The 71,313-nt window shown below is 39.0% G+C and overlaps 3 protein-coding genes across 11 annotated transcripts; all 3 read left to right on the top strand.

Moving 5' to 3' along the window:
• Positions 1–25,326: 25,326 nt before the first annotated feature.
• On the top strand, positions 25,327–42,294 carry RNPC3 (RNA binding region (RNP1, RRM) containing 3). Of its 9 annotated transcripts, none has more exons than XR_010884852.1 (16): positions 25,327–25,596; positions 26,053–26,100; positions 27,231–27,349; positions 28,505–28,585; positions 29,338–29,449; positions 29,937–30,005; positions 31,568–31,713; positions 32,658–32,783; positions 33,652–33,788; positions 34,699–34,860; positions 35,052–35,146; positions 35,240–35,298; positions 35,856–35,988; positions 37,098–37,170; positions 40,762–40,837; positions 41,336–42,294. XR_010884852.1 is itself a non-coding variant. In XM_013961287.2 (15 exons), the coding sequence occupies exons 1-14, from the start codon at positions 25,327–25,329 to the stop codon at positions 37,155–37,157; spliced, it is 1,617 nt and encodes a 538-aa protein (XP_013816741.2). In that variant the 3' UTR covers positions 37,158–37,170; positions 40,762–40,988. The 9 variants fall into 9 exon arrangements, 3 of the variants coding, with proteins under 3 accessions (XP_013816741.2, XP_067156927.1, XP_067156928.1); XR_010884850.1 differs by having other exon boundaries at positions 41,331–42,294; XR_010884853.1 differs by having other exon boundaries at positions 41,328–42,294.
• Positions 42,295–43,372: 1,078 nt separating this feature from the next.
• On the top strand, positions 43,373–54,366 carry LOC106499668 (pancreatic alpha-amylase-like). Its single transcript, XM_013961204.2, has 11 exons — positions 43,373–43,602; positions 47,334–47,549; positions 49,160–49,306; positions 49,642–49,839; positions 51,140–51,370; positions 52,235–52,368; positions 52,460–52,582; positions 52,677–52,776; positions 52,992–53,113; positions 53,223–53,348; positions 54,051–54,366. Exons 2-11 carry the CDS (start codon positions 47,382–47,384, stop codon positions 54,238–54,240), a joined length of 1,539 nt encoding a protein of 512 aa, XP_013816658.2. The 5' UTR covers positions 43,373–43,602; positions 47,334–47,381; the 3' UTR covers positions 54,241–54,366.
• Positions 54,367–59,842: 5,476 nt separating this feature from the next.
• Positions 59,843–64,873, top strand: LOC106499667 (pancreatic alpha-amylase). Its single transcript, XM_013961203.2, has 10 exons — positions 59,843–60,010; positions 60,618–60,764; positions 60,966–61,163; positions 61,895–62,125; positions 62,742–62,875; positions 62,967–63,089; positions 63,184–63,283; positions 63,499–63,620; positions 63,730–63,855; positions 64,558–64,873. The coding sequence occupies exons 1-10, from the start codon at positions 59,843–59,845 to the stop codon at positions 64,745–64,747; spliced, it is 1,539 nt and encodes a 512-aa protein (XP_013816657.1). The 3' UTR covers positions 64,748–64,873.
• Positions 64,874–71,313: the final 6,440 nt, after the last annotated feature.

Genomic DNA, 71,313 nt, shown 5'->3' with positions numbered 1-71,313 from the left:
AAACTGTTCTGAAACAGCTCTAATGATATGTTGGTACATATAAGAAAGAACATAACGTATTCTATTTCAAAACTGGGAAAACTGGCAAAGACAGTAACTCGTTGAAATGCCAGAGCATTTCTGATTAATGAAACACATTGCTTCACAAACGCATTACCCAGCCTGTGCCAAATTACAGGTGACATATCATAACAGCTTCGGTGACTTGTCCTAGCCCTAAAAGAGATCCCTTGCATTGCCGGGGTCTCAGAGTTCTGTTTGCACTGGTGGTACAAATGCCAGTAGAAATACGCTCTAATCTGTGCCAACATCTCATAAGCCCTGCAGTTTTCTGGCTTGCATGTAATATACTTGGTTGTGTTACATGAAAGAGTCATCATGATACCAGCTCCATTTTACACTACTATAGGAAATGTCTATGAAGAGTCCCCTTTAGGTGTACCAGTGTACTAGACTAAATGGTTATATTGGCACAAATGTCCCTATTTTGAGAAAGTCCTGAATGACAGGTGTAATAGAGACCTAGCTTAAATCCACTTATTCTGCTTACCTGAGAACCACTCATTAAATCACTTAATGCCCAGTGACCCCTGTTTAACTGCTAGGCCAGCATCTTTTCATTCCTAAATTTCTTTAACATTCCTTCACTCAACATTTTTAGAGTAGCTGGTAATATAAGTTATTGTAAACTAACATCCAGCAGTGAGACAGTTGGGAAAAGAAACTGCTCTATGAAGTAGCCAACCCACAATTGCATCAGCTTTTCAAAATGAATATGGCACACCCATATGCTTGTGTGTGATGACTGTAATCTTAAAGAGTATATTTCTCTCTGGAATCAGGATTATAATCCAAGTATCCCAACTCCAAGCAATCCACCTCATTTCCAAATATCAGTTTAACTCTCTGACAAGTATGTGCTCTATTTGCCAAAAAGTGGTTCATCTGCCATACCAGTATCAGTCTATCACTTCCATCATGTGGTAGAGATCTGTGCTTTTGCTTTGCTTACAGCCTGCTTGGGAAAGACAAACAGTTATTGACAAAATCAATTTAGCTCATGCTGAGCTCTGTGCTGTACTGGCTAGATTGCTCCTGGTGTACAGGATAGATGTGTCATGGTATTTATTCTATAGCTCCCCTTCCTGTAGTGCACTCTTTCTCAGTGCACAGCACAGATGGAGAATTGGGCAAGGGTCTGTAAGAGGACTGTTGTCACTGGGCTTGGATGCAGGGATGTTAGGGTCTATTTCTGCATTTGCCACAGCTATTCCATATAATGATGAGCACAGCCCTTCTGCACAAGCAGAAGAGAGACAAATTAAAGTCCCCATCTGTCAGCTGTAAATATTCTCAGGCTCTCCTGACATAACAGCTCACTCCTTCAATCCATTGCCTCTACTGGCAGAAATGGAAAAGACTTGCTCTGAATTCTGTCATGATGGGGGTAAACCACCCCAGAATAAGAGATTTCCATTGCCCTCATCTAGAATAGGACACAGCAGATACTTAACAAATCCTTTTCACTAGATTGCACCTTGCAGTGCTGAAGAGGTGATTATTAGCATATTACACTGGGATCTACACTAGGAAATTACTTACTATCAAGGGGAAGAAAAAAATAGGTGAGGAATGTGTAGTATTTTATGTTGCAGAATCTGAACAGTTATTCTATCAGCCTGCCCCACCAAAGCAACAGTAGATGTTAATAAAAGCCCAGTAAAGGAGCTGAAATGCAATATAATATTCTAAATGGACGGGTTTATATAATAGATTGTGCTTTAATTTTCATCCCCATGATTTAAACCCCGTTTATTCATTTCTAACTGTATCCTTCCTTGGTATTGGTATGTTTCAGCACTACAGTTAAATGGTAACTTAAGGTTAATCAGAATGTTTATCTTTCCATTTAGTTGACTGTAAGCATAAATGGCCACTGCAAATCTTAAAAGCCATACCAGTCCTATCCTGCTTCTTTCTGCTTTTCATAGTTTGGTACACTTTTAGGTTTTGTCCTCACTACCAAAAAAATCTGTGTCTTAGAATAATTAAAATGCACTAGCAGTTCTGCTGTAAAATTTGAGAGGAGGTAAAGCACTTGTGAGGTACAGCCAATCAAGCTGAGTAATAAAATGTTTACTTTACCTGCCTATCTTGTGATAAAAATTGCCAGTCTTTTTTCCACTAGGATTTTATATTACTGTGTAAATATTTGGTTAGACTATATCGTAACTTTTGAGAGAGAGCAATGTTGGCCTCTTTGAAGGTACCAGGCTTTTTAGCTTGGGCTCTGGCATGGCAGTGGGAGCACCGCAGAGCTAGGGAGCTGGCTGCGCTCAGGAGAGGCACGGAGGTGGGGCACAGGCACAGCAGCATGGGTTTCGGAGGCAGGCAGCACGGAGCAAAAAGTCCAAAGGGGAGGAGGGCATGGCAAGCAGGAAGAGAAGGCCACAGCAGGGTGGTCTGGTGTTAAAAAGATTTCCCAGTATCCTTCTCAATTAACAGTACTTCTGTCTATGGCATACTCACTGCAGAATCCTGCATTATTCCTGTTCGACTCCACTCATTCATTTAGGTTTGTTATCCATCTCTATCTGTGATATATTCTTTGACAAGGACATACATGAGTTGCTCATACAGATGATTTATGTTCAATTGTTCTCTTTTCACCCATATTCACAAATCTCAAAGCTTAGGCAGTTAAAACTGAGCAATAAAATTTTAAGAGAGGAAAGACATCCTAACATATGTACAGTGATGCATTTGAGAACATCAGCATATCTGCAATCATCTGGATATGTACCATAAAGACATTTATCTGTGCCCATTTTGTCTTGACAAAGAAATAACCATTATTTCTTGTTGATATGACCTCTCTCACTCTTTTTTAGAGAAACATACAGTAATGTATGTTATAATGTATATATTCTAACTCCTTCTTATTAAGTGTCAGATCACATATGTATAATAGCCAGAGAACAATCAACCCTGTCAGGAAAAGTGTGATAACCCTCACATTGTATGCTGTTCAACTAAGCAGAGTCAATTTTGAGAACAACAGAAAATCACCTTTTCTGTCAAAATGACAAAAAAGAAATTAAGAGAAATTAAATTTCTTTACCTAGACTGTTTCGACTGACAAGCTGTCAGGCCTGGCCTTTTCTGATCCAAAAATGAGAGCCTCATAGACCACAGAATAAGAAAAGTGACCTCCTTATCAGTGATTTTTTGTAGCATCAAATCAGGATATAAAAAGTTGCATTCATTATGAGGAACAAAAATGTTGTACTTTTCATTTTAACTTTTCCTAGCAAATTCATTACAGTCTAATCCTCCTAAAATTGGCATGGCTTTACTGTATCCTATGATACACGTATCAGTGTTGGTAAGTTTCCAAGTAACACAGATCTTACTTGCTTACTTTCAAACCCTACAAATTCATCCTAATTGGACTTCTTTCTGGATCTGCATTGCCACTAACAACTAGGTTCTGAAATCAGAATATATTCTCAGTTTCTTCCATGCAAAACAGTCATTTTCAATGGTAGAACAGTTTTAAATAAGGGTCAATAATATTAAATCAAACAGTATTAAAATACTATTAAACAGATCATTTTTTTTATCAGTTAAACTGAGGATGGGTAATTCAGAAGAGAATTGTTTTCATTTTCCATCAGCTGTTGGCTCAAATGGGGAACAGCAGTAAAAGTAACTTTCCAGAGTAAAACTACACATTATATTCTGAACCAAAGACAAGTTACACACACATACTCATAACCATTAGAGAAGCAACCGTACTGTACATGCGTAAATTTATTAAAGATAAGCTAATGTTTTGTTAGAAAATGGTAGGTTTTTTATAATAAATAAAATCTTTTTTTTCCAGGACTTGCCCAAGTTTCATTCAATGTATTCATACTGATCTGGATCTGGGGATCAAGATTCACACGACTGTGAATATTCAATATTCTCAGCTTGGAATTTAAGCTTCCTTTAAATGATAATTTTCATTTGTCTCAAAGTAATACTGCAGACTGTAACTGACTGGGACAGATTCTGCAGAAACATAATGTAAAAGAAAGTCTTGCCTCAGCAGATTTACAATATATGCAACTTTTCCAAAACCCATTAAGATTAATGGAAGGAATCTTTTATATTTCAACAGACAGTGGATAAGGCCCAGCTACTACAGCCCTGCAGTCTCTAAATGGTCCTATACATCTATGCCATTCTCAGAGGACTATGGCTCAGTTTCAGACAAGATGCATGGTAAGCAAGCCAGAGAAGATAAAGTCCAATAAGAAAGGACTGGATATGAATAGACTTTACAGGTCAGAGGTATTTTTAAGGTTATATGTAAGAAAGGTAAAAATTAGCACCAGACTTAGCTATCTGCCTCATGAATTTTTTCTCACATTTAGGTGAGTGTTCCTGCCATAAACTTACTGAACCTTGTTATAAATGTACCTGTCTTACATTTGTAAGGTGCTGATTCCCTGCTGTCTTGCATCTTGCCTAGATACTTATCCCAGTGCCAGTTGGCTTAAACTGTATTGGCATTGATGGATGAACCTTATTTGCAGTAGCTCTTTCTAGATTGCTGAGACATCTTTGATTTTTGTTGCTGTGACCTAGTCACAAAAAGACAAGCACCAGCAGGATGCAACTTTCTTAGTAGACTTTTTAGCTGATGTTACATTTTAGAAAATGATATGTGATATGTCTGGTTTCACTCAGATAACTGCTTCCTGATGCCTTCCTCAATTTTCAGATGCAATGTTAGTTTAGACAAGGCCACAGACCCAATATCCTGTCACTTCTGGATGCCTGCATCATAAAGGAAGGGAAAACCAGCTCTTTTCCTGGATGGATTAGAATATATTATTTGATTGTATTTTTGATGCAAAAGCAGAAAACTTCAGAGATGATTCAGTCCTATGTTAAAACAAGATGAAGCCTATTACAGGCTTTAGTTCTGGCAACATGTCAGCTGTAGCATGATTTTTCTGAAGAATATGAACAGAGGCTGTTTTCTGAGAATGATTTTAAATCATATTATAAAAGTAGAGACTGTACTGGAGACTGTACAAGAAAATGGCTTAGCACGATTTAGTGACCATGGAGAACATGGCTGTCCAAGATAATTGAGCAAATCCTAGCAGATCTGCAGCACAGGCAGTCTAGTGTGTGGTCAGGATATTTCGGTGCTGGGTCTCTCTGAGCTCTCATGCTGCCAGTTATCATACTTATCCTCACACTTTCTAAGTAAATGGTAACCAGGAAGCAGAAGAAATGATAAAGAAGCATGAAATCAAATTAGGTCTGTTCCCTTGTGTTTCCTAGGAACATATCACCAACATGAGAAATAATGTTTTCTAAACTGCTGCTTTCTCTAATTGCCTGTAATGTCAGCTCTCAGTCTCTAAAATAAGAGGGAACTACACCATTTTTCCTTCACTGACTTTTAAGCTTCTTTGGAGGGATGACTTTTATTTCTTTCATCAAGGAATGATTTTGCAGTGTGCTTACTGTAGGTAATAAAAAGAGAAGTATTTTTATACCCTAAAGTATTTGAAAGATGTTGTTTTAATTGTGGATTTACCCTTATTTAAGCATAATCATATGTAAGTACAATTAACAAAAAAAATTTTCTGTAATTCATTTCCTAATCTTCTTAGTAAGCCAAGCAAGCATGACATATTATACATATTAAAAAAAATGTTCAAGTGTTCAATAGTATCATGTATAGTTAGCAAGTCCATTGCTTCTGTGGCGTAGAATTACAATGTTAAGTAATAATGACAGATTTATTTTACAGTGCAATACACCAGGGAATTACTCTAGTTCAGTGATATTCACTGGGAATTACTCTTCTTCAGTGGTGAAGGATTTAAATGTGAAAAGACATATGTATCATGCCCTGTTAATGATGAAGATAAAGCTCTTACTGCCTAGCTAATGTCTTAAGATGTGTCATGACCATATACTTCTCAAGGAAAAGATACATTTCCTTAATTAAAAACATACTGTTTTTATTGAAAAGATACAGCTTATTCTAAGCCTTACAATGTTTGCAGTATAGTGAGATAATTTGTGCAGTTTTTTGCACTTTTTTCTAACTAGTTCATTTTTATAATGCTAGAATAAAACAAGCCAAATTAGCAGATTCTTAATGGGAAGGCATGAGTTTGACTATACAGAGGGCTGGCTTAAAATGAAAATATAGCTAACAGAGACTTTGTCTTTCCTGGAGAGTTTCTGAAACACTAGAAATAAACTCAACATTTATGGATGTGGAGTCTCCATCTCCACTGAGGGTTTTTTTTGCTTATGCTGTGTATGCATTGCTCTGAGAGAGAAAAAAAACAAACCAACAACTTTTTTAAAAAGTGAAAGTAATATAGCTTGTAATAATATAGTTGAAAATCCTGCAAACACATCTGAATATATACAGAAACACCCATATAGTCACTTTCTGAACTATTATGAATTTCTTAAATCCTACTGGGATAGCTGAAGGCAATGGGACAACATGAAGTTACAAACTAGGTTTTTCTAAGGATATGGTGATACATGCAAGTCAGACAGATATTGAACAAAAATGCTGAACTATTGATGAATTTTAATCAAATACAAGGTCACCAAGTTTGTAAGTACTTCTTATTCACAATCCAAGCAACATTTTGGTCAGTTTTATTATTTACTGTTTGCTGTTTATTAAAGAACACTTGTGCTGGAAGGTTACTCAGCATTTTACATTCATACCGTAGAACATGTTCCCTGTCTGGGAGAGATTACAGTTTAACAGATGTCTCCCAGATGGTTATCCAAAACAAAATTACACATAGAAGTCAGGTCAGCAACTTTGGAAATAAAATCAAACTCACAGGAAATATTTATAGTTGATTCAGCACGCTGCAATATGACCTTTATGAATGTTTAAGGAAAAACAAGAATAGAATTTTGAATAGAAAACTTTTTGATAAAACTATTATAGAAACTTTTAGTTTGCTATTCCTATGGTCTACCCAAAGTAAAAAAAAAAAACAACCCTCATAAACATATCATATCACAACACTTGCTCAAAAAAGGCTTAAATGGATTGTAGAAAACTTAAGAACTGTCAAGAAAATATCTTATCTTTCATATATTCTATGTGCCTGTCCATAGTTATCCCGTTATTCCTCTCAAAGCCATTCAACATTTGGAGTTCTGACACACAGCGACCTGTTATTTCTATCAATTAATGCTCCACAATCAAAGAATCATCCCTTTTCACAAGTAGAATCTGAGGCATCTGTTCTCCTTTACAGCGTGCGTGCAGCATATGATTTGTCTGTTCAACTTTGATGGAAAACTGAAACAACTACCAAGAAACAAATGACATTAGCATGGAATAGTTTTATCTTAGAACAGCTATTTCTGCTTTTTAACATATAGGCACCTCACTTAGGCACTTTGTTTGCAGACAACACAGTCAAAAATGAACATAAACATTAGCATTCATAGTTAGCTATTTGAGGCACTATTTGCAAAGTCTAATTTAACAATCCCTGGAGTCAACGTAGGGATGTTACTAACTTAAAAGTGGTCTGCATTACTCATCGGAAGAGTCTGCATCTCTCCTTGGACAGGTAATCTTTTTTTGTAGCAGAAGCATCTCAGGCAGATGTCTAAAGCTAAACCATTCCACTGCTGTCGTTGGGTTAGCTTTCAGCCAGAGCAGCAAGGCTGGTGGTACGGAGGGAATGCCACTTCTGACAGCAGCATTAGTTAGCTTAAGCCGATAATGACGCTACAACCTTTTCTTACCAACCTGCCAAAACAATCATCCAAATTACTTTAGAGTACTTCCAGAATTACACGGCAACTGCTTGCTCTATCTTTTACTTTACTCTGCTTTGGATTGCCTAGGAAGTTTATGTTTCTCCTCTGGCAGTGTTTTGTCACTGATTTCTGTAGAATATTTCACTCACAAAACCAAAAATGTATGGCGACTTTATAGGTTTTCAAAAACAATTTAAAGAAAGAGGTGGACTGTAAGAGATTTCCGAGTAGGATTCAAATGCTGGTTTTCACAGTTTGTTAATCTGCACACAGTATAGTTTACCTCAGCCTCCCACAACCACTCAGAAAAGCATTTGTTAGGAGAGTGCTGTAGCACCACTTCAAGTGACATCTGAGTTATAGCTATAGTGCAGTTACAGCAAGCGTCAATAGTATTTCTAGGTGAACCTGAGCTACCATTAGGCTAACCAGCTTGGTTTGCTCTTAGAAGCACAGAGCTTGACATAGGCTAATTTGTCTTACTCTTTAGGAATCTTACACAAGCTGTGTTGAACTTTACACTGTGAATAGCGTGCTGGTTTAAAGAAAGCTTGGGTATGTCTGCACTGTCTTGCAGTGTCTTCTTTGACTGCAAAAGCCAGCCGGGTTGAATCTCAGCCGGGAGCTCCCAGAGGCTGGAAGAAAAAGTCTTAAGGCTTTCAACACTTTTTAATTCTAAACTGTCCATAGTCCTATTCCTGGGTCTGAAATAATTTATTAACAAGATTTTTGAATTAGAGTGGCTGGCTGAGGTGCTTTTAGTCACACACCTTTAGTGTTCTTTATTTCGATTTATAACAGGGCTACAGGACTTCAGACACAAGAGGTAGCTTCACAGTTTATCCTCTTGTGTAAGGTGGAATGTTCCGTTTTCTAGGACCTGGATGAAAGTTTTGTTTAGTTTTGCTTTTGGTTCCTATTTGTCAAATACATAGGACGTAAAGTCAAAGAAGTGCCTTCTACTTTCCCTAGGGAGACCATCTGGGATTTTTGGCAGTTCTTAGTTTCTGGAAGTACTTGGCTGCGGTACATGCCAGATGGCTGGGTGATGACTTTAGGGAGCTGATTGTGCCATGACTATTTACAATCTTTTTTTCTTCTAATGGTTATATATTAGAATTAAGTGCTCTGGTTTTATAATACAGATTCAACGCACATTAAGAAAAAATTGCCCTAGATTTACACATTTCAGATCCAGTTCCACAGCCATCATTTAACTTCAGTGGGAGTTTTGCTTCAGTAAGAATACTGTAAGTATCCAACTTTTAATGATATGCTAGTATTGTAGTCACAGAAGACACAAAAGAAAACAGATGACAAAAACTTGCCCTTGTATGCAGTTCCAGTTACTAATATCATCTCCATTTCAGTGGCATTTGATATGTGCTCCATTTTTCAGGATACTTTGAAGCATTTTTGCTGCGCACTAAATTCTTTTTAAATTGGCTAAAGTGGTGCCTATTAGTTCCTAATGTAAAAATTAGTTCTAAAATGAAACTTCATATCCTGAGGGTAGATGGTACATTTTAAAAGATTTACAAATGTCAAGGTCACTTTAGCTTTCTAGTTATCAAAGTCAGTTTGGGAAGTGGAACATGTTTTCCTGGAGGTTTCACAGCTTTTTGCAACAGAATTTTTGAATAGCGATTTACCTTTGATGTTATAAGATTCTATAAAAAAACAGAAAAAGAAAATAAGTTTACTCCCTGACAGCAGATGCATGACTCAGGAGCTTGGCTATGCTATGTCAGTTTAAATTATTTTTCCTCAGCAGGAATGTGGCTTGAAATTTAAAATATAGATTTTTTAACCAAATACAATAATCTTCAAGGGACCTGATGTATCCCATAATTAACAAAGATTTATTCTATTTTTGAATCTATTATCATTAAAGAGCAAAAGAGTTACTTTTACAGTGTTCAACTATAAACATATTATATAACCAAATAATACAACACCAGTTCTACTTCCCTACTCCAAATTGCAAACTTTATGAGTTGGCCCACTTCAGGTATCCTTGAAATCCTTGAACACGCTGATTTGTGTATTCAGGTAGAAAATATCTTCTGATTCAGAAATATATCCCTTGCACAGAAGACAGATCATTTTAAAGCTGTCTGCCCAATGCCTCTTCAATTTATGCAGATAACATGACCCTGCTGAAAAACTGGAGTCAGTATAGACTGTTCCTCAATGCTACATGTTCTTACCTCCACTAGATGCATTTAGGGAGACAGACCAGTACTGCATTTAAGAATGTGAAGGGATATGTATTTTACTGTGTTAAATGACACATTTATCTCACAATAAATGATTAAAGAGATTCAGTTTAAGGCTCAAGATAGCCTCCAAGATGGGTATAACTGGCATTTGTAATCACTGCAGACACCAAACAAGAAGAATGTTTGATAGCTCTCAGACCTTCCATCCATTTAAAAGACTAACTAATTTGCACACACAATATTGGTGACTGCTTTTGAGAGGATACCAAATATATTAAGGACCTTGAAGAATTTAGCAACATGCACCTATTCACTAATGATCACTGAAAGCATTAACCAGGTGAGCTCTTAGATGACACAGAGTTTGACACAAATCAAAACAAAAAGCCTAATAATCTGTCTCTTAAATCACAAAATAAAGATATTTAATAGAGAGTAGATTCACTATAAGGAAGATTTAGGAGAAGGAAAAGAAGAAAATGCTATAGAAAATTTAGGATATATGCATCTCTTAGTGTCCAGTATGAGGAAGTGGCATAAATCACTACAAGGAATATTAAAAATAGGACAATCCCCACGTCATTGTGGAGAAATAAGCTACCTCACAACTAAGTAGATGAAAAAAATGACAATTAAAGAGAAAGCCGATACAGCTTATTACACAACTACAGAAACAAAAGCAAGAGAAAGATTCTGTCTGCGTGAAAGTCACATAAAAAGAAAATGAAAGACCTTTTTTTCTCACTCCTTCCTCCCTTACCATGCTTCTTCCACTTCCCTCTTCAACAGTACTTATCAGAAAAAACAGAAGTTAACAGGTGAAAAAGGAAATTACTGCATTTTTTGGAGTTTTCCCTTCATGGAATTTCTTACTGAAACTTCACACATGATAAATGTGCAGAGTTGACCTGCAGTTCATGAAAGGACATGTAGAAGGTAGGCAGGCTGACTACCCATAATCTCTCTAGCCTCTATCAATCTTTCTGTTGTCGTATTGAGTCTCAACTATTCACATCCATCGGTCAACCCTACTCTTCACACGGTCACCACATTTCCTCTTTCGAGAACAAAGGACTTGCCCATTCTTACTTCCAGGCAGCTTGTCTGTAGCCTGGGGTACACTTTCTCATTATGCAGTGGTGGGTAATCTTTCTTAATTTTTATCTCTACCTTTCCTTGTTCGATTTCCTACCCTTGTTTTCCTCTCTTCAGCCTTCCAGTTGTTTCTTTTCTCCTTGCCCCTGCTTTCATACTTTTATTCTCAGCTCTCAATAGGCTTCCTGGCTCTGGATCTTTTCCTTTCCTCAACTGCCCCATTACACCAGTAAATCAGTGTCAGTGATCTTCAGTAGAACTACTTCATGAGTATCCTGATGAAAACAAAGATCCATGAGTCCATATGTACATAAAGAAATCAGTAAAAGTCATATTCTCACAAGACAGATCAGAAGCATTTTATAGAATAAATGAACAGTGAGAGAAAATATTGGGAGTTAGAAGGTAAGTTCAGTATACTTGCAGTGACATCTAAAAAAAAAAGATTGTCACTTTAAAAAACATAACTCTGCCAAGATCTGTTTTACTCAAGAGCTTTAGAAATACAAATGTAAAGCTCTTCCTTTTAAAATTTACATGTAAACCTTGAGTTGTTTCAACAAATTAAAAATAAAAAGCTAAAGGAACAGAAAGCAGAATGCCAACAAGGTTTTTCTGGGCCAAGACTGTGAAACGACTAATGAGTTGGAAGAACGTGTTCTGCAGTAAATGTAGCATTTGACAAACTCATTTCTTTCACAGCAGAACAGAAACTTCCTACACTAACCAAAGCTTATGCAAAGTGTAAATAGGAAAATCTGTCACTCAGCAACTTCACTCTTTCCATCAGGCAGTTGCCAAAATATGGGAACATTATCAGTAGATTTTACCAAACACATGCAGGCATTGTTTGCTAAGTATGAGCATTTATTTTCCACATTGATTAAATGATTTGCAAAGAAAATGGTTATATGTAAAGATACTGTGACTGTTGCCATACTGAAACAGTATGGGACTTTGCACCAGCACAGATTTGTAGTGGCTGAGAGCACAAAAGAATCTTCACTGTGTTACTCTTGTTACAGTGTCAGTCCTCTTGTTAAGAAAATAACTGCTTTCTCCTAGCATGCATGACTTCAATCTTTGCATCTTTCTGACACAAGTGATTAGTAAACATGAGACTATGTAGTTTGTTTCCACTAGGTGAAGAGATTGATAAGAGCGCTAGGTGTTACTTTAGTACCTATCCTGTTTCTGTGAATATAACAGCAATCAGACCACAGCAGCCAGTGTCTTTACAGTTCCAAACCTCTTTCCACTAAAGTTCGGACCCCCAAACTTGATATTTCTATGACCTTCTGACTGCCATGCTCTCATGGCTGTATTCAGCAGTGCCTTGCTCCCTCCTGTTCCACCTCCTCTCTTCCTTTCTGCCTCCCTATACCAGATACAGAGGTTACGTTAGTCAAAGAAGGACAGCATATCCATTTCTCCTCCTAAGTTAAGGAGCTAAGAGCAGGAAATTCCAGAGGATCCTTAGACCAGAGTTTGCCATAGGACATAAGCACCCTCTGCTTTAATATTTAGTAAACTGTAAATTGCAGTCTGCCCACTGGGTTTCAAATCTGAGCTGTACTGAGTACTGACACTTCAATCCAGCCAATAATTAATGAGACTGTTAACACACTTACAGCTTGGGCTTAATGTGCTTTGCTTGAGGTAGAGCAGAGTGCATGCATGTTGAAACCATGCATGTTGAAATGTTTGACAAACCGTAATATTGTAATATTTTGTAATATTTTTATTGCCATTATTGGGATTCAGTAAAACCGAAGGGAATGTTCTTGGTCTAAGGTAGTCTAGTTTGAAAAGTATTCACTTTATAAAAGAAAAGGTCTAGGAATAGAAATGAAAAGCTGCATGTTTTTCACTTGAAAAGGCCTCTGCTAGAGCATTCTGAAAGCATACAGATGAAGGCACTGTGAAGCTTCATGGTGTGTATTTTATCAAAGTTGTACTAGAAAAGCATTGTTCTAAATGCATAAAAGGTTTTGTTACCCCACAGCTCTTCCAGCTAGCATGTAAAAAGAAAAAAAATGGAAAAGAATATGTTTGTCTCAAGGTGAAAATTAATATTTGAATATTATCCTATAAACATAAAAATCACTGGGTTTATTAATGCCAGAAAAAGCAAGCAAACTGACTGTGCCCTTGAAACCTTTCCAAAGACTCATGCTCTTATTCAGTAGACTCAGAACAATTAACATACTCTAGACAGAAACACTAAATAGAGTACAACAAGGAGAAGAACCTAGGGGGAAATATAGCAATTTACAGTAGGGTCTTAAATGAAGCATTGGTGATGCAAAAGAACTAGTCTAGACACTCTGCACTGGAAACAATTTAACCTCTAATGAATCTTTTTTAGGTTTTACAGTTTGGCTTAGGATAGCGAGTTCCTCTCAGATGATCCTCCTCTTAAATTTGACTTTATTCCAATCTCAGGCTGAGTTTTGATGGTACCATTATATAAAGCAGCTCTACACATCTAATATTAATGACTGTTTGAACTTTTATATTAATAAATTACAAAGGTTGAAATCCACTACATTCCCCTATGAAATTCATCCTCCTCCTTGTGATTTGCACAAAGTTTTAGTGATAAGTGAGCTGCTGTAATTCAAATCAATAAATCTGCAGATGACTTTTCTTTTATGTTATCAAAGAAAATTCTATTTGCAGCAGGGAAGTTCTTTCTGACCAATGACGTTCTGTCAGAGTACAGAAAAATATACCTACTAGTGCCTAAAAAAAGAGTTCAGGCACAAAGAAGAAAGTAAGAAGCCACCACTTTAATATCAGATATACACAAAATAGAAGACAGTTACAAAGCAACACTTTTCAAGGTTTGGGAAATAGAGATTACATGTTTTTTTAAAAATGGAAATTTTGGTGAAAAAGCCTCTTGTATGTAGTTCTAATCATTATAGCTGTACACTAATAGTTGTTGTAAGAACAGGTAAATCCTTCAGAAGCTCCAGAAAGAACAGATTGCAAGAGAGGCTCAATATCTAAAAAGTTTGAAAAAGTAACAGAGTGAGTAAAAATGGTGAGGTGAAATGCTGATATCCTTGCTAATACTGATTAAATACCTCATGCAGTACCTGGATATCTGTGGGACCATTCGTGGACCAAGGGTCTAAATTTCCAGGTCATATGCTCCTGTGCCAGTGGGTGGAAGAAGAGAGATGACCACCTTTTAGCCTTTGCTCTGAGTCTATTAAAGCTTAACATTGGCCACTAGTTAAGCCTGAAGAGAGTCTTATGATTCTGGGTGTTGTCCTTCTGTCAGAATTTGTTACTGCATGCACATTGCAAATGTGTAAACATATTCTGTAGATCTGAGAGGTCCCTAACATTCTAGTGGCACTGAATTTTTAATGGCAAACGTTTTATTTAAGGATGTTTTCATTTAAGAATTTTTACTTTACATATTCATTCTCTATTAATATTTACTTTATTTTTAATTTACTTTATATATTCATTCCCTGTGTAAGTCTAATGATTTTTTTTGGAAGGGAATTTTAGATATCTTTCAAGGTGCCAATAAGTTTATGTCTGGAGGCAAAATGATTAACGCCCTATTATCATAACACTACTGTAACTCTGGATGTCCTTCATCCATGTAAGTCTATCTCAAAGTAAATTAGTAAAGACATACTCCAAAACAAGAGTTAACATGCTTATAGGAGCTCAGTTTCAGTATAATTGTAAATGAGTCTGCTACATGGAAATTCACTTATAAAATGGATATTGAACTACACCTCAACTCAGAGCCTGCTGTGGATATAACACTGTCATGGCCAAGCTGGCATTATAGTGCAATACAGCCATCTCCCTCTTAGATCCTAGTGCGGCTAGTAAATTTTCTTTTAGTGAAAGCAGGATAGGCTATATGTACTACTTACTATCTTTCAAAGAAGACAGTAATTTTCTCACTTCCATATTGAAAATAGGATCCAGATCTCACAGATTGGCAGAAGTATACTACATACATGCTATATACATGCATGTGTAATTCCCACACGTTATATGGGGATCAACTGAAAGGAGCTATACCTTTAACAAACTCCTGTACAGAAGAAGGCTGAGTATGTATGCTTTGACTGCCCCTATCAATTTAACCTTATAATAGTTAATGTTTTGCATTAAAGGACAAAGGAATTAACATAAAAATTATTAAAAAGTAGTTGTGTGAGTTCATAAAAGTGGTAAATGGAGCAAACAATTAGCTCATGTGAAGAAAGTATACTGTTCTTTTGAGATCACTTTGAGAAGAATAAAATAGTGAGTGTCACCTTAGAAAATCAAATGGAGATCTTGGCCAAGAGAGCTAACAGAATGTGGATCAAATAGCTGCATTTTTTAATACACAAGTAAATATATCAAAGAGGGGAGATGACATACAGCAACAGAAATCAGAAATGATATCTGTGGAGATTAGTAAGATGTTCTCATTTCTTACAGTAGAAGGAGCTGAGAAAAAGCCATATTGCCACCCTTAGTTCTAGATGCAGTTAGAAACATTCCAAACATTCCAAAATTCCAAAAATGTGGATTTAAAGACACAATATTAACTAAATCTACAGGACTGGCAGAAACAAATGTCTCTGAATGAAATATATCACAAATGTCTTTTCTCAGCATCCCTTTCAACTCTTTTCCCTAAGTCTTTATCAAAGCAGTCCACATCTGCATCTATGGAGAATATATACATATCACAGTGGCACATACAGCTTCTAGAATCATGTGATATTCTCAGTATTAATAGAAAGACCTACTGCTAAGGAGATATGTGATCTGTATGGATTTGTATAGAATATAACTAGTCTATATAATATAACAGCTACAAACCATGTAGGAACACATAAGAAAAGTAATACCAAATTTCAAACCAATTTAATGTAAGAAAAGTAATACCAAGGAGTTCTATAAAATGAAAGAATCACAACAAAACCTCAACACTGTACAGTTTCATATACAGTTAAGAGTCACAGCATCATCTAGTGGTCAAATACTAAAAGTAGAATCCTAAGTAAATTATCCATCGTTTTGGTACTTCAACTCTTTAAGACAGAAAAATTAAAAGCATAAAGTAAGTAAATGGCTGAGGTGTAAATGGCTACTTACACCTTAAGAAACATTGAGAACTCAATGTGGGCAAAGCAGAGGAAAGCAGTTACTTGACTTTTTAAGTTTTTTTGCTCTTTCTCTTTTTGTTTTCAGAAAAGGGAAATAAAATTAACAAAGCACACTAGTAGAGGAGACATCATCTACTCTTTATTCACTTTTTCTTTAACCGTACACATACTCCGAATGGAATTAAAATACTCCACCATGTGGAGGATGCCAAATGAAGTGAAATATAGCAAACATTTTGCAGTCTCTTTGAGGCTACATAGATGTTTATACAGTGCCTAACAGACTACGGCCCTTATCTATGCCTGAAGCTTCTGTAACACACATACATAATGCCAGTAATAATAGTTGTTAAGTCAGCAGTGGTATTTGGTCCTTCTGCAACATTATCCTTTCTAAGTCTAGTTTGTTACAGTACATTATTCATGCTAATAATGAAATTTACAGGATTGCTACCGTGATGATCAGATTTTCCCAGCAACTTTATCATCTGTGCCTCAAAGGTATTCTTGCAGTTTTATCTCTTTTTATTTTTCTTTATAATTAAAACATTTTGTTCTGAGAGTACTAAACGAATACACAGTTAACAAAAGAAACTTTGCCAGCCTTGTCTAGCTTACAAAAAGTATCTTTTGGGGAACTGAATTTGAATGACATGCAATATCACCTTCTTCTCCCATATTTTTGATTTACAGAATGGTTATTAGTGGAATAATGATGCAGTGGTATAGGCTGTTGCCCTGTAGTCCAGTAAATACTGTATTGCCACTGCTAGTAAAAAGCCATAGGCTTTTCACTGAGTTTACAAAGCCTCAGGACTGAGGCTTGTCAGACTTGATTTGCCTGAATTTATCTTAACCTATCTGGATCTTTGTCTTAGCATGTTTAGCTATAACAGAATTTTTTCTTACCAGGTGGTTATACCTAATTTGAATTGTACCAAAATAGTTTTCATATAGATAGTAGTAACAAGTAGTTATTCTGTGTAGAATGAGATATTTATGACTAATGTAATGCAGGCATACAGGCCTGGTATGACAGCAGAGGCCCTGAAAACGGGGGCGCAGGATGCAATACAGGCATGGAACAGTAAGTGACAGGGCACAGGCTAACATTGGAGACCTCAGGGCTATAAACTACTCACCAGTGGTCAGTTAAAGAAATGCAGATCTGGACAAAACTAGTTTTAAGGGTAGCATATAAAACAAAGATCAAGTATTTAACATTTCTAAAATGACCCAAATATAGCAAATTCAGATGTAATGTGGACTTACAGACCAATGAAGAAAGAGCAAGGTGTCAAGCACATTAGCAGACATATAAAAATGACCCTAAACAGATCCTAGAATGAGGAGGAAGAAACCATTAACATCATACTCCACCTGGCAAAGGACGCAGGATGCAGTCAACTTGCCATACCCCCCACCAGACTGAGGCCATCTACATTAGGACCCAGAGGAGCAGTGCAAAGGTGAGTTTAACACCAAAGAAAAAGGTTAGATACTAGGAAGTGTGTGTATAATAATTTTAACTGTACTGTTATTATAGAGACTTTTTCTTTAATAGCATTCTTTCCTTAATTTTATTTTTCTTTCTTTTTCTGTAATAATTAAACCTGGATTAACAATAATTCTTAGCTTATACTGTTAAGATTTCAATTATACTAACAAAAATTCTTGGCTTTACATATCTGGTTTATTTGTTTTTTTGACTATAACAAGATTTTGAGCATAACAAGGACTCAGCAGGACTTGAACCACATTCCTGAAAGTTCCCAAGGGGGGCTGTTGAACTTAGAGCACAAAATTATAATAGCCCTATGTCAGGGTCAAGATCTAAAAAGACATCAGTGATAAACACTACTCATTGCAAAATCACTGTCCCTGTATGTCCATTAGATCATGGAACAGGCTCAGTTCAGTGCCTTCACATGTTTAGCTTGCTCATCCAGCATGTGCCACTGTAGTTTTGCTGGTTTGCTGGGATACCTCAAAAGTATACATTTCTGTGACTATAACTAAAAGGATCATGGACAAGGAACACAGGTGTATCTGCAAAGGAATTATTCTTAGAATAGCTGCATGGAGAGACCTAAGCAGTTGATTATGGGTACTTGAACTGTAAGCATCTGCTTACAGTAACCTAAAGCAGACTATCCGCAGTGACTCTGTAATTATCCATTGTGATCTGTCCTGCAGTTTGGTACATAAAGCCTGGAGACGCCTGTTTTACCAATCTGTTATGTTGACTAAACACTTTCAGAATGGTCTCCTTTGGGTCTGCTGCTCCCAACCAGGCCAAACACTGCTGACTTTAGCTGGCAATCATTTTTTATCCAGCCACTGTGCACTATATGGTATATTTCCCCATGAGGTATTTATGCTGCTCCACCTAAGGAATATATTTACTTCTCAGCCAATTGATAGAACCTGTTCTGTACCACGATCCACAAATTGATAAAGTTCTGCTTTCAAGGGTACAATTGCAGAAACAGCAAAGTCAGCACGGATACTACCCTAAAGAACTGTTAATACTTAACCTGTCAACATATTTTTGATGTTTTGAGAAATCCCACATACTAATGGGAGTGTAAAGAAATGCATGCCTGGATTTGAATGTCTTCTGTTTCTTCCGTCCCAAACATTTGGCATGCAACATTAAAGTCACTGGACACTTAATCTTTCAACACTGAAGTTAGAAGAATAATGTCACCAAATCCTACATGATGAATTAGCTCTGATTGACGGGTAATAAATATGTACCATACTGGATAGTCTTCAATTGATTAAAACAGAACATTTTTGATGACTTTTGGAACAAGGCAGAAAATATATGAATTAAAAAACAAGATGAGAGGGAAATAATGAATTCTAGTAAGTGCCAAATAAATGTATTCAGAACTCTGGAGAAGTAAAATGGTGTTCCTGTTGGTTTATCTTTTCATGTTGTCCTCTTAAAAGCAGTATTTTGATCCCTTGCTTGTCACATACTAATTCTTCTGAGGAAAAAAAAATCAGAAGAAAGAAAATCCACCCTCTTTCCACTCTGTTTTGTTACCTATAATTATTTATGTCTCTCACACAGCTATAGATATTGTTCCACAAGGGAGGAGAGACAAAAAAAGATGAGGGAAACTCCAGACTACAGTTTCCAGATCATGCTTGATGAGCTATCAAGTGTCAGAAAGCATGGAGAAAGAGTAAAATGTCAATCCAAGACAGCAGTGTGTAACTGAGCATATGGACTCTTCATCAGTCAAAAGCAGCATGCTTGAAATCTTGAAATATAGCACAATGGCCCAGAATAAAGTTATAGTTGCATAAAAGCTATAGTTTGATGTATTTGATGAAAGAAAGACACTGACTAAGTATATAAGGTATAATGTAGAATAAGGCCTTGGCCCTGAACCTGATTCCTGTAGGTAAAAAAGAGGCACTCACCTTACAGAGAAGCATATTTTATGTCAACAGCCTTTCAGGTTAAAGCATTGCTTTAAGATATGAAATCTTAAACATTAGCATTGGACATGTAACCTGAGAACTGACTTGGAAAACTGAAGAAATGTAGCATGTAGTTCTTACCCTCAACATATTGTGTGAAAGGTAATTTGACTGACACTTCACTTTAAATGTAGCTCTCAATAATAACGAGAAGGTGCTTCCACTAAATGTTTTTTCTCCTGTGCTGTAGAATATGCTTAAAGGTGCTGACAGTTACAAAAACAAAAATGCCTTTATTTAAACAAAAACTTGAAGCATGTAGCACTTGGAAGAAAAGCTTAGAAAAGCAATCAGAACACAAATTCATAGGGAAAGATGGGCAAGAGGCACCATTGTTAAAAGAAACTTTGCAAACTTTGTTTGAAAAAAAGTAAAGAAATTATTAGATTTTGCTGCTGTGGCTATGCAGTGTGCAGGGACAACTATTTCCTTTTTCTAATACTGGAACTCCAACTGCTAGATTCTGTACAAGGTATAGAATCACTCTTTTTCCTCGTGTGGATTTCTTAAATAGATTTTTACTCATTATACTTTGTAATTAAAAGACAAAAGAAAAGAATTGTTTTAAATACACATCTTTGAATTCTACTGAAACATCACTAAACTGTTTTGGAGCAGCAGTAGACAGGCAGCCTGGACAATTCTTCTGGGGTTCCTTTTTATATATTCCTACATATAGCATTATGCCTAAACCATGTATATGTAAGCTTTAATCACAAAGCAAAAAAAAACTATTAAAAATATAAGCCTGGAACAAACTCATACATTTATCTCTGTGTGCTTTAAGAAGGAAACAGAGAGTCAAATAATAGCTGGTCAAATTCCAAACATGTTCTTTGGACTCTCTGTATTCAAGGCTACCTCATTTTTGACACAGTTTTATGTAAGGCTTATGACCAGACACCTCACTTGAATGTGATATTGCATGAAAAAAAGGAATATGTGTTCAGCTCAGAAAGGAAGAAGTCTTTAATAACAGCCTTTTAAATTTTATATTAACTAATTAAGTGTAGGCTTTCATGCCAAGTTATGGCTGACTTATTTCCATTATAACAAATAGTATTAAAAGTCCTTCACATGTTTCAATAAAGACAGAAAAACAAATAATTAAGGCTTTTATTTTCTACTCCCTTTAGTGAAGAAAGATTGTTTTTAAAAAAGCCTTTCTTGATAGCCTCTCAAACTGTATTAAAAGTAGCATTGCCTGTTATTCCTGGGGAAAAGAGAACTTGAATTAAGGTTATTTGGAGTTGCTGCTGTTGTAATCTGAAATTGCTTTCCTTGTGTCAGTAAAAAACAGAAACAAAAACAGAAAAGCCAGTAAATACAACACATATAGTCTCTTTCTTTAGTGCCAACTCTAATATGCAATTTGATTACCAAAAAAACTGGTCCCATCATACCTTTTTATTTATTCTGTGGACTGTTCAGCTAATGTTTGGGGCCATTTAAAACTCTGCTTGTGGTGGCCTTTCTGTCCTAGCCATACAAAAGGGCTCCAAAATGCTAGGTTAGGTTGCCTTGGAGATTCTTTTAGGTAGATGTATATTTGGTATGTGCAGACAAGGTGAGACAAGATATACTACCTTGGGCTTATCTTCATGCTAGCACAGCTACATGCTTCCCCCCTCGGAGCTTGCTTGAGTCTAGCTGATTGGAATACGGATACATTTTTTTCTTCTACAGGAAACAACAGAGCAAATACCTGGAGGCATATAAGAAAAAGGCATATAACCAAAAATGATAACAGCAAGTTCCCAAAATCCCACACTGAAGCTTTTCTTCAACATTTAGCCTCTTTCTGGTCTGATTTTATTAGTATCATGAAGATTTAACAGCATCTTAGTGTATCTCACTACTCCAAGAAACAGTAAGGTGGCTGCCCTCACAGTAAAGCCTACCTTTTCCTGTTTAAGGATGTAGATAAATACTTTCTCAGAAATTGGGAGCTCATTAACTTATATCATCCAAAAAATTACAGTAATTTCAAGAGTAAACTCATCCATCTATTTCTAGTGACTTTTACAGACCCTTGCATTATTTTAATTTAAATAAGCCAGTTTATGTTATTCTACATGTCAGTGACTTTCTCTGACTTCATAAACAAAAGTAAATAACAGGCTGAGTTAGGCTTTTATTTCTTTGGACAACTCAGAGTAGCTGTCTCTGGCCACTGATGACTTGAGGTCATTAATAGACAACTTCATGGAGGGAAGGAATGAAATAAACCGTGTGCAAAACATCAGGGTCTTCTGGAAAGCCAGTTTTCCTGATCTTCAAACTTCAAAATTGCTTACCAATTTAATAGATCTTAATTGGGAATCTGAAATTCTATGTCTTTATGAAATTACCATAGATTTACACGAATACAGTGATTTTACAACTGGATTAAAGGAACACAAAATCACTATGTGGTTAATTAAGCATTGGGAGAATTTGTCCAGAGAGGCTGTGGAATCTTCATCCCTGGAGGCGTTCAAGACCAGACTGAATAAAGCCCTGAGCCACCTGGTCTGAATTCAGTGTTGACCCTGCTTTGAGTAGCAGGCTGGACTAGAAACCTCCTCCTAGGTCACTTCCAACCTGTATTACTCTGTGATTCTATGACTCATGCTGATGTATTATTAAAATATTTGCATTGACATTTCCCTTTCTGCATAAGCAAAGTACTTCTAAAAACCTAGAATTGCAACAGAAAAAACAATACATTAGTGTCTAGGAACACCATTATTCAGGTATCTACAAAATTAGCAACTTTGAAAGTAGAAAAGCAGCACATTAGCCATCTATCTTGAATGCGGGGGTGAGGAAAAGAGAAGGAAAAATGAAGTTTTCTGTTTCTGCATTTTAGCAAGAAAAAAAATTGCAGATTTTAATCCCTTTGGCTTGCATAATATTCTCTGTTAAACCTCTTCTCTAAAGATGTGCAGCTTCGGGGGCCTTCTCCATCCAGGTGAATAGACCTTTTTTATAACAGAGAAAGATGGGGTGAACACATATGAGATACTAGATTTTTTTACAGTGAAACTGTTTATGTCACCTTAGTGTTCAATGTCACTGGAAAATACACATTTTCTTTGCCTACGCTGACTGGAACTGAGAAGTGTGTTTCTTATTTCTGAGAGAAAAATGTATTTGGAGCCATTTATATCATTGAGTTATTTCACTATTGGGTGACTGATGTGCAGATTAATGATCACAGTGAACTAGAGAGCTACAAGGGAGACTAGAGAGTTTGTTTTGTCTACAAGTCTGACAGACCTGCTGCATAAAAAGTTCTCCTGTGTCGTTACTCAGGATTGAACTAAAAGTCAGGCCAATTTAAACAGGATGCAGCAGCAGAGCCACCACAGATGTGCTTTTGCAATCCTGACACTCCCATCTTTAACAATTGCACATTGACCTGCATTTCACGAAAAGTCCTCTGGACTTTATACCAGCCATGGGTCACGCTTTAAACTTGCTAAGCCAGTGTTATTTTCAAGGTTTTAGCAGCCTCAGAAAACACTGCACTGCTGGTGCCATAGAGAGAGAAAGTATACTACCATATTTGCATTCTGTGTCAATTCTTCTTCTCCCAGCTCCCTCCCAATCCCATCTGGATGAACTTGGACTATCATCTGCTCCACTCAGTGAGACCGCTGCGGCCACCCACAGTGGCCAGATCTTTCCTCAGATCCTCAGTGCTTAATCACCAAATGGCCAAGATGCTTCAGGTATTGACTCTTCATGGTAAAGAAGTGTACTTGGAGATTTTATGGACTGAAGGCCCATTTTTTTCTTTTGAAACCCACAATAAGCAATCATTACCTGTTCACCAGCTGTACTGCACAGCCAGCAAAACACTCCTTCTCCCTGGCTGGCTCCACTATACCCTGAGCACCAGTCCCAGAGCTTGGGTCCCCCTCTGTGCTCTTGCTGCACAGTGGGCTGGCCAAATCCCTCAAACTTTGCACAGGGGCATTTGGTGCTACAGCTCGGTCACACACAGAGCCAGGGGTCACAGGGATCTACGCAGGTGGTACTTCTGCCAGCCAACAACCAGCTCATTAGAAATGGCATGATATGCGACTTGCATCAGTCAAGTTTCAGAGTTTTCATTCCCCTTTGAGATCACAGCCTCTGGCCTCAGAAAAAAGGCTAGCTCTGGATGTGGCTATCTGGTTTCAGCAGTAGCTGCCTGACAACTGTCCCTGTACTCATCACTCACTCTGCAGTCTTCTTTCATGCCCATTATTACAAGTTGTAACTGTGGCTGTGCTTCACCCATGCTGGTTGCCTTAGCCAGACACTCAACCGGCTGCTATCTTGAGGCAGCATACCAATATGTCTATGCCAGAAGGTTCTCAATACCCTGCTGTTCAGCTCAAGGCGTAGGAGGAACCACAGAATCACAGAACTGTTGAGGCTGGAAGGGACCTCTGGCGATCTAGTCCAACCCCCTGCTCAAGCAGGTCCCCTGAAGCACATTGCCCAGGACCCTGTCCAGACGGCTGTTGAAGATCTCCAAGGACGGAAAAGAACAGACTCTTCAGCTCAAGGCTAATGATCATGACGTTTTGAAAGCAATACTTCTTTGAATTTAGTCTTAAGACAAACCCTGGAAGGGAGCGAAAGAGAGCAAGGGTCATTGTACATATCTCCCTTTGGCACAATATTTCAGATTTGATGAAGGTAGATTTTATATAACATCAGCTAGAGTCAGTAAATTCCTGGAGCAGAGGTAAATCATGGCAAATGTCCCCCACGCAGACAAGGCTTTCTGAACAGAGTTGACTGAGGCGAACGCCTGACCAGCTCATCCAGGTCACATCAGACAGGCGGCTTATTTCAGGTACCCAGGGGTAACCCCAGGCCAAGGCAGCTAGCTCAGGCCTCACCGTGGGCCTGACAACGGCTCCCTGGCCCAGGCCTGTGCCATGCGTGGCGACACCGGGGCTGGTGTGCGCTGCCGCAGCAGCCCGGCCTCATTGTGCCAGCGCTGGTGCTGGCAACAAGGCGGCTGCAGGTGGCCAGGGCCTTCAAGCACGGCTCCTCGGGCAGCTCCATGCAAGACGTGACGTGTCCCCAGGCCGTCTGGGTGAGTGCTCATGGCAGCTCCAGCAGCAGCAGGACCGAGGGGGCGGGTAGCCCCCACCGGCCTCAGAGGGTGGCTCAGGCTGCCGCTCCAGCAGCCTGTCAGCACGTGGACTACAGAAACCTGCCACAGCAGAGCCGTGGCTTACCACGGCGCCCGTCCTCCGCCCCTTGGCTGCTGGCTGACCCCCAGCACGGCGGCAGTGCTGCCTGGGGCAGCGGGTCTCGAACCCGCGATCCCGCCGCGCCCTCAGCGGCCCGGGGGCTGCGGCCGCGCGCGTCGCCCGCCACGCGCCCTCCTCCGCCCAGCCACTAGGTGGCAGCAGCCCGGCGCCGCGCGCCGCCAGTCTCGCGAGAGCCGAGGCCGAAGCCGACGCTTCCGCTCTCCGCAGCCCTCGCGGCGTCTGCGGGGGCCGCTCGCGCTTCCGGGTCCGCGCGGCGGCTGGCGCCGGCCCCCGCGCGCGGCGATGGCGGCGCCGGGCTCCGAGGAGGCGCGGGCCGGCGGGGCCCTGGGGGCGGCCGGCGGCCCCGGCCCCGGCCCCTGCCCCGGCGCTCACCCCGGCCCCGCGCCGCAGCCCGGCCCCGGCCCCGCGCCTCACCCCGGCGTGGCGCGGCGGCGCGGGCGGACGCTGCTGGTGCGGCACCTGCCCGCCGAGCTGGCGGCGGCGGAGAAGGAGGATCTGCTGAAGCACTTCGGCGCGGTGGCCGTGCGCGTCCTGTCAGACCACGGGCGGCTGGTGAGGGGCGGCGGCGCCGGGCGCTGCTGGCTGCGGGCCCATGTCCTGTTGTAAGGGATTAGGGGAAGAGCCCTTAGGGAAGTGTGTGAGGGGGGTGTTTTTAGGAGGATTAATCATCCTTATCGGTGTCTGCTTGCTTTCGGTTTAAGATGGTTTTAGCTCACGAGGAGAAAAACAAACAAACAAACTCTTTTCGCATATTCCTCAAACTGCTGACTTCCTGTCTTGATTTTTGATTGCAGGCGGCTCTTGTCCTAAATTCTTAGGAGAAACACTCCCTACTCCCTCACCTTTGCCGCACACGTGAATTTAGATGACTAGTAGCTGGAAGCTTTCAAACGTCTAAATCTGAATTTACAAATTACTCTCCGGATATAATTTGCATGCAATTTATTTTCTCTCTATCTATATATATATATGAGCTCAGTATGACGAAAAGGCTTTTTTGTTTTTTAGAAACATACTGCTTTTGCTACGTTCCCCAGCGAAAATGCAGCTGCAAAGGTTTGTATCAAGTTTGTTATTAAATGTTTTAGCAAAGGACTTTCCTGAACTGCCAGTTCTGCTCTAAAATGTTTTCCACATCATCTACTACTGAGTGTCAGGGGAAAAAAGGTTCAGAAAAGTATTATGGTCCCATCTCAGTAGGTGCATGACGGATTTATTAAAACAAATACTTCTATAGCAGCATAAAAAACATAGGTTGGGTGGGACTTCTGGAAGTCATCTGATCTAACCTGTCACTCAAAACAAGGCCAACTTAGATGAGGTTGCTCAAGGTCTTGTCTAAGGGGGTGTGTACTTATTTGTATAAAAACTGGCTTGATATACCAAACATAATTTGTCTCCCACGTAATCATATATATGCTATAAAATTGAGGTGTAGTGATGTACACAGTTCAAGACTGCCTCGCATGTCAAATGTTAATAAGAACAAGAAAAGTATCATGTTAATGGGACACACTTAGACCTGCAAGAAAGGTAATATTAATACCTATTTTTTAAATATCACTCTTGTAAAAAGCCTGTGTCCTGAATTCTACTCTTATGCTCTGAGTTTTTTTAGGCCATGCTGTAGAATAGTGTTCAAAGAAATTACAAAGAATGTATGAGGTGAACAGTGGTGAATTTAGGTTGCTTCGTGTCAGTCATCAGCAGCCTATCCTGATTTCCAGGACAGGTGTTCCATCTTGCAGAAAGCTAGATCTTCCTAGGGCCGCATTTTAGAAGTCTTGATTTTAAGGTTCCCAAATATTATTGTTAGACTTCAGCATGTTGTAGTTCATGAGAAGGAGGTTTGTTACTTGAAATCATAGAGATTTACTAGACTATTAAATAAAAATCATAGTTAAGGCTGCAGTCTTGCAACTGTGTTCAGGTGATATAATTCTTTGCAACTATTCTAGCTATGCAATATCATCTTTTTCTTTTTTGCTGGCAGGAAGGAGGCTGCCAAAAGCAGGGCCACAAAGGCAGGGACTGGGCAGCATTACCTCTGTAATGGCACAGATTTAGCTTAAAGCAGTTGAGGCTGCAGCCTATTTGAAGCAAAGAAGAAACAGTTGCTCTTTGAAATATATTCTGATGTTTTCCCTCTTCTTTTTCTCTCCTTCCTCTATCATGATTATTTGAAGGCCTTGTCAAGACTGCATCAGCTGAAACTTTTAGGTCACACTTTAGTTGTTGAATTTGCGAAGGAGCAAGATAGCATACAGGCACTTAGCCAGCCTTCACTCTCAGAGAAGAGTAAAAGGTATGTGGGTAATAATTTAGTTTCCGTGTTTGTGGTCAAGGAAAGGAAATTCTTTATTCATAATGCTTTCATAGTACAATTAAGTCAAAGGATAAGCCAGATAATGCTTTTAAACAGTTAACAGGCAGGTTCAGATCTATAGATAAGTGACTACATTCCTCCTATTAGTGTTTTTGATTAAATATCATCATGAAATAATATCCATCCTTATTCCAATAGATTAGTACCTTTAATCAGCAGATGGTCCTGTTTGTTTTCATTTACAGAGCAAGACTCCAGCCTGTGTAGGTTATGCAGGTTCCCTATGTTTAAAGAGCCTCTCTGACTTTTCTGTGTCAGGATTATGATTTCCTTATGCTATTAAGCAATGCATGCAGTGCTTTTCTGATGTCTTTTACATATCTAGTCAAGAGTTAGGCAGAACTGGCACCTGATAGCATGATTGTACAGGACTACACTGCTACAGCCATTGGCTTCTAAGCTGGTGCTGGTTAGCATGTATCTATCTTGAACGAGCACAAGCAGAACAAACGCACAGCTGTCTGGGCCTCTTGTTAAATATTAAAAATATATAATATTTTAAAAAGTATATTTGACAATGAACCCTCTTTTCAAGATTTAAGTTTTCCTAATATTGTTTCAAATGCTAATGTTTGACCAAGAACTGTGACAGTTTGGATTTCAGATTTCTGTCAAGTACTTCATTAAAAAATAAATTGCATAGTTATTCTTTCAGGGTTACCTATGTAATATATAACAATGTGATAAAAAAATATGCAGTTGTGCTTAAATGAACTACAGAGGTTTTAAAAAGTTGATTTGTACTTATTCAGAGAGAGTGGAATAAATGGTAATTTAGTACCTTTGATCTCATACAGTCTCTGATTAGTGAGTAACATGAAATAATTTTGCTGCTTCTCCTGTGAGTAGATTTATGTGAAAAGTGTTTAAGTAAAGGGAGACACTTAACGCTGCATAAATGTTTTTTTACATTGACCTTAAAAGTCTATTATAATTGAGTTGTAGTGTCATTACCAAAACTTGTTACAAATTTATATTTTTTAATTTTGAACATATGAAGTAAAACATATTTCGTACATTATGTGAGGCATTTAAATTTTGCCCTGTTTTAACTAATACTAGACTATCTTTCAGCTCAGAGGAGCCAGTGAAAGAAGAAGAGAAGAAAGAATCAAGCTGTCTTAAAATAGACAATGGAATTGCTCCCAGCCATGGGTTAGTATTTCTTTTCTTGCATAGCGATTTTATTCTGCTAGTTTATTTCAAAACAACTGTTCTGTACTGTTGAACAAGAGAGAATGTAGTAGTTTTGTTCTACAGTATGTTGCTATTCTACATGCATAGGTATAGGAATTGTTGTATAGATGAAATTCATAGTTCATCAAGTTTAGACCCTATAGTTAAGTAGTAACATGTGCTTTGAGACATGAAGCTGTGGACTGTGTAATAGCCTTCCAGTACAATTTGCTGCTATTTCAGGAAGAGTTTGAGGGCTGCGTGGGTTGTCGGAGTGTTAAGAGCAGATTACTCTTGTTTTTTCAGTGGCTTCTTGTTCCTTGTTTCCCTGTTTGCATTGTTGCATATGTGAAGAATAAATTTATTTTGGGGCATATAGCATAAATCCAGCATTTTGTGAGAGTGCTGGGTTTATGGTGTCTGTGCAGCATGGCTGTGCTGTAGGTTGTTTCCTGTGTGCTTTAGGCTTCCTGCGTATGTTAGTACTTTCATTTTGCCCAAGCCCAGTAATTCTGTCACGTATAAGGGATTGATTGCCCCCTAACGTAGAAGAGACAACGTGAGTAGCCCAGTCAGCTAAAATTGTACTCATCACTATTCTAGAGGAAATGGTGGTATTTCAGTGATATTTCAGATGTAATGAATTGTTAAACCTCTAATATTCATTAATTTTTACCAGTTATTATATGATAGTGGAGCTAAGATTCCTTGTCTTTAATCTTTTTCCTCAGCCTCACCTTTCCCATCAATTCTTGCCTCAAATATTTGTATCCACCACCTTCAAGTACAATTCTAGCAAATATAGCAAATGCCTTGGCAAGCGTGCCCAAATTCTATGTACAGGTAAGTAAAAGCATCAGAAAAGGAAAGTATAAAAATAAAAATGTCTCCTTTCTCCCCATTTTTAATATTTACTATGACACAAATTATTTCTGTGCATAATTAAGTTAGCTTTTCTATGATAATGCTAACCAATGTTAATTCTTTACTATGTTGAGATAAGACTCCACTGACCAGAAGTAACTGTTACTTCACTGGCACTGAGGACTTGACTGGATAAAATCTTAATTAGTTTTGACTTGGGTATTTCTGTGATTTAGTTGTGAGAAGGCCTTTTATGTACTTTTTGCTTAGCCTTTTTCAGATGTCGCTTGTATTTACTGGTAGCGTTGGCTTACAAGTTTAGGTTTTCACATTGGTTTAAAGCAACATAGTTGTGTCCTCTTTAAAAGTATGTTGATTTACACTTGCTAAAAGTTATCAGCCATGATAGCTGGCAAGTAACTTATCTTTTTCTAAGGGAAGTAATACTTAACTTGAATCATTTCAGGTACTTCATCTGATGAATAAAATGAATCTTCCTCCACCTTTTGGACCAATTACTGCTCGCCCTCCCATGGTAACTTTTTAAAATCTTTTTTACAGTAGTTGAAATACACATTCACAATTCAAAATGTAAGCAATGCGATAGAAGATCTAAGTTCAAAACTGTAAAAGTTGAAGAAATGTATAGAAGATAGCAGGTACTGCTAATTTTTATTGGATAAGATGTGCATGTTAATCTTCTAAAGAAATCTTTTTAGTTGTACTTAAAACAAAGAAATACCCCTCTCCGACAGTAGAACTGGATATTTCGAAGTGTTGAGTATAAAAAAGGGAGGTTGTGGAAGCGTTTACAGCATCATACAGGAGATATGATAGAATACTACTAGCCTGTTGCCTTATGGAGGCGTGTAAAGTTCTTTGATCTGTGTGTTTCTTGGGAGTTCTAATAAGATTCAGACTGTTAATGAGATTATGCAGAACTTTTGGATTTAATTTGCTCCATCTCCAGGATTTTTTTTTTTTTTTTTTTTGAAGGGGGCAGGTGTAAGTGAGAATTGGCAGAGGTTTAGGAGGAGCTATTTCTGTAGCAGTCTGAAGGGATCTTGAAATATCAACTCCCTGGCTCAGTTCTCCATTATCCCTGAGCGAGTAGTTTAACTGATTGCAAGGGGAAAATAGAGCAAGAAAGGACGTACTGTAGTTATCACTGTTGCTGGAACTGGTTGTAGGAAATGCTTGAAGGAAATCTGTGCTCCATTACACTTTGTGATTGCCCTAACAAAATGCCTGCTTCTAATGACAAAGGTTTGTGAAGTAGCTGGTAAAGAAAGCTATAAAATAGATTCATCAAAGTAGTGAATTCACACTGATTTTCTGGGAATCATTTTGTTCTTTGCCTATTATTGGACTAGGTTAAAGCTGTGAATGTAATGTTCATACAGAAATGAGTAATAAGATGAGAAGCCAGTCCTTAAAAATCCTAGAGCAGTTTTTTTACAGGGCATAGATCATTGTCAGTGCCTAAAGACATCAGTGCTTTATGAAATTGATGGTACATGCAAGTAACTGTTATGTATAGTAATTGTTGATTGTTGGTAGCAGGGTTGGAGGTTATTTTGTAGATAGGGAATTTCTTATAATATTTGGTTTTTGTAATCTAAAAGAAAATCCTCACTCCTTTTTTACAGAGATAGAAATGACATAACTTTGATAGGTGACAGAAGGTTCAGTGTAGAAACTGAGATGGTTTGGGAGCTTTGGGCTCCTTCCATGTGTTTTCACCCTACTTCTCTCAGGAAATGAATGTAAAAAGAAAAACCCAGGTTGCTACTATTTTTATGTTTTAACTCCTTAAATTAAAAGAGTAACTCCTTAAATTAAAAGAGTAACTCCTTAAATTAAAAGAGTAAAAACATTCACTGTAACACTTCAGAAAGCAGCAAATACTTTTTTTTTTAAGTGGAAAGTTCTCATTAGCAATTTATCAGCACAGCAGATACAACCCTATGAATGTGTTTTAAAAAGCTGCTGCTTGCAGTCTTCTGACTTGTTACTTTCACTGTTTTTATTATGCAAGATATGCAGTAGTCTCAAAAAAAAAAAAAAAGTGACTTTCTTTTTCCTCCTTATAACTAGTATGAAGAGTATTTACCAGTGCCTGTGCCACCTCCCCCAATCCCACCTCTGCCTCCTGAAGAGCCACCTTTGCCCGAAGAGGAAGAAGAGCAACTATCTAGTGGAGAAGAATCAGAATATGAAAGTGATAGTGAGGAAAAAGAGAGGTGCATAATTTTGTTGTTTGGAAGCTGTTGGACTCTTTTAAGATGGTATTTTCATTCTTACGGCTTCTCATTTTGCCAATGGTGGAATCTCTTGACGTTTCCAGTGTATAGATAGTCTCTCCAGACTCTTACAGAAGCTTTAGGGTGGCTTAAAAATGTACAAAGACAATGCTGTTTTGGACCTCAGTGAGAGGAGGAAAATGACCAGGTGGCACACAAATTACCATTTGTGTCTGTGTTTGCAAAAAGAACAAAAGCTCAGTACTGCTTGAGTAGTTAGCTTGTGACTTTCAAGCTGAATGATATGTGCATGCTGACTCCTAAAATGTTCTTTCTACATCAATGTATAGTGTGAAGTAATAAGAATGGGAGGTTGTGTCTGCTGAGGATTCACCAACAATTTTGGGATACTATATGTACTGAATTACATCATAGCTGGTTTCCCAGCTTTAAACTGGTACTAGATAAAGAAATAATTTTCTGTATCTGATATTTAAACTGGAATGAAAAGTAAATAGGACAATCTCTATGCTATATTCAGAAAAATGCGTGCTTTTGGAAAAACATGGGAAAAATTCCTGCGGAGTGGAAGTGGTATTAAAAACTTGATTCAGCCTGATACTTCTTAACATTTCTTTAGCTTCAGTGTCCTGATTTTAGGTACCTAGTTGGGGAAAGAAAAGACATCACTGAACTCATTACAATTTTGATCTATTGCTTAAGTAATGCTCCTTTGCTCTATATCAAATTGATGTGTGATGTAATTTATTAGTGTAATTTAGGTCTTAATGCAGCTTAATATATAATTTATATTCTGAAAAGTTGTATTTCAAAGTTTTTAAGAAAGGCAGAAAGGTTATATTTACAAGTGAGCATTCTTAAATAAGCTGCAAACTCACTTTGGTACTTTCTTTTATTTGTTTTAATTGTTGTGTCCAAAATAGAATGACCAAGTTGATGGAATTAGCAACCCTTCAGCCTAAAAGACCAATAAACACGAAGAGACGTGGTGTTAGAAAAAAACAAAGAATTAAAGACTTACTGAATGCTCCTGTGTGTACTCCCCACAGGTTTGTATTATTTGTATGGTGCTTTCACAGAAGATTATTCCTTTTACTAAATGACTTTCACTGTCTGATGCTTGTTTTGGTGTTGCTATTTTAATACAAACCTCTTCACTGGTACCTACCTTTTGTAGCAGGATTGGTCTTCCTTTAGCCACGTGATTGGTTTTTACTCATTTCTCAGAAGGTCCAAATTTTCGTGTAATTCAATATCAAGTCTGCTTAACAGCCTTAATCTGTAGTCTGCTCTCTCTCTTTTTTTTCCCTATCAAACTAATAAAAATCCCTTTTTCGTTAAGAAAAAAATCATATCGCCCTGACAAAGCAGGAATCTGCATTTGTTGTTTGAAGTAGTTCTTTTAAAAATATGGAGATAGAGGAAGAATAAAAGTTGGTTTGGTTTAAATCTTTTTGGTTTTTGGAACAGCTATATTATGGCACAATAGACACCAGTATAATATTTCTGTCTAGTGATGATTGATTGTGAATGCATTTTTATAAATAGCTGTCCTTTTTCCTCTAAGTGATTTGGTATATTTTTTGCAAAAAATTGTGTATTTATACTATATGAAAGCAGCAGCAAGGCCAGTTATTTTTGGCTTATTTAAGTTACTGATGGAAAGCTTTTCATAAGTGCCTGTGATGTGGTATGTATTTCTTGTTTTTTGTGCTTGCTGCCAGGCAAACCTAATGTATTTACACTGTTTTAAATGTGATGTAATAAAGTTGAAATTGATTAGGAAATAGAAAACTTGTGTTTGGTAAATAACAGCATAAAATCTAACTGGAAGAAATGCTTATCTTTTATTCAACTATGTATTTGTCAGTGACTGAAACTATTTAAGTTGGATTAACATGTTGTTGTTTTAAACAGTAATTTGCACCCTACACTGTCACCTTCAGATGTTTTTGAGCAGCCTCAACATGTAGGTCATAAAAAAATTGAGTTTCATATTACTACTGACATCCCAGCTGTTCTTCAGATAAACTCGGAAGGAGAAGAAAAAAATGGTGAGGAGTTTGTACTTCAGATGTATTTAATATTAACTTCATGTGATTTCAGATTTCAGCGTGCAAAAGTCTGCTAAAATTTAACCCAGGGAATCTTTTTTTTAATTTATTTTTTTTGTACTGGCGATTTCACAAATAATGTTTGTGTTTTTTTTTTTTTTTTTTTTTAAGAACACCAACTTGCATCTTGTCTGCCTTTGTTGCTTTTCCTATGTTAAAGCACGGAACTCTGTGCTTTAGTACAGTAAGGAATATAGAGGGTTTTAAAGTCTCTTTTTCGCCTGTGAGCTCTCTGCTTTTACAGTGAATTGCACATTTTTTTTAAACTTTAGGTTGTTTTTAGTAAATGTGTCACAAGTTCATTCTCAGTCTTACACGGTGTAATTGAATGTATCAGGGTAACTTTAGAGTCTCCTTTTCCAGCTCCTAGAAGGCAGCCTTCAAGTGATCGCTAGCTCCCTTTCCGTAATGCGCTGATAATCACTTTGCTATATAAATATTGGGCAGTAGTAGCAATGAGGCATGGCAGTTTCTTATAGCATTAGGGTCAGTCCTGTGTTTCTCAGTATTTTAGAGTAATATGCAATTTCTTTGAAAATATTAAAAACTAAATAAATTAGTGAAATGTATACATCTTTGAACAATAAGACTAGTTTTATTTTAGCTGGCATGTGCCATGGCTTTTATCTGTAGTAAAGTTGATTTTGTAGAACTGTATAGAGCAGATGTGTTTATCAAGCCAGGGATGAAGATGGATTTTCTTAGGGGTGTATTCAAATTCATTTAGAATGCCTGCTATATTCAAATGCTACTTCTGATTTTGAAAGGTGTATATTTTTTAACTTGCAGTCGATCCTCTTGTAAATAAATGTACAAACCACTATATATATATAATGTATTCAAATTTTAGATCTTTATGCAGCCACAGAAGAAATCAATAATGCAGGATTTGGAAAGATTTTCCCAGCTCCTACCTCAAATGATAAAATGGAAATGGAAGAGGAGAATGATGAAATACCATCGGAATTTATTTCTAGAAGGGAACTAGAAAAAAACAGACTTTCTAGAGAAGGTATAACTTTGAGAATAAATCCTCTATTAATAGCTCTTTGCTTTTTGTACTAGGTTTAAGTAGTATTTCTTTTTTAATTTATCAGATATATTAAAATTTAGTTATTTTATAATGATAAAAAGTAAAAAAAAAATCTTTAAATGAGTTGAAACATTTAGATTGTCTATTTTTCTGTCTTTGTTTTGTTCAAGAAATGGAAAAATTTTCAGTTTTCAAAAACTATGAGCCAGGTGATCCAAATTGCAGGATATATGTGAAGAATTTAGCTAAACAAGTTCAAGAAAAGGTAGGTAAATAAGCAAATTAAGTATTTATCAAAAAGGTTTTTTTTTTTTTTTTTTTAATCAACTTTCCTCTTATACCTGCCCTTTAATTCCAGGATCTCAAGTTCATTTTTGGAAGATATGTTGACTTTCAGTCAGAAATGGAACGAAATATGTAAGCTGCTTTGATGCTTGGTAAAATTAAAGCTTTGTATTAATTTCTACAGCTATGGCGAAAACTTTGATTAAAGATCAGTCATCTTTTCTTTTTTCTCTCTACTTCAGCACTTTTAAGGGGGAAAATGCTTCTCATCTGCAAATCTTTCTTTATCAGAAGTACAAAAGTAGAATTATTTTTTTGAACAGAGTTCAAAGACCCAAATATTATGCCTTCATATTTTTGCCACTGAATTAACTGTTTTGTTGGTGAGCGATGCAGAATGTACACAGTGAAGATCATTGTGTGTATCTGATCATTTTGCATATGTTGTGTTTATTGTAGTTGTACATCAGCTTGCCATCCTGCCATCTAATGTCAGTTTTTACTAAATAGCTTCCAAATTTTTTTTCCCCTGCAAATATTAATGGTCTCAATGACATAATACCTGAATGTAGGCACTCCTTCTATTTCTACTATTCCCCCAACTGGTAGCATGAGAATTATTTATACTATGAGATATGAAAGTGTAGTTAAAAACACAAGTAATTCCTTATTCTCAAATTTGTTTCTAGGTTTGATATACGTTTGATGAAAGAAGGCCGTATGAAGGGACAGGCTTTCATTGGATTACCTAATGAAAAAGCAGCTGCTAAAGCTTTAAAAGAAGCAAATGGATATGTGTTATTTGAAAAACCCATGGTGGTTGTATCTTTTATGAAAGATTTGTATTATATTCTTTTTTAATTTATTCGTGAGTCTCTAGCCTGTAATGTAGGGTTCTACTTTATTAGAAGTCTATAGAAAGAAAAGATGTATTTTAAGAACACCAGGCGGTATAGCACAGCATACTATTGTTAATTTTATGATAACTGAAAAATATATAGAGGCACTACCCCTTCTGAAATAGAAAAGTTAATGTGTTTTATTTAAGACGTAATAAAATTGACACTTCTGTTGTTAGCTCTTTGATCCTGCAGACATCCTAAACATAATTTAGCTTGTATAACTACTCTCTTTAAATTGAGTAGGCTCTTCAACTTGGTTAAACCTGTGTTTGCAGAATTAGGAACTGAAGTATATTTTTAACACAAAATGCAAACTCCTTTTGTCAAGGATTTGCATTCAGAAAACATATACTTACATTGTATATACATTAATAGGAACAAAAAATCAGAGATACTTATAAGAAGTATTCCTGTCAGCGGTTCATCTTTAGACTGCTTCTCCAGCTAGAACTATCCATGTGTTTCTGGGCCTGTGTAACATGTTGAGATTTTTATACTTTTTATTTGGATTTCCTTTGCCATGTTGTTTGTGTGCTTTAAATCTTTCCCTGTCCTCTTCTTTCTTAGTTTTCACTTAACTGTTTCCTAGGTTTTCTCCTTTTCTTTGGACTCTTGTTCCAATGACCTCTGTTTCTTTTAAAATCTTTTCCTCCTTCTTACCTTCTGAGATATCAGAAGTTTTGGAATTAACGTACAGGGATGGAGGTCTGTAAATATCAAATGTTTATCCTGCTCTAGTTACTCTGTTTGCAGCTCCCCTTCCCAGTTTATCTACCTTATTTGCTTAGTAATCTATACTCTTGAACAGGTTCTCTTAAAAATTTTTAAATTACCCATCAGTGAGGTCCTAGTCTTTGACTAATAGGCACAGCTGTAATCATATTTAATGCTGTAGTATAATTGACTCTCAGAAAAATGAAGGACACATTTTAAACTACCTATCCTTTACTGGAATAATACTACTTTTCTTCTTCTTTATTAATTTCTCTTTGTTATCACTGCCACCTGTAGTCCTTAACAGAATCTCAGCAATTTGCTCGTTCAGCTAGACCAAAACAGGATTCCAATGAAGGGAAAAGGAAAAAGTAGAACACTGCAAAAGGTAAGGATTCCCTGCCTAAAAACAAAAAGTGAGAGAGAGAGGCTGTTTTTTTTTTTTAATTTATTACTATTTTTTAAATAGCTGCTTAAGCGTTTGTCTTCTATCAGAAAACCAGGCTGCAAGTTACATAGACAGTAGGAGTTTAAAGTTAAGTTCCTTTCTCTAGAAACCTGGAGACTGCTGTTTCTCCAATCCTCAGGTCATAGGGTTGTTTGTCAGTTTTTCTAATCTTTAAACTAGGGGGTGGGGAGTTGGGAAAAATAACTTTGAAGAATCTGAACACTTCTAGTAACCTTCAGGGGTTTTGGCTTTGAAAAGAGTTGTTTTCAACACGCTTTTCCCCCCACATTGTAATGTGACCCTGAAGAACTGCTTCCAGTTATAAATTTACTTCCATTAGCTCTGTAAAGGACCTTTGATAACTTTGAATCAGCTTTGTGCTGTTGCAGCATCCTTTAAGTTTGTTTGATTTAGGAAAGGGTACTACGTCAGAAATTTTTGCTTAATATTATATTAATTGAGACTTCCTTTTTGTGATGCAATGCACAGATGCTGATTTTTGGTCTGTCTACAATGCTGACAAAGTAACTTTTAGCAGAAAGCAATCATGATTTGACTTTATTTCCCATTATATATATGGCTTTGCTTCACTGCTGCTTTACTTGAAGTATTTGAGTTGCCCTAGAGTAACTCGAGCAAAATCAGCTCTAATTAAAGTGTAAGGAGTTTCATGACCCCAAAACATTTGAGTAGTGAATTGCCTTAAACTAGCACATAAAATAACTGATAGAAGATTTAGAAGTCCTTAGTTCTCAGCCTCCACCCATTGATAGATCAGCTAGCTCAATCAAATTTAAAATGCCATTTAACTCACTACAGATTTCAGTTGGGCATCACTGTACTTATCCCTCCATCTAAGACTGAATGAACTCAAACCTTAGACTGAGAGCTTTTGAAACATTCTACTTGTTCCATCATGTTTTTTGATCTGGATATTTTGATCATTTATTTTGGAGAAAAACCCAAAAGCTTGAAATTAAGGATATAAGTGACTGTTTCTGACTTGGAAAACTGTTTTGAGACTCCCAATATTGTTATTGCCAGGGTAATATTTCTATTAATAACAAAGTTATTTTAATTGTAATCATAGGTTTCTGGTTCTGTCAGTTGTCTGTGAATTTTTGGTCAGATTCCATTTGAGCCTATGTTTCACTCATTTCTGAGATGCTATGCAGTCTTACCAGCTCATATTTTGAGTTATTGATTTCTGCTTTGCAAAATCAGTATCTTGTTTTATCAAATTGAAGACTTTTTTTTGCAGATATTCTTATGTTTTGGTTGTTGAAAAGAAACAAATCTTGGCTAAAGAGTACTATAATGAGAACAGGGGTTTAAATAAATGTTTTGGTTCTGTTTCTAACTTATTCCTTGATAGAAAAAAAAAAAAGAAAATGTATTAAGATTTACTTAAATGGAAAAGAAAACTTGCAGAAGTATTTGAGCTATTGGAAATCCTCACAAGGATCCTCACATGTCTTTCCAACTAACTTAATATATAATATCTGATTCTGACTTCACTAAACATGTTTTAAATAGTATTCAAATTACATAAACAGAAGCAACGAGATGTTGATTTGGTTAAGCATGTTGACGGTCAAGTCAGAAGTATATTTTTAGAATGAGCAGGCGTATTTACGCATTTAAAAGGTTACATGAAATAGCTCGCTGTCACTCGTTTAATATATCAAGGGCAAAACTTCTTCCTTACTTTGACCATTTATATGTAAAGATCACAGAATGCTCTTTAGATTAATACAGAATTCTGGGAATCCATGAGTTTTAATTAAAAGTTATTCCTTTCACTTGCCAACTAATGATGAAGCTGAACCCTATTTCTACCTGGATGTTTTTCCTGTTCCTGCTAAAATATCCTGGAAGATGCTAATTTGTGATGCAAAATTCTGTGATAGACATCCGAGTCTGTAAGGAAGAAGGGCGTCAGAGTCTCAAATTAAAAAAAGTAAATATAAATTAATTTATGCAAATATTTGGAGGGCTTTAAAATTGGTCTGTGTTCTTCATCTCACAATATGTTTAAAAAAAAGACTAAATTGACACAAGTTAAATTTTGATTATTCTTAAACAGGAAGAAGCTGTGTTTAATTCATGAACACTATTGCAAACATGATTTTCTCCTTTATATAGAAAATAATGCGTATGCTTTATAAAAAGTGCTATGTTACTCCTTTATGACTGAAATACCTTTTTCTTGATGGACCAGCAAACATTTAAGGTGATATTTGGGATGATTATTTTTTCTGTAGCTAAAATATTAGCTTTTGGGGTGAAGGGTTATGTAGAAGAAGCTGATGCTGAGAGGTCACCAGCTTCTTTGTAGGGAAGAAGTGACCTGACAGACTGCATTGAATGGAAACGTGATTGGGTTTTGGACCTGTTGGAAAAAGTGAGTCTGTAAAATGTGGAAGACTGAAGGAGAATCAATGAGACAGAAAATTCTGGTATTGTCTTAACAGTTCAAGTTATCAAAAGACACATTTACTTTTGAATATGGAGTTAGTTTTGGTGGACTCAGCCCTCATTAAATGTGATAAGGGGTCAAAACTGTATTTTAGTAAATGAGGCATTTTTGCTTATGATAGGTAGTATAAAGTTATGTGAATGTGATACTGAGAATAAAGTAAATTTAAACCACATTCTGCTGTTCTTCTTTAGAAACATTCCTGCGTAAATACTGCAGTAATACTGTCATGCAGAGTGTATCCTTTCTTGTTGTATCCTTTTTTGTGCAATGTTTCCCGTAGCACCCTACTTCTTAAGTTTTCTTTTAGAGTAGGTGTGGGGAGGAGTTTATGCATTTTAGAGCTCGAACTAATCTGGTAATTTTAAAAACAAAGGGCACTTCTTCAGGGGAAATAATTAATGAGTTGTCTCTATTACTTGAATAGACATAATGAAGTTTCCTAGTCTCAAAATGTGGCCTCCACATTCTTCCTCTAAGGCTGTAAACTTTAATTTGCGGTCAAATTGTGGAGCTGTGCTGATCTCACACTGAGAATTCCTTCTTGTTTTTCTTTAATAAAATATCTGTTGGTTAAAAAACATTGCAAAGCAGTCCATTAAATTATTACAGTCTTGAGCTGTATTTTAGAACATTTAATGATTACTGTTGTCCTGGTTTACGAGAAACGATCTGTAGTTGAAATACTTTGAACATTTCTTATTTTTTAGAATAGAGAACAGAAAATCTAAGTGTCTCACAATGAAGTAATAGACCTGGGAATGGAATTATTAATCATTGCTACTTTTTTGTTGTTTTATAGATTGTTTTCTGCATTGTTGTAGTGTTGTTGCCAGTGATTTATATATTTTTGGTGGATTTTGTATTACATTATTCTGTTTAATTCATTTTAATATACATTTGATACAGCCTGTTATATATTAAGTTAAAATTTTTCAGACATTTCGTGCTTTTCTAAATATTAAGCATCTTCCAATTTAGCTGTCAAAAGAAAGCACATACCCATATTTTCTGGTCATTCATACTTTTAACATGCATTTATGATGTTCCAGGTCCCTTTTGTGTTCCATCTCTTTCAAGTATTATCAAGCTGAGAGAAGAAGCAGTGATCATCAGGACTCTTGAACTGTGCGTAGTAGCATTTCTAAACTATTTAAGACAGAGTATAAATTTGCTCATCTAAAAGATTCCAGATGTCTTTAAACAGTCACAGGACTTATATGACAAGTGTATGCTAATTTGCTTGTAAAATCTCTAATAAATTATTCCTTTCTCTTCATTTTGCATTTTTTTTGTTGTGGGGTTTGGGAGTGGGAAGGGGAAGGAGGAATGCACCTTTATTTTTTGAAAAGTTAAGTAATCCGATTGTAATTAATTCAGGAACATGTTTGAGGTTATTCAGAATATATATTTGTAGGTATCAAGTGAATTCTTTCTTTCTGCCTTGAGTATAATGTTCAGCTGTTAGAGTTTCAGAGTAAAAAGATGAGAAAATCTGAGGATGATCTGATTTTACCATAAATCTCTTTTCTTGCCGTGGAAACCAAACAGAAGTGGTGCACTGGAATGAGGTTGACGGAACTGTACTGTGTAATTAGCCACTCTCTTTTTTCCTGAGGAGACCAGGAAACCTTCCTCTGACAATGTGTGAGGACTTCCGAAGAGTTTGATGCCCAGAAGAGAAAGGAAGAAGTGAAGGAAAAAACCCCTGACAAATCTAAGAGTTCTGTGGCCGTTTTATTATAAATAATGTGAAGGGTGTAAATAATGTGAAGGGTGTAAATAAAGCTAAGCTATGTGCTTGTTAGGGTTGCGTTATCAGACAGCAAGTAGAATATTCCCCCCACCCTCCATTAATCTGTCAAAGAAATGCTCTCAATCCATTTGAAAGAACCCTCTTTTTTAAAGGGCAGACGCAAACTTCCACTCCCTTAAACCAACTTCTTTCTTGTATACTCATTTATACTATTTTTTCCTTTTTCTTTGGAACATGTTTCAGTTTTCTCTTTGATATTTCAGGTGAAGTTACCACTTTTTTTAACAAGTCATATGGGGCTGCTTCCTGGATCCCGCAGAAGCAGCAGACAGACTTATTTCACAATCTGTTCCAACAACTACTGGCATATAGACACACCAACTTTAAATATGAACATGTCTTATTTAGTTAAACTTTTGAATATACTCATAGCATTATAATTTTGCAGGTACGGCTGACTCATGTAGATGATGTAATAATCAAGAATCTTGCTATAGTCCTGTAGTATGAATTGACTCCTTGATATAGCAAAGATCTTGCAACATCGGAAACTAGAATAGATTTTCTGTATATGACCTTGTGCGACTTGTCAGAATTTTCTTTGAAAGGCAGAGTCAGAAGGTTGTTCTAACACGCTTTTAATTCCAAACAGATTTGTGACAAGTTTAAATTGCAAAGTGGATTGCTTGATTCAAAAAAAATCAAAAAAACCAACAAATTTCTTCAGTATCTTCAGCAGGAGCTTGATTTGGAAGGTCTCCTCTCCTCTCCAGTCTTTTGGGTGTTTTTCCTCAAATCTTTCTTTTTGAATTTTAGGGACTTCACCCTATTACAGTGAAAAGAAATTTTGGTTTTGAGAAGATAAAAATAATGTTTGCGAAGTGGAGGTGGTGTCTTACTCAGAAACTAGCTAAATTATCCTTATGACACTAGTGACTTGGAAAATTCCCCAAGATATTTAACAGGTATTCCATAGTTTGCATGTGTTATAGCTTTCACATCTTTGAAAGTTGGCAGCTAAGAGGGCCTAATGTCAAATTGAGAATCACTTTTCTTTACTGTTTTCTAGGAAACTTTCAACTGTCCTAGTTTATTCCTAAAATGTATCTTTCTAGTTGATACAAGACTAAAGAGAAAACATTTGCCACTGTAACTACTTTTGTTTACTGAAGTAGTTTGTTGCTCCTTTTTGCAGAACAGCAAATAGGTAGCTCGAATCCTGTGACTGCTGCCTGGGTCTTCTCCTCCAGGCTAGGAGACAGCTTCTTGAATGAGATCTTGTTATATACAGGCAAATATTCATTGTAGTTGTAGTGCTGATTAGTTGCAGAGAAGAGAAACCTTATTCCAATGACATAACAGGCTCCATGTGTTACTTTGTATAGCACAGGCACTGTGGCAACAATAAGGTAGAAAATGCTAGTTAGTCCTGTGTTGCTTTTGAAGAGGTGGAGCGCTTCATTGTGCTAGGATGTTTTTAGTCTGTGCCTTGATGGAGCCACTGTACAAAGCATTGTGATTCAGGTTATTGCACATAAAAAGTTATATAATACACAAAGCATGCAGTATTTCCTAATACCCACATTGGGTGACATGTATAGAGCCAAGCTATTAAAATATTACATAAAAGACAAATATTTTTCAAAGCGTTGGAATAGGATGGCAGCAGATGGTGCTATAATCAAAGACAAAAATACTTAAAAAAAAAAAAAAAAAAAAGTACATAGAGATTTCCTTTCTCAAATACTAAGACTAGAGGTATTCCAGAATGCAATTTTATCTTGAATTGACATAATAATGTGTAACAATTTTTTTAAAGCAGTTTTTATTTGGGCATACAGCGCTTTCTCTTGAAGTAGCACAGTTGCATGGTAAAGCTGGTGTGGGGCTGAAGGGTTGGGGCACGCTTTTGGGGGGTTTTCCGTGAGCTGTGGCGCAGGCTGGAGCACTGGGGCAGCAGGGAGGAGGCGGCGCTGCTGCCGCTGCTGTGCTGCTGCCGCGCTGGCAGGCTGCCGGGGCCCGGCCGCCCCCGCGGGGCTCTGCTGCCCTGGCCCTGACCACGTACGGCCGCGCTCCGCTGTCAGCTGCCGGGAAGGTGCTGCAGGAATCGCCTGGAAATGACAAATTAGCCCCAAACGTACGTATTAAGGCGTGCTACGTATTTTATGTGTGCTTATTTCCTGTATGTGCTGAAAAGGCCCTGTAAGAAGTTTGTAAGGGACAGTGCAGTGTTTCCAAAGAGAGCGTCAAAAGGAAGCAGAATTGCTATATCTGTACAAAATACGCAGCTGCTGAGAGAAATTCTGTGGGGAAAGACTGGCAGTTCCCATGGAAGCTAAACTACTTTCCTTTTACAGCCTATTTAACATCCGAAGCTTCAGTGGGCCTGCATCAAGCCTCTCATGTATTGCCATTCAGCTCAGTTAGGCATTGTTTGTGTGGTTTGATGTGTGCCCAGGTAAAACCAGGATGACACTCTGACTTTGGTTTAATGAACGGATGCTGCCTGGGACTTGGCAATCACTGTAGCTTTTCTGTCTGACCCTGGACCGGGGTTTGATTGTTTATCTGCTTGCTCCTTAATTTGGCTCACGGACTGTAATAAATCTGAAAATAATCTAGGTTTTAAACCCTCGTTTAACCCCATCCCTTCCCCAACCCAAAACAGCACCATGCAACCCAAGGATAAATAAACCTTTATAATGGAATATTTTACGAAAGGTGAAATCTATAATTTATATCTGATGAAATCTCTAAATTATTGGTAAAGATACCAAAAAATACTCTGATTGCATGTAATCTATACAAAATAATAAAGCTAGTTCTCCCTGCCTTATAGTTTTTGCAAGACTTATTTGAATCCCTAATGAATTCTCATCCAGTTGAAATACAGTAGTGTACTGAATACCTACAATGACTGAACTTCATGCAAAACAGAAGCTTCTTCTGACTTAAGGCAAGAGAAAGATAACTTGGAAGTCCATACTCAGCACTGATAGGATATTCTAAAAAGGCTGAAGAAAAGATGTTTAGACTGTGAACATTATTTTTCCTAGAAATGTGTAATGCTTTTAAGATTAAGTAAAATGTTGTAATTTTTGTGATGTTTTTGTACACTTGTTTTGAGGTGCCTAAGAGTTACTGTTGCTGTTGGATTGTAATTCTGTATTAAATTTAAGATACTGCAGAGAGGGGTTTATTATTTTGAATCATGTCATGTGATTTTATTTTACTACATAGGTACCACTTCAAGAATGTAAGAAAGACGATGATTAAGTCAGCAATACCCAGTGTCCTTCTCCTTTTCTTCTTTTAAGAGCAAATTTAAATACTATTGCTAGCATCCTTGGTATTTTGAGGATAGCAGCTGAGTTTCAAACCACAAACTTTCAACCCAACAGAAAATGAGCTGACTCAGGTTCTGACTCAGGTTCTCAGGTTCTTCGAGACAGCAGTGGAGTTCTTCAGAAATACCACTTCCCTCCCATGTTCTTTGAATTGCAGTCAGCTGAACTCTCTCTGCTTTCCTATGGCAGTACAGTATTTTTTTTTTTTCCCAAGTTTTAAAGCATTTTGAAGCTGGAGCCTTCAGACTGTATTGGGGATTTCAGCATTTCCATCTTATCATTGTACTGAAGCCAGAACAGCCATAAACTTTATTTCAAAGAAAGCAAAAAACTATATTGAAACTTCTCTTCAAACACTAGGCCTTGGAGTCAGTCTGGTCAAAATATATTATTCTTACTGCTTTGTATAGCTTAGTTGTCATTTTATCTATTTTCTTATTCACTTTGAGAAAGCAAAAAAATGGGAATGCTTCCTTACAGGTAAAATCCCCCAGCTATTGTCAATTGTAGCCTAAGCACCTAAGCAACAAGCAAAACTGAAGGTCTCAGTTCACTCTCAATGACCAAAACTGCAACATGAGCCACTTGTGTATTATGTGTAAAAGCAATGACAGTATTTTGATTATCTGGTACCCTGATTTAGAAAAAAGAAAAAAAAAAAGTTGTGTGGAAATCTGACTCAAAAACTCAGAAAGTAGTTTGAACGTGACTTAGCACTGCCAAGCTGATAAATGGCTTCTCTTGTCAGAGAAGATCAAACTCTCTTAGCTCATTCTCTGTTAATATATGTTCTTCCAATCAGGACAAAGAAACAATTTGTCACAGAAATGAAAGCACACAGATGGCAACTGCTTATGGCTGAAACTTATCGGTATATTTTACAAAAAATTTGCAAGTTACTAATTTCATTAAAATTGCTTTGTTCACTAGTAGCAAAACAAGCTAAATTTATCAGATGATTCATTCTAAATAACTCTGGTTGCCCTGAGAAATACACTGACAGCTGATAGAACAGGATCTGGAAGCAGGAACTACACTATATAAACTGGCATAGTTTGCACTTGAACTCACTCCAAAGAGTGTAGCGTCACAGACTGAGAGATGCGCTTCCTTTGCTTGAAATAAAAATATGAGAGAGGGTTGTATTGTAGAATTCACTTAACATTTTATAAAAAACCTTGTGTTTGGATGTCTGTGTTGTAGCAGATCAGAGTTTTCAGTGGTACATTCTCAAATATATTTGTATATTAAATTGGGAGAATATGCATCTTTTTTTTCACATAGCAAACCTGATGGCCCCTGTGTTCGTCTTTGACCCTCCACTAAAGTGTTTGGTGTCTCCCATGACACCACACACAAAATCTCGTTATTCCTTCATTGCCCTGTGTTGTTTCTGTGTGTTTTAATAGCTTCTGACGAAGAATAGACACTTAGGAGAAAGTAACGAGATTTTGTGCTATTTAAGGAAAGTAGTTCAACCTCTTGTTTGTGATATGTCTCCCTTACCTTGTAGGACTTGCTTGTATCTCAGACCCTCTAAAACAACTTCTAAACATCAAGACTGTGAAACGAGATTCTAAACAGTCTAATGTAAACCTTGACAGTCACTAACTTCCAGTTTGTTCCAAGCAGTATCTCTCTTTGGATGAGAGAAAAAAGAGGAGATTTTAATAGGCCTGTCATCTGTGTTTGTTAGTATATATAGAGAGCAATATGATATGACTTGGTAGTAGAGTGGTACTAACCTAGCCTATCAGAAGGTAATGCAGCTTGTTTTCCTCCTTTGGAGAGTTTCTTTGGTACCTTTGCAGAACTCTGCACACCTGGGCATTGAGAAGGAGACTTCTTGGTTATGGAGCTTCACAGCACTTGCAATGTCCTGCATGCCACTGTGTTATGTTCGCTGGGAGAAGAATGTCTCCTCACAGGTTGTAGTAGGGACAGAGGTTAAACATTTACTGCTTTGGGTTTTGAGTCAGCATAGTAATCTGCTGTATTTGAGGGCTCCTCTATGATTAGTGCTTGCACTTTAATCACAGTTATCATGAATGACAGATCTCCATATGTTACACTTCCAAAATATCTGGATTTTGTTGACAACTCACTATAAGATGAGCACCACTTCTGCAAGGCCTCATCTCAACATGCACAAGTCATAGTAATGCAAACTGGAAAAAAGACCCCTCTCATGGATAAATAGAGATATCAAGTATTATGCATTAAAATGGAAAATGAAATGTCAATTTTAGCCTCTGCCATTTAGGTATTTTGGGGGGGCATTATAATAATAAAAATACTACTTTTACACACTAGAGGCAACCTGTACTAGACAATGCCTGAATTTTAACTTCAGAAAAATTAAGTTACCATTAGCACGGGAAGTTGATATAGTTTAGATAAACCAATTCTCAAAAAAAATAACAATCAAGTGAAGTTAAGTGAAGTTAAATAAAAAAGATGCCAGAGATAGGTAGTTGCTTTTAAATGTGTATTTTGCAATGTGTACTTTACCCTCTTGCAGGAACATAAATGGGCAGTAAGAGGAGCACAACTGATCAGAGAAGACACGATGGGTATCTATTTTCTTCTGCTAGTTGTAGGGTTTTGCTGGGCCCAGTACAACCCCAATACTCAGCCCGGGAGGACCTCTATTGTGCATCTCTTTGAATGGCGCTGGGCCGATATCGCTCTTGAGTGTGAACGCTATTTAGCTCCTAATGGATTTGGAGGAGTTCAGGTACGTTGTTTCCTAGCAGGAGGTAGTAAAATTGCTTCATAGGTGATAATTTGTTTTTCAGAGCAAAATGTTCAATTTAACAAAGGACAGGTTTTGGAAAAGAAAAACAGAAATTGGTAATGAGGTATTAAATGCTGACAAATACATTCCTAGGCAAGTATCATGTAAAGGTGGATTTATTTCATCGCTCCAAAGGGCATATGTTTTGCTCTCTGTACTGCTTCATTTGGATGAATTAGAATTTCAGATTACCAACTAAATCTTTATTTACTGCTGTGAAGAATAAAAGAAGGATCTCTGTTATCCCTATCTCACGTATCTCTGTTTATCTGCTTGATATTATTTAAATCTTAAGAGCTAGACAAACGTTAAATGAAACTATGACAGAGAAAAAGAGCTCCCAGAGAGAATACCAGGGTGCTGAAAGTTTTAAAAAAAACAGCAATGAAAACAAACAAACAAAAAAACCTTAGGCTGCTAACTGTGTGCACCCAGACTGGCAGGTTTCTCTCTAAAGCCTCGTGTCAGAGTAAGCCATTAAAAGGCCCTGCTTTGCAGGAAGGCGGGGTGAGTGAGCAGGCAGAAATGAGCTGAAAGCAAGTCTTGTTTGGGGTGGAGGTGAGTCGGTGAGAACCTGGGGCAGCTGCTGAGCAGGCACGTGCTGGAGAGCAGTAACCTATTACAGCGTTTCAGTTTGTTTGTTGGCTTGCTCTGGAAAACTTGGTGAAAGAATGCCGCGGTAGTCTGCCTGTCTCTTGTAACCTAGGAGGTAAAAACTGGCCTGAGAACTTTCCTATAACTTTTTAAAAAACACATCCTTTCTTTGCAACCTTCTTTCCAGAGTTACAGGCCTGACTGATTTTAAACTGATTTTTCAAACTATGGTATACTCCTGCATTCCTTTTTAACCCATGACAGTGACAGCCCTGTGACAATCCATGGCTCTCGAAAAGAAAGTATTTACAGGTGCAAACTGCTGTTCAGCTTGTCACAAAGTTGTGGGCGTAAAGTAAGCTGTAACTCAGAGATCTGTGTGCAAAATGGTAGGATCAGTCGGTCATGCCCAGAGACTTGGTGATGGCAGCAAAAGCTTGTTGCCCAAAAGGTGTTCTGGAAAGAGCCCATAAAGGGAAAAAGCTTATCTGGGAACCATGAGAAGTCTCATTGCATGTACACTTCTATCCAAAACATTACAAAAATTGCAAAAGAAAGTCAGATCTGTTTTAAAGACGTTACCTCAGTTTCTTGTTTTACAGTCAGTTCCTTCCTGACTTTGGACTCTCTCTATTGACCTAACTGTTCAGATTTCAGGCCCTTCTGTTGAGATATGAGGTCTATGTCCCCAAAGATGATTAGGGACCTATGTCCATGGACATCATTTGATGGTATGTTTTTACCTGCTGAAGGTCTGGACTGAAGTCTTTTTTTTTCCAGGTGACTACAGTGGGAGTAGAGGATACAGAGGATCTGTATGGGCTAGGTATTGTGAGCTTCTTGGATTAAAGGGATCTGATTTTCTATTTTTACGTTTTTTCTCTAACAATTCTGAGCAAACATTAAGTAAACCATAATCAGTACCCTATTACCAAGAGACACCATTTTATTCACAGATTTCTCCTCCAAATGAAAATATTGTCATTACTGATCCCTGGCAACCTTGGTGGGAAAGATACCAGCCAGTCAGCTACAAGCTCTGCACACGATCTGGAAATGAAACTGAATTTAGAGACATGGTGACCAGATGTAACAATGTTGGAGTAAGTGCTTTGAAAACCTTGTGTTAATAGTGCAAGGATATAGATGCCAGGAAGTTTAGAAAGGACGATGTGGTAGCTTTGGAGCAGAGATGTTTGTTTCATTTACTTGCCTATCTGTTGGCATGCATGTTGTACTGCCACTGCTATATAGGTTTAGGAAAACTGTCTGACAATTTTAATAAACATGGAATATTTTAAATACAGAGCATGTTGGGGGAAGCAAGTGAGCAGAAGTAGGTGGACAGGACAGGAGATAAGAACAAGACAACATTATTTAGTCAGTGGTGCTGTGGGAAGTAGCATCCCCAAGTGGAAATGTGAATTTTATTCTCTAGGTACATATTTACGTGGATGCAGTAATCAACCACATGTGTGGAGCTAATGCTGGTGCTGGCAACCATGCTACTTGTGGAAGCTATTTCAATGCAAAGACTGAAGATTTCCCAGCTGTGCCATACTCTGGCTGGGACTTTAATGATGGTAAATGTAAATCTAGAAGTGGAGACATTGAAAATTATCATGACATATCTCAGGTAAACCTAAAACTATAAATGTATTTTTCATGTCTGTCTGTTCTTGGGCTGTTATTTCTTTACACCTCTTTACTGTCAGACAAAAAAGATGAAACATCTCATGGAAAACCAACCTAGTTAATAATAGAGGTTGATCAGAATAGCATTACTAACGTGAGCTCCATTTTTTAAAGGAATAGCTCTAACTTTTTAGATACAGATAATATGCTTAGGCACATTACAAAGTTTTAAAATTCTTAAAATTTATTTGGGATTATTCTGTGTTTAAAAAAAAGGTTAAAATTATTATTAATTGCCTCATTTATTATGTGGATGATTTCTTTGGTCTCAAATTCAGGAGAGAGAGATTAGGAATTCATAAAGAAAAATAATAAGGCTAACATCTGGCAAGCTAACCTTATATTTATAGATTCCACTTCTTAAGAAAGACCTGCTGGTTTGCAGATAAGAATTCTGTCTGTTACTGTATGTCAGATTATAAGATCAGGATTGCAATACTACAACAGAGCAAGTAATTATTTTAGAAAAATAGATAGTTATTTTTCTTGAACCATGTCTTGTCCCCTTCAAATGTATTTAATCTTTTTTAAATCTAAGTTTAGGAGAGAGGTTTTTGGGGGAAATAGAAGAAGGGGGACTTTAAACATCCAAGGAATCTTGAGCAGTTCTTGAGGAGCATTTGAAATGCCGGATCTGTGGTACATGTTGCGATATAGGCTGAGGTCCCTCTCTCCAGGTGGATGTGCGTAGCCATGGAAACCCACTGTAAAAGTTATTAAACATATACTGAATGTACTGAAATGGTTTTATAGAATATATTGTTTTGATGAATGTCCTTGCCCATCGTTTTATGTTTACAGGAAACAAAAACAAAAAAGGTCCAGGGAAAAAAGGGTTTAAATGTTTAGTAAAGCTATATAACTCAGGACTTTTTAAAATTTTGAAATATCACTTCTAGAAGTATTTCCTGCATTAAAGAAGAAATGGATACACTGGAATAAAAATAGTACATCATTTGTGCCCCATGCTTGCATTAAAAAACTGATAGTAGATTTAATGTTTTGTTTCTCTCTTGTTGTATTCCTTCCACACTTACAGCTGTGCAGGCTGGGTGAATGCAGACTGCTTGATGACCCTTCTATGTAGATGTAAATAACTGTCCAAGGCACAAAATATGCATAGTAGACAACGATTAGTGGAAGATTTATTTTGGCATTGTATTATAGACAATAAAATTAAAAAAAAATTTAGATCACTATTTCATTTGTTAGGTGAAAAATAAATCAAAAATTTTTTATAGGTCCGTGACTGCCGCTTGGTTAGCCTTCTTGATCTGGCTCTGGAGAAGGACTACGTGCGCTCAAAAATTGCGGAGTACATGAACTATCTCATTGATATTGGTGTAGCAGGCTTCCGGATTGATGCTGCCAAGCATATGTGGCCTGAGGATGTGAAGGCAACTTTAGACAAGCTGCACAATCTAAATACTATCTGGTTTTCTCCAGGATCTAAACCTTTCATTTACCAGGAGGTAATTAATTTTCTTAAACTCACTTTACAGTTACCTTTTTGCAGATACGCTATAGACTCGGTCCTGCCCTTGAAGCTGTGCTTTGCTTGAACTGGGACTGAGCACCTATCAGACTGAAGATCTATAGAAATAGATGTTAAGATTTAATAACCACATTTTCAGATCTCCAATCTTCCTGCTAATGGATATTGACATGCAAAACGCCTCAATTGTTTTGGACCTTCTGAGCCTGGAAATTTCAAATGATATGAAATCTACTGCATTTAAGTTAGTGTAAAAACTTGTTTGATTGCAGAAGGAGGTGATTTCACTCTGTGCTTTTTATATTCCAGGTACATAAATTGCAACAGAAGATGGCATAACCGGTGTTTCTTGGAATTTGAAATTTGTTTTACATTTCAGTAACAAATTCTAGTAAGAGCTGAGAAACTAGTAACTGTCGGTTTCAGTCAGCAGAAGCTAAAGTCACTAGACATATTTTATTAAATCAGTATGTTACCTAGAAGGTCTAAGATACAAATAGTGCAAGATACTTTAGCTATATCATGAAAATAAGAAATGAGGTGGCCTGTGTGCTGGAAGCAAGAGCATTGGGATCTAGAGTAAAGATAAAGTTGTTATGGCCCAAGCCTTACTTACGCTGCAGTGATCAGTGAGGGTAACCAGGTAAATGGTGGAGATGGAAACAAAGTGACCACAGCTGGGCTGGGATAAAAAGAAATAAAATATCTTTAAATGCAATTTTGAAGGTAAGTGGAATAATATAATTAGATCAAATTATTATTCTTTCATAGAACAGCTTCTAGGGCAGTTCATTTCACATCTTTGTAAGCAGAAAGGAAAGTTTTCTCTTTCCTGTACCAGGTAATTGACTTGGGTGGAGAGCCGATCACAGGCAGTCAGTACTTTGAAAATGGCCGAGTGACAGAATTCAAATATGGTGCAAAACTGGGGACCGTGATCCGCAAGTGGAATGGCGAAAAGATGGCCTACTTAAAGTAAGGGTGACCATCCTGTGACTTCTGCGGGATAATGCAGCTGGATGCACAGCTGGACAGGGTAGCCTCAAGCCTTTGTCTTCTTGTCTAGGAACTGGGGAGAAGGCTGGGGCTTTGTGCCTTCCGACAGAGCCCTGGTCTTTGTGGATAATCACGATAACCAGCGGGGGCACGGGGCTGGTGGAGCTTCGATTCTAACCTTCTGGGATGCCAGGTAAGAGATGCCGTTGTGTGGGTGATGCTGCTTTTGTGGGTTTTCTCCCTGGCATGATGGCCCTTTCCATGTCTCATTACTTTTGGTCTTACAGGCTTTACAAAATGGCAGTTGGTTTCATGCTGGCTCATCCATATGGATTCACGCGGGTGATGTCAAGCTTTCGTTGGCCAAGATATTTTGAAAATGGACGGGTAAGTTTACAAAAACGAAGATCAATTCGCTGTTCATAAGGATCCAAAGAGAGCCAGTGAATCAGTCAAGTCTGGTTAAGCTTGTAAATCTTAAATGATTTCTGTGTCCTGTGCTGTTCTACGTGTTGGAAATATAGTGTTATCTCTAGCTTTCCTCTCCAGTCAGTATCTCCGCATTTTCAGTACGAATGGTAAAACTTCTCTTTTAATGAAAGGATGTTAATGACTGGTATGGACCACCAAGCAACTCGGATGGATCAACGAAATCTGTTACAATTAATGCAGACTCCACCTGTGGCAATGACTGGGTCTGTGAACATCGCTGGCGTCAAATAAGGTAGGGCGCTGTGGAGAAACATTCAGCAAAAGCAGTTAATTTTGCATCATGTTCCTTGTTGCTTTAGAGCTCTTACAGTTACAGCAACAGCCATTCTTTGCACCTCCAGGAACATGGTTATCTTCCGTAACGTGGTGGATGGTGAGCCTTTCTCAAACTGGTGGGACAACAACAGCAATCAAGTGGCTTTTGGACGTGGTAATAAAGGATTCATCGTCTTTAATAATGATGATTGGTAAGTCGTGGGGTTGAAGAGGCTGTGGGATGGCGGCTCTAGAGAGAAGCACAGTGCCTCAAGAGCAATCTGAAACAAAGATGATGTGCTGGGAAGGGGAATGTCTTTGCAATAGAACACAATCAGGTGAAGGAGATGTGATAACACAGAAGCTAAGGCTTAGGGATCTGAAGTGAGTATCCGAAGGTGTAGAAATGGCCTGTTAGTGTTTTTGGTCTGCTAGTCATATTCTCTCTCTCTCTGTCTCCCTCTGAGAAACTATGGCTGTGGCTAGAGTAATGCCCACAGGTTGGAGTAGTAGCAGTTGAAGTTTTGGCAGCTGTGAGTGAAAAGGGAACTCTCACCTCTCTCATGCCACCCAATCTGAATGGGCTGGACAGTCACAGTTCTAATTACTGCTAACAGCGTGTGTCCTGCTGTGAAGCTCAGTGAACCATTTGATTTTGTCCCATACTACCTTTTTGATGACTGGTGGTATCCCTACAGCCTGAGTTAGGTTCCTGTGCTTGCTTGCAACCCCCATTAGTCTAGAGGGCGAAAAGGAGAGGGTAGGGGGTGATACAGGGGGTAAACCGAGAACTCTCTCCCATTCAGTTGCCCTTCAAAGTAATGGACTAGCATCAGATTCGGAAGTGCTTGAGGCAGGTTGAAATACCTGTTTTGAAAACCCAGCATAAAGAGCATTCACCTGTTTTCACTTAGGCAAATGCATGTGAATTTGCAAACCGGACTGCCTGCTGGTACCTACTGTGATGTTATTTCTGGACAGAAGGAGGGCAACAGATGTACTGGAATACAGGTGTATGTTTCTGGTGATGGCAAGGCCAATTTCCAGATTAGTAACTATGCTGAAGACCCATTCATTGCAATTCACGTTGATGCTAAATTGTAGCTCAAGCAAAACATGTTTCTGCTCTTGGTCTGTATGTATGCAATATCTCTGACTATGCAATCGCCTTGTATTCAAGAATGAGTGAGTCTCTGGGTCTAGCAAATAATAAATGGGCTTTAAATGAAAGAGTAATGCTTCTTCTCTTAATGGATTGGATTGTGACTATCTCACGTCATACTTAGTGGCAGGGCAATGGTAGGTTTTAAGGATGTGCTGGCAATGTGACACTGTGCTTCCCAGATTGCAGGAACACCAGGGAAAAAAGCCTGGGTAAGTTAAAAGGGCTTATTTCCAAGGCCGATACATGCACACGCATCATGTGGTGAGGAGTAGCCACGTTGTGGCCAGTCAGCTGCTAGCTGTGTGTATCGACACAAAAATGAGATGCCTTTCTGGTGACAAACCAAACAAAGCGTCTGGCTTGGCAGACCCCAGTGGCCTGCTCCAAGCTCACCTTCACGGTGGCTATTCCAAAGGTATATGTGAAGCGAGATGTGTGTCCGGGCATCGCTTAGTCATTGTGACAGTGGCATAAGCACAGCACCATCTCCACGGTGCGTTACATTTGACAGTTCTGTAATATCTCGCGTAATTATGGAGCCTGAGCACAGACTGGGCAGTTTCCACAGTTTTGCCGTCAGCCATGAGACAATCCCCAGATAAATGTGAGCACGCCACCGTCACTTCAAAGCAAAATGCCTCCTTGGGAGAAAACACTTGGCGTGACCCAGTCTGCCAAGGCAATTACAAAAGGCATTGCAAGAGTTACTGTTTCTGAGAGCAAGGTCCATTTTGAAAGGCTGTTTCCCTTTTCTGGAGGGAGGGAGAGAGGAGGGAGGGAGGGAGGGAGGGAGGGAGACAGGCAGAGTGTGTGGTTGTGTTGGGGAGGGATTGGCTCAGACTGTGCTCAAGGGTTCAGGGCGTTTGGCAATGTAGTCCTGGTGGGGGAGCATGAAGAAAGGCCGTGTCCCTGGCCCAGGGCTGGACCTACCATCTCCCTTGGTTGGGGTGGCTACAGCCACCTTGCTGAGGGCAGAGGGCCTGCTGGTCAACAGTGGCCTTTGGATCTTCTCGCTGGAAAGGTGTCCAAGACCGGGGAGCCCCACGTGGACGGAGTGAGGAGGAGAGGCTGGTTTGCAGCAGCAGTTAATAGCCATTGCAAGCCTGTCTTCCGCCCCGGGATCAGATCGGGGAGCCCTCCCGCACCTTTGCAACAGCCTGGCGCCGCCTGCTCCTTCTCTCTTTCTGGGTCAGCATAGCCCTGTCTGTGGGAGCTGTGCTGGCAGTGAGCTACAGCCCTGGGAAACCAGGTGATGCTATGTTAGCTGTCGTTCAGAGATGACCTGACCCGGCATATTACACTCGGTCTAGCCATAAAGATCGCCGTTGTTTTCTCAACCCCCTCCAGCGGCTGTGGCAAATGACTGACCTGATGCACATGGCCCCGAGAAGTCCATGAATGAACAGGAGGCAAGAACGTGCCAAATAGGGAGAGGGAGACGTCTGTGCTTGCAAACACTTTGGGATCCAATTTTCGTTGATGCTGGAAGGCAGTGAGTATTTTGCCGGCTGACGCCATCGCAGGTTGAGCCTTAGTTCTGCATCTGATGCTGGAATTGAATGCAGTACGGAGGCAGAAATCACGAGGCAGTCTTACTAGGTGGAAGTAAAACGCTGCTTGGACTGAGACGTTGACTGCTGTGAAAGGACCAGGCTTGAACCGCAGGTTTGGGGGGGAGTGGGGGTGGGGAGGGCTTTTAATTTTACGGAGGCAGTTTTGGCCCAGTGCTTTACAGTGAGGCACGAGACACTTACGGAAGTAAGCAGCGTTGCCATCCAGAACAACAGCACGTCTTTTAGATGGGTTGTGAAGCCCTGAGGTACAGTCAGCTTTCTTCCCGGTCTTCAAGTCATTCCCAGAATTATTATAATTAGAAAAATGTCATCATCATTTTCACTGCTCCATTTTATACAAAATAGGTGTCAGGAACAGCTATGCCAGTGCGGAATGAAAATCTGAAACATTTTGGGGTCTTTTATCCTGTTAAAGTACAGCATTTTCCAGGGCCAAGCAGGATGTCTAATTCATTTGTTGAAGTGTAGGATTTCGGATTTTTGCAGCCGCTATGCAATAGTGCATTATCTGTTGCAAACAAAGTGGTCCTCTCTTTCTTTGTGGAAACTGTGAGTTTTGCTGAGTCATATCACCATCTGAAGGCCTGACTCTGGGGATTTTTTTTGCTTCTCTTCATCATTTTAGAGGCATTTTTGGTGCACTGCCTTGCAGAGTAGCACCTGGTAAGCAAGCTATGTTTCTTTCCTTCTTTTGCAGTTGCTTCATTCTTCCATGATCTCCTCTTCTGCTGTTTTTTCTCCTTGGATCTATCTGAGCCAGTGCAGTGCTGGTGTTTGCTCAAGAGAAAACAGTTGTGTTGCTTTGCTCGCCATGTAACCAAGCCCAAAGTATTGGTGGTAGCCCTCGCCAAAGCACTCTTCCGAGCAGATGACTAAGCTTTACCTGAGCGTGCATCAGGATCCATCTCTTAGCACACTGGTTTCAACTACAGTAGTTTTGGGATTTTTTGCAGTGTCGGCAGTGTTTACAAGTTAAATCTGTCCATCAGAGGTCATTTTTTGTTGCTGATCAACTCCAATATTGTGAAGATGATAGGTTGCACTGAGATGTACTTTTAAAGTACATTTTGTCAATAAGTTAAGCTATGGCCTTTGCGCTCTTAAGGACAGATGAAATTTTGGGCCCTGAGAAATAAAAGGGCAGCTCAGAAGCTCAGCTATTGCAGTGGCCTGCTCGAGGCTGAAACAATACCAGCCTTGCCCTTAAACATGCAGTCCCGTGAGTACCGTTGTGAGAAGGAAGTGGTCTTGTGGGAAGGGAGTGTGAGAACGAGCAGAGCAGAAGGAAGACAGGCCCCAGGTTGGCTAAGGCAGTTTCCAACTTCTAGAAAGAAGGAAAGCATTCCAAAGAAAGCTGGCCAGGTGACCCTGTGGGAATTTGCCAAAGTGCTACACCTTCTGATCAAGGCAAACTACTGATCACCACCTGAGCAGCGTCCCTCTGGTTCTCTGCAGAAGGTGTCAAGTGTGAGGGGAGTGGAAGCGGAGCTGCAACAAATGCCAATAAGGTCCTTAGTCTAGAGTAGGTGCGAATGGAAAGTTTTAAATGTTGACATGTTCTTTGTGTCAGCGATACATGATAGTTCAAGTTAACTCTCCATGAGGAAGCATCTTGAAGACCAACCTCCCTAAGTCTGTCACGTTCTATTTTAGTAGCCTGTCTGCAAATGGTTGAAGTATTTTCACAGTCTGTCCATCACAAAGACATATGTGACACGTCACAAAGATACCTATTATATGTTTAGCCAAGCTAAATAGCAGCGAGGGAGATGCTTGCATTGAGATTGTTTTTGTGGGACAGAGAACAGTTTGATGTCGTTGGGTCTTGCGCACACATTGACACTGCAGCTCTCTATTGGGAAGGCACTACCACTGCAGCGTGGTATCACTGGTATATTCATTGGGCAGGAGTTGTGCTAGGACCACTTGGGGAAGTACAGGGGCGGGCCTGCTTTTATAGGTTTGCCATTTAAGAGTTTGGGCAAACGGGACCTGCTTCTGCTTTTTCTCCTGGCATGTAAGTTCTGGGAGAGAGAAGGAGGTACAGGACACACACTGAGTGACAGGGCTAGTTTCAGGGAGAACACGGTAGAGGAGGAAATTCAGCTACCAAGTCCATAGAGGTTCCTCTGCTACTGGGATGGTGGTGCCGTATTGTGGCCTCTTTTATTTCTCATGGATACTCACCAAGTGTCACTGGTTTTCTGGTGAAGTTCTTTCAGAAATCGTTTTATCATAAGCATGACTCTAGCTTATTCATAAAGTGTTGTCAGTGAGGCCTTGATTTTATAGGTCAGTACTGAACGAAGAATTGAAACCATGCTACGAGCCAAAGCTAGAAGGTTTTGGAAGTAGGAAATTGAAGGAGAAGCCAGAAGGGGCTCAGGCAACAGCTCCGTTTGGATTCTCAATATAATTTTGTGTTAAGCCTCCAGGACCCTTCTGCTGCATCTCCTTCTGGGTTCTCTTCTTTGCAAGAGCTGAGCTACCGGTCATTCAAAGGGAGAGGAAAACTTGCTCAGAGACTCTGTTGGATAGGAAAATACTAGAAGTTTAGATCACTTTTTACCACATAGTAACAATGGAGTTGCTCCACACAACTGTGTGGTGAAAATCTGTCACAGTTTATAGCAAGGATTGGGCAATAACTCTAGCAATATATATATGCAGGAAAACAAGTCAGTTTCTAGTTACGTGTCAGAGTCCAACACTCTCTGACCAGGTTCTTTTAGATCTTCCCCGTGCAGAGGGTGTGGAATGTTTAGCACCAGATTTGCTTGATTTTAGGTTACAGGGGATTTTGATTTAGCAGAGTGATACAGCAATATATCGAAATGACAATGCAAGTGTAAGTTACACTTAGCTGAATATATCAATTGCAAGATGCAGTTGGGTCACAAAACAAATGGGATTCCCATTACTGGTCTCTGCAATGTGCTCACCTCCATGACGCTGGGTGTCCCTGGTTGCCGGCAAGGAATACATGGGTTGAAATCATCTCAAGCCCATTGTCAAGACCCTCAAGACCAAAGTCCTTTTGTTAGTTGTTCAGCTTTTATACCCTGTGTTGTGCTGAGCCAGGTATACACCCTCTCCCTGTCATGCTGCTCTGGCTATCTCAGGGAGGCAGTCACACTCCCTCTGATTAACTCAGGGAAAAACATTTACACAACCAGTTGACCCACTCAGCTGCGAAACAGTCAGCTGATCCACGCATCCGATATAGCCGTTTGTATAAAACAAAGGTCACCTTCCGGTCCCCTTTGTGTTGAGATAAAATAAGTTTTCTTTGCAACAGCTGTGGTCAGTCACACCCTACCTTCTTCCTGGAGATCCATGGGCACATTGCCCTCACCCATCTCCTCTGAGCCTTCTTCCACTTTTGGGGTTTATGGGTCAGTCACATTATCCCTGTGATTCCCCTGTTGAAGGCTCCTGTCATGTCACATGATTCATCTACTATTGACTGACAGTGGCTGATCAGGTCCCTGGTTTTGTGCTAGTATAAATCCTGAGAGCGCGATGCTTTTGAACACTGGTGAGCCCATTCTCATAGGGCTATTAAACTTCTGGTTGTCCTATAATTCCATTCTTTTTGCGTTATCTTCCAGCCCTTCCCCCCCCCCCCGCCCCCACCATTGGAGAGCCCATATATCACATTTTTTAATAAACTTTTCAAAAATATTTTTGTTAATAAGACTTGAAAGAGTACCGTTTTGAATGTGGGTACGCTGCCTGCAGGCTGCTCAGTTGGCGATAATGTATATCTTTGTGAAAAAGTAGTTTATCTTCAGGTGTTGGGCAATTCAGGAAAGATCAAAAATGTGGAAAGGTACTCAGCTAGGTAACCAAATAATAACTGACAGCATTTATCTGTGTGAAATCTGTCAGCTGCAGTGGGAACTGTGTCATCACGCAGGAATATAAGTAGCCAGTGAGAAGACCACAACCTTAAACGGCGGACACCATGCAGGTCCTCCTCCTGCTTGTAGCTGCTGGGTTTTGCGGGGCCCAGTACAACCCCAATACTCAGCCCGGGAGGACCTCTATTGTGCATCTCTTTGAATGGCGCTGGGCCGATATCGCTCTTGAGTGTGAACGCTATTTAGCTCCTAATGGATTTGGAGGAGTTCAGGTACGTTGTTTCCTAGCAGTAGGTAGTAAAATTGCTTTGTAGCATTTGATTAATAAATCCAAATGTCTGAATCAGAGACAGCAGAGTCCAAGCAACTGTTCTGCTGAAGATGGAGATGAAAGTAATATAAGCTGTTAGATGCAACCCTAGCTCCTGCAAGGCTCATTATGTTCCATCTCTAGCAGATCAGTTACAAAGAGGCATACTTTCCTCCAAAATTTGTCGCTTGCAAAGCTAAGATTTCCTCTTTATCTTTTTCCAATGGAAGTGCCTAACTATGGAGTTTTGGCATTTCTAATGCCATCACTGTTCCAGATATAAAAATCCTGTCTGTAGCTTCAGCCCTGCAGTGTGTGTGCCCTTCGAAAGCAAACCTGTGCTGGACCTGGGCAACCCATGGGAACCAAAGTAAACTTCCTTGACAGTCTACAGGACTGGCACCTCACAGACCAGAGCTTATGCTGGGGGAGAGGAAACCGGGGTTGGATTGCAGCCTGTTTCTCCTGGAAATCCAGAATAAATCTCTGCATGGAGCACACATTTTGCACTTCAGACTTAGAGTAAGAAAGAATTGGTATTTTATGAAGGTGCATCTTTTCCACTGCAGGTTTCACCTCCAAATGAAAATCTGATTGTAACTAATCCCAATAGACCCTGGTGGGAAAGATACCAGCCCATCAGCTACAAGCTCTGCAGTCGCTCAGGAAATGAAGATGAATTTAGAGACATGGTGACCAGATGCAACAACGTTGGAGTAAGTGCCTGGAGGATGTGTAAATAATATGGGAGGAAGCACTGTTTTGGCTGAGGGATGTTACTGCTCCCATTCCCAAAGGAGGCAGAAAATAAAGAAAAGGGGGAAAAAGAGGAAGAACTAAAGGTGATGCAGTAAAACTCTGGCTGTCACTTTACCACTCTTAGAAACCATACTGAAATGCAGTGACTGCTTTTCTAGGTTCATATCTATGTGGATGCGGTTGTCAACCACATGTGTGGATCTGGGGCTGGCTCCGGCACCTATTCTACCTGTGGAAGCTATTTTAATGCTGGGAACAGAGAATTTCCAGCAGTGCCGTACTCTGGCTGGGATTTCAATGACGGTAAATGTAAAACTGGAAGTGGAGAAATCGAAAATTATGGTGATGCTTATCAGGTAACTTTCTGTGACGAAAGTTTGACATCTGTTTTCTTGACTGGATTTGTTGTTCCATTTGTTCTCTCCTGTTGTGTAAATGTTACAGTGCAGCAAAAGAAAGGGAGGAGGTTATCACAGAAATTGTTGCTTAGTTACCTGAGTAGTGACTAAAGTAATTAATGCCGGCTTCTGTTTAGGCAAGGTTCTGTAGGTATGTAATAACATAAGAACTGAGAAATCAAGAAGCCTCCTCACCTGTTTCATGCGGGCATGTGCAGGAGTATGCTCCTGAGTTGAGTCCAAGGTACTTAGCTCAGTCAGCGAGCAGTTAGGGTTTGTAAGCGTAGCTGACACTGATAAAGAGCCCCCGCAGAAAATTGGCAGCAGTGCAAAGTGTTACCCTGGCTGAGCGTGTTGCTCTTTTCTGTATATTAAATCAAGGTTTGTTCTTTCTTGGGTTTAGAGCTCTTACTGCATCCACTTTGCCACCATACACCATGCTGTTTCTCATCCTAAATTCTGAGGACAGCTGTGCAGAGAGATGATATCCTTCAGGACTGCCCAAACTTGGGAATCAGGCTGTGTAGTAACTTTATCATTGTTTTGGTGCAGACTTTGGAAGCATTTTCTTCTGTATGGTTGTGATATACAAGCTGAGTTGATTTGACTAGTTGAAAAGCCCAAACATTTTATTGCAAGATACGTGTTTTGTAACCTGAAGGAGTGACACCTCAAAACTTTTTTGACAGGTCCGGGACTGCCGCTTGGTTAGCCTTCTGGATCTGGCCCTGGAAAAGGACTATGTGCGCTCCAAAGTTGCTGAGTACATGAATCACCTCATAGATATTGGTGTAGCAGGCTTTCGGATTGATGCTGCCAAGCATATGTGGCCTGGGGACATAAAGGCATTTCTAGACAAGCTGCACAACCTAAATACTAACTGGTTTTCTTCAGGATCTAGACCTTTCGTTTACCAGGAGGTAATCTCTTTTTTTTTTTTTTTTTCCCTCTGTCATCTTTCTGTCATCTTCGTTCCTTTCCATCTTTCCCTTCCTCATGCAGGGGAATGGAAGTAATGTTATGGGCTTGATCCTACAAACCCACAAAGGCTGAGCCCTGCAGTCTAGCGGTCAGAAGTCTAAATTGAGACTTGCACTCCAGAATTGCAAGACGCCTTGAAATCTTCATGGAGCAGCTCCCTGGAGACTTCTAATAGTCATATGACTAGGAGGTGATGGTGCAGTACGTGATGACAACCATACGGCCAAAGAAAGAGCTAACCACTTCTCTGGAGCAGACCTTCAAAAACGATGAATAGCTTTGGTTTTTAAAAAAGCTTCAACCATAGACCATTGCCCAACTTTTTCCTGTCTTTATTCAGTTCCATTTTCACATGTCTGCATCGTGTTTTATACTGAATTGGGTTTGATTTACATAGCAGAAGCAAATGTGCTTAGCAGATTACAAAAGTTATTTCTCTCGATGTGAGGCAAGAACTAATGTTCAGGACTGTACACTGTACTCTTTTTTTTTTTTTTTTTTTTTTTAACTTTGGTCAGGCTGGCATAGATCCCTGCTTTCTCTTTCCTGTACCAGGTAATTGACTTGGGTGGAGAGCCGATCACAGGCAGTCAGTACTTTGAAAATGGCCGAGTGACAGAATTCAAATATGGTGCAAAACTGGGGACCGTGATCCGCAAGTGGAATGGCGAAAAGATGGCCTACTTAAAGTAAGGGTGACCATCCTGTGACTTCTGCGGGATAATGCAGCTGGATGCACAGCTGGACAGGGTAGCCTCAAGCCTTTGTCTTCTTGTCTAGGAACTGGGGAGAAGGCTGGGGCTTTGTGCCTTCCGACAGAGCCCTGGTCTTTGTGGATAATCACGATAACCAGCGGGGGCACGGGGCTGGTGGAGCTTCGATTCTAACCTTCTGGGATGCCAGGTAAGAGATGCCGTTGTGTGGGTGATGCTGCTTTTGTGGGTTTTCTCCCTGGCATGATGGCCCTTTCCATGTCTCATTACTTTTGGTCTTACAGGCTTTACAAAATGGCAGTTGGTTTCATGCTGGCTCATCCATATGGATTCACGCGGGTGATGTCAAGCTTTCGTTGGCCAAGATATTTTGAAAATGGACGGGTAAGTTTACAAAAACGAAGATCAATTCGCTGTTCATAAGGATCCAAAGAGAGCCAGTGAATCAGTCAAGTCTGGTTAAGCTTGTAAATCTTAAATGATTTCTGTGTCCTGTGCTGTTCTACGTGTTGGAAATATAGTGTTATCTCTAGCTTTCCTCTCCAGTCAGTATCTCCGCATTTTCAGTACGAATGGTAAAACTTCTCTTTTAATGAAAGGATGTTAATGACTGGTATGGACCACCAAGCAACTCGGATGGATCAACGAAATCTGTTACAATTAATGCAGACTCCACCTGTGGCAATGACTGGGTCTGTGAACATCGCTGGCGTCAAATAAGGTAGGGCGCTGTGGAGAAACATTCAGCAAAAGCAGTTAATTTTGCATCATGTTCCTTGTTGCTTTAGAGCTCTTACAGTTACAGCAACAGCCATTCTTTGCACCTCCAGGAACATGGTTATCTTCCGTAACGTGGTGGATGGTGAGCCTTTCTCAAACTGGTGGGACAACAACAGCAATCAAGTGGCTTTTGGACGTGGTAATAAAGGATTCATCGTCTTTAATAATGATGATTGGTAAGTCGTGGGGTTGAAGAGGCTGTGGGATGGCGGCTCTAGAGAGAAGCACAGTGCCTCAAGAGCAATCTGAAACAAAGATGATGTGCTGGGAAGGGGAATGTCTTTGCAATAGAACACAATCAGGTGAAGGAGATGTGATAACACAGAAGCTAAGGCTTAGGGATCTGAAGTGAGTATCCGAAGGTGTAGAAATGGCCTGTTAGTGTTTTTGGTCTGCTAGTCATATTCTCTCTCTCTCTGTCTCCCTCTGAGAAACTATGGCTGTGGCTAGAGTAATGCCCACAGGTTGGAGTAGTAGCAGTTGAAGTTTTGGCAGCTGTGAGTGAAAAGGGAACTCTCACCTCTCTCATGCCACCCAATCTGAATGGGCTGGACAGTCACAGTTCTAATTACTGCTAACAGCGTGTGTCCTGCTGTGAAGCTCAGTGAACCATTTGATTTTGTCCCATACTACCTTTTTGATGACTGGTGGTATCCCTACAGCCTGAGTTAGGTTCCTGTGCTTGCTTGCAACCCCCATTAGTCTAGAGGGCGAAAAGGAGAGGGTAGGGGGTGATACAGGGGGTAAACCGAGAACTCTCTCCCATTCAGTTGCCCTTCAAAGTAATGGACTAGCATCAGATTCGGAAGTGCTTGAGGCAGGTTGAAATACCTGTTTTGAAAACCCAGCATAAAGAGCATTCACCTGTTTTCACTTAGGCAAATGCATGTGAATTTGCAAACCGGACTGCCTGCTGGTACCTACTGTGATGTTATTTCTGGACAGAAGGAGGGCAACAGATGTACTGGAATACAGGTGTATGTTTCTGGTGATGGCAAGGCCAATTTCCAGATTAGTAACTATGCTGAAGACCCATTCATTGCAATTCACGTTGATGCTAAATTGTAGCTCAAGCAAAACATGTTTCTGCTCTTGGTCTGTATGTATGCAATATCTCTGACTATGCAATCGCCTTGTATTCAAGAATGAGTGAGTCTCTGGGTCTAGCAAATAATAAATGGGCTTTAAATGAAAGAGTAATGCTTCTTCTCTTAATGGATTGGATTGTGACTATCTCACGTCATACTTAGTGGCAGGGCAATGGTAGGTTTTAAGGATGTGCTGGCAATGTGACACTGTGCTTCCCAGATTGCAGGAACACCAGGGAAAAAAGCCTGGGTAAGTTAAAAGGGCTTATTTCCAAGGCCGATACATGCACACGCATCATGTGGTGAGGAGTAGCCACGTTGTGGCCAGTCAGCTGCTAGCTGTGTGTATCGACACAAAAATGAGATGCCTTTCTGGTGACAAACCAAACAAAGCGTCTGGCTTGGCAGACCCCAGTGGCCTGCTCCAAGCTCACCTTCACGGTGGCTATTCCAAAGGTATATGTGAAGCGAGATGTGTGTCCGGGCATCGCTTAGTCATTGTGACAGTGGCATAAGCACAGCACCATCTCCACGGTGCGTTACATTTGACAGTTCTGTAATATCTCGCGTAATTATGGAGCCTGAGCACAGACTGGGCAGTTTCCACAGTTTTGCCGTCAGCCATGAGACAATCCCCAGATAAATGTGAGCACGCCACCGTCACTTCAAAGCAAAATGCCTCCTTGGGAGAAAACACTTGGCGTGACCCAGTCTGCCAAGGCAATTACAAAAGGCATTGCAAGAGTTACTGTTTCTGAGAGCAAGGTCCATTTTGAAAGGCTGTTTCCCTTTTCTGGAGGGAGGGAGAGAGGAGGGAGGGAGGGAGGGAGGGAGGGAGACAGGCAGAGTGTGTGGTTGTGTTGGGGAGGGATTGGCTCAGACTGTGCTCAAGGGTTCAGGGCGTTTGGCAATGTAGTCCTGGTGGGGGAGCATGAAGAAAGGCCGTGTCCCTGGCCCAGGGCTGGACCTACCATCTCCCTTGGTTGGGGTGGCTACAGCCACCTTGCTGAGGGCAGAGGGCCTGCTGGTCAACAGTGGCCTTTGGATCTTCTCGCTGGAAAGGTGTCCAAGACCGGGGAGCCCCACGTGGACGGAGTGAGGAGGAGAGGCTGGTTTGCAGCAGCAGTTAATAGCCATTGCAAGCCTGTCTTCCGCCCCGGGATCAGATCGGGGAGCCCTCCCGCACCTTTGCAACAGCCTGGCGCCGCCTGCTCCTTCTCTCTTTCTGGGTCAGCATAGCCCTGTCTGTGGGAGCTGTGCTGGCAGTGAGCTACAGCCCTGGGAAACCAGGTGATGCTATGTTAGCTGTCGTTCAGAGATGACCTGACCCGGCATATTACACTCGGTCTAGCCATAAAGATCGCCGTTGTTTTCTCAACCCCCTCCAGCGGCTGTGGCAAATGACTGACCTGATGCACATGGCCCCGAGAAGTCCATGAATGAACAGGAGGCAAGAACGTGCCAAATAGGGAGAGGGAGACGTCTGTGCTTGCAAACACTTTGGGATCCAATTTTCGTTGATGCTGGAAGGCAGTGAGTATTTTGCCGGCTGACGCCATCGCAGGTTGAGCCTTAGTTCTGCATCTGATGCTGGAATTGAATGCAGTACGGAGGCAGAAATCACGAGGCAGTCTTACTAGGTGGAAGTAAAACGCTGCTTGGACTGAGACGTTGACTGCTGTGAAAGGACCAGGCTTGAACCGCAGGTTTGGGGGGGAGTGGGGGTGGGGAGGGCTTTTAATTTTACGGAGGCAGTTTTGGCCCAGTGCTTTACAGTGAGGCACGAGACACTTACGGAAGTAAGCAGCGTTGCCATCCAGAACAACAGCACGTCTTTTAGATGGGTTGTGAAGCCCTGAGGTACAGTCAGCTTTCTTCCCGGTCTTCAAGTCATTCCCAGAATTATTATAATTAGAAAAATGTCATCATCATTTTCACTGCTCCATTTTATACAAAATAGGTGTCAGGAACAGCTATGCCAGTGCGGAATGAAAATCTGAAACATTTTGGGGTCTTTTATCCTGTTAAAGTACAGCATTTTCCAGGGCCAAGCAGGATGTCTAATTCATTTGTTGAAGTGTAGGATTTCGGATTTTTGCAGCCGCTATGCAATAGTGCATTATCTGTTGCAAACAAAGTGGTCCTCTCTTTCTTTGTGGAAACTGTGAGTTTTACTGTGTGTTTACTGAGTAAAATCTCTTAGGGTGTATATTCTAAATTTTTTTTCAATATTGGCAGTCTCATGCCTTTCGAATAATGGATCAAACCCAAGAGATTTTGAGGTAAAAAAAAAGGATTTTAATCAATGCTTTTTGCATTTTCCCTCCAGTTTTTGAGTTTTCCGTTTAGACTTCTTGCTTTTATGTTTTATTCTATATCAGTTTAGTCTTGAATTAGTCCTCCTAATCTTTCCAGTATGGATTAATCACAAAAATATTTCCATCCTTAAGGATGTGTCTTGTAGCTGGTTGGAAGAAGCCTGACTACTAGCAAAGATAAGACTTTTACCTTTTTCACCAGTTTTGTTATACAGACGTCTTTTCAATTCCTTCACTGTGGAAGAGCACTTCTGAGCAGCTGGTGGGGCAGGAGGAATCGACATTTGTGGGGAAGAAGGTGAATCTGTCCCTTTTTGCTTATGAGACATAGGATAATCTTGGGAAAAACTGCTGTTCTTTCCTCCTTCTTTTGTCTTTCTTTGGCTGGTCCAGCTCCCCTCTGTTCCACTTTCCTTCTCTTCTACTAAATTTGCCACAGCTTTGCCACTTTTCCTGCTTTTCTGTCTCATCTGTCACTAACAGCCACTGAGTATGGTTTTGGTCCTAGTCAATTCTTTCTTTGTGCTCTTAAGAAAGCTCATAGGATCCGTGACTGTTAGGTTCAGACTCCCATGAGGAGTGAATATTCTGATTTGATTAGTGTGAGATAGAAGAGCTATATGAAACATTGTAGCCCATGTGGGACATTTTCACCTCCACTGTTTGAACCAATTGATTTTTTACAGAAATTTAGTGTCCTGTTTAATAATGAAGAAAGCAAACAAATGCCAAAGCAATGATGACTTTCTGGAAGCTTTTGCATCTATGGGTGCACCAAATCCTAAAGAGACTTACCTACCAAGGTGAGTGTTTGGAAAACTTTAGAAAAAATAGTAAGCTGGATATTTTCTTCAAGCTGTGCTGAAATGAGAGGGGAATAAGATGCTATCTTGTAACAACCTTCTTCATGCAGTGTGAAGTCTTTAATGTTATGCTTTGGAATAGCTGTATTTCATAGACACCATAATTCAAAGTAAGCAGAAACTTCTCTATATCAAGATGTTGTTCAAGCATAGTTTGTTTTGTGCCATACAACATATGGAGGCATTTAAGAGAAGTAGACTGGAACAGAAGGAAGATCAATGAAGAGATAATTAATTTGCAGTGTAGGTGTGAGAAAAATGCCTTGATTTATTTCACCCAGATGGTCTATATGTATACATTATTGGCAATGATAGCTCTAAGAGGAATCCACAGAACGTTTTAGGTACAGTAGTTCAATGGGTTTACAGAGAAAGTTTAAGACTTAACCAATACTTGTTGTAAACTTTATTTTGATTCTCTAGTTAAACATCTTAACTGCTGTCCTTTCTGCACTAGGAAAGTTTTGGGGCAGGTGTCTTCAAAAAGAACAAGTCCAACTCAGGATGTGCTTAAGTATAGTGAGTGTGGTGAATTAGATGAGGTGTTAGATTCTGAACAGTTAGCATTCAAGATTGAAAAGCTGCGAGTATCTTGCCCGTTGAAAGCAGATGGCATGCTGTTAGCAAAATCAGTGAGGACTAATTGATATTTTTCTTATTTTGTTTATTGTACTTGTGTTTACATGGGTGATAAAGAAAGAAATATCTTTTGCTTTCTAAATACATGTTGTGATGAGGTGTTATAATTGTACTGGAGTGGGAAAGGCCAATTTTTTAAGTACAAAGCACTTAGTGTTCACTTAAACTTCTGGCAATTAAACCACAGAAAAAGAACAAAAAAAGGAAGTATATCAGCAAATGCCGTTTTCATGTTATGTCCATTTGTTTTGACCATATGTTCTTTGAATTTATGTGAACAAAGCACCCTGCATGGTATTAAACAAAACAGAGTGTTTTACTGGTAGAGAAAGCTAGCCAAGTAAGTAATAATTGGATATTTTTAAAGTTATCAGTAGATTTTGATAGGAAAGTACAGAAATATCCTCAGTAAAACAGAGTTCTTCAATCCCATTATACCCTAACATGTGAAATGTTGAGCCTAGAGCTACATGGCCTGTTATGCTATGAATTGTCGGGTCTTACATTGTCTGATCTGGTCACAGCAGTATTATGTTTTCAGTGAATGGTTATAGTAAAATACTTTTACTTATGCAGACAAAACAATAGTAATCAAATTGCAGACATCAGCATCCACAGGCATTAGCTTTAGAACAAGGAAACATATTTCACTACTGAGCTGTGCAACTTTTCCAAATTTTCCATGAAGCTTTCTGTGAATATTGGCTAAACGTGTTTAAAGTGTCAGTTTTAATGAATGAGTGAAAAATCCCATATTTTGTCTGACTATAAGGGAAAGCAAAGCAAAGTATTCAGAGAGGCTCAGAGACAGTGCGATTCAAAGACAATGCGGTATAAAGTTTCCGTTTGACCATATGTCATTGTTTGTACATAGATCCAAAACCTAGAATGGGTTTTCTATTCTTCTGATGCAACTGAGAAATACAAAACCAACAGACCCAACAGATTGAGCACTGTAGTGGCTTCAACTACCCCCCAAACTGAGACTGACTAAAAGGTCTTTTTGAAACACAATGATGTGTGGCATATTATTAACCGCCTGCATATATATGTGCCCAAAAGCAAGAAAATTAATAGCTTTTTAAAAATACACCCTGCCAAAACTTTGAGCTGGTCTGAAACAAGTGGAGGACTGTATTCTTCAGGTAAAAGTCAGTGAAAAGTACCACTTCCTATATTTACCCCAAAGATGTTCAGTTTGAGTAGTCATTTGTCAATGGCAGAATCTCAGAGATGGAGATGGTCAGTTTCTTCGTTCATTCAAAAATATGATGCACGTAATACTAGAAATTAGAAATTTACAAAAATTTTTCATTTCAAATAATATATATTCCATTCCTTCATTTGTCACCCTGTGCATTAATTGTTTCATGCATATATTCTTATTAATAAGCTTTACCCATATCTAGTGAAATTCTTTACACAAAAATCTGATTGTTATAATCACAGAACATACTGCTAGCCTTAAACCTTACATTTTAAGAGACTGACTACAGGCAATAAAAGTTTTTCGACACTACTGCCAATATTCTTTGTCTTCTGTAGGTCCAAAAAAAAAAAAACTTTGTAGTTGAATTTATTTTGCTCCAACTTTTCAATTTTAAGACAGTTATTTGGGGCTGATTTGCTATGCAACATAGGAGGATGCCTTCTTGAAGCATAATTTTTAAGGCCTGTAAGAAATCAGCAGTCACTGAGAACAGATTAGAAAGGACTAAGCAAGTAAGTTGACAAACTGGAGACAAATTGTCCCAATATAAATTATTCTATGAATGCATAATAAGCTTGTAAATTTGTTCATATTTCTAATTTTTTTTTTTCACTTCTCACTGTAGTTGTTTATTTTTATGTATCTTTTCATGGACATAAGAGTGATCAGAATTTAATGGAAGTGAGGTGCCGTAGAGCAAAGTAAATGGCAACATTGCATGTGCAACTGCTCACAAATATTTAAAACATACATATAGACATATTAATGCAGCAAAAACTTTCACAGTCACCCAATCAGAACAGAGAAATGATGGGTCTGATACATCACAACATAATTTCCCTTTTAGTGTTTTTAATCCACAGAGTTAAAAAATGTATTTGTCAAGTAAGGTGAAATAAACAATATATTTAAAAAAATCATGACTGTCCAGTGGGGTTTCTGTGACTGGACCAGCAGGTTAAGTATACTAAATTATTCATGACAAGTTATTTTCTCAGCTCAATACAGTAACATAAATGGAAGGTTTTGTTCAGTTTTGCACATCTCTTTGTCAGCTTATTTCACTGAATCACTCTTATTTTTCTAGCAGAATAAAAAGTTCTATAAAGAGAAGCTAACAGTCCATTATCTCTTTTAAAGAGACTGAAAACATCTTATTCAAGTTATTTTGTTGTAAAGGAAAACAAATGACAAACTCAAAACATATAACACTAACTTTTTATTGCTGATTGAGTATATGCTTCCTTTATATACAATCTGTATTTTTAATAGTCTTAGCCTATTAGTCTCACTGCACAAAGTATTCTGAACAATATACAGATATTTCCTTTGTAAATGTTTTCATGCCATGGCAATTTCCACTTTGACTTAATGTTAACTCAGAATGGTGGTAAGAAATAATGCTATTAGAAATAATGCTACTTGAAACATTGCCTTTCAGATGACATTTAATACAAAAGTCTTACTCATAAATGTTCCAATAAGACCAAATGTTCCAATGTTCCAAATGTTCCAG

The sequence above is a fragment of the Apteryx mantelli genome, chromosome 8, assembly GCF_036417845.1.
Source record: "Apteryx mantelli isolate bAptMan1 chromosome 8, bAptMan1.hap1, whole genome shotgun sequence".
NCBI lineage: Eukaryota > Metazoa > Chordata > Aves > Apterygiformes > Apterygidae > Apteryx > Apteryx mantelli.
The sequence above is the reverse complement of the archived record's forward strand: the minus strand, read 5'-3'. Positions and strand labels throughout refer to the sequence as shown.

Coding starts and splice junctions, on each gene's coding strand:
- RNPC3 (XM_013961287.2), top strand. CDS start 25,327: ATGGCGGCGCCGGGCTCCGAGGAGGCGCGGGCCGGCGGGGCCCTGGGG. Junction 28,586..29,337: donor GGAATTGCTCCCAGCCATGG/GTTAGTATTTCT, acceptor CTTTTTCCTCAG/CCTCACCTTTCCCATCAATT. Junction 30,006..31,567: donor TTACTGCTCGCCCTCCCATG/GTAACTTTTTAA, acceptor CCTTATAACTAG/TATGAAGAGTATTTACCAGT.
- LOC106499668 (XM_013961204.2), top strand. CDS start 47,382: ATGGGTATCTATTTTCTTCTGCTAGTTGTAGGGTTTTGCTGGGCCCAG. Junction 47,550..49,159: donor ATGGATTTGGAGGAGTTCAG/GTACGTTGTTTC, acceptor TTTTATTCACAG/ATTTCTCCTCCAAATGAAAA. Junction 49,307..49,641: donor CCAGATGTAACAATGTTGGA/GTAAGTGCTTTG, acceptor TTTATTCTCTAG/GTACATATTTACGTGGATGC.
- LOC106499667 (XM_013961203.2), top strand. CDS start 59,843: ATGCAGGTCCTCCTCCTGCTTGTAGCTGCTGGGTTTTGCGGGGCCCAG. Junction 60,765..60,965: donor CCAGATGCAACAACGTTGGA/GTAAGTGCCTGG, acceptor CTGCTTTTCTAG/GTTCATATCTATGTGGATGC. Junction 61,164..61,894: donor ATTATGGTGATGCTTATCAG/GTAACTTTCTGT, acceptor CTTTTTTGACAG/GTCCGGGACTGCCGCTTGGT.